At 26.1% G+C, this 72,089-nt stretch overlaps 7 protein-coding genes and 1 non-coding gene across 22 annotated transcripts in view; 4 read left to right on the top strand and 4 right to left on the bottom strand.

The window, feature by feature from the left end:
* LOC123269570 (uncharacterized protein DDB_G0280205-like) overlaps window positions 1-3,152 on the top strand; it is a 70,627-nt gene extending 67,475 nt beyond the window's left edge. Inside the window, exon 4 of one of the 2 annotated variants that reach the window (XM_044735401.1) lies at window positions 1,339-3,152. In XM_044735401.1, the coding sequence (XP_044591336.1) occupies window positions 1,339-2,901 (1,563 nt within the window). In that variant the 3' untranslated portion in view covers window positions 2,902-3,152. The remainder of the gene's footprint in view (window positions 1-1,338) is intronic. The other variant, XM_044735402.1, reaches the window with a different exon arrangement.
* Window positions 3,153-8,750: 5,598 nt separating this feature from the next.
* Window positions 8,751-36,049, bottom strand: LOC123269573 (NAD kinase-like). 8 transcript variants are annotated; one of them, XM_044735405.1, is made up of 9 exons: window positions 35,656-36,049; window positions 35,446-35,599; window positions 33,243-33,281; window positions 19,952-20,035; window positions 16,318-16,447; window positions 12,074-12,371; window positions 11,430-11,782; window positions 11,284-11,366; window positions 8,751-9,404 (listed from the first exon to the last, which is right to left on the bottom strand). In XM_044735405.1, the coding sequence occupies exons 2-9, from the start codon at window positions 35,550-35,552 to the stop codon at window positions 9,212-9,214; spliced, it is 1,287 nt and encodes a 428-aa protein (XP_044591340.1). In that variant the 5' UTR covers window positions 35,553-35,599; window positions 35,656-36,049; the 3' UTR covers window positions 8,751-9,211. The 8 variants fall into 8 exon arrangements, with proteins under 8 accessions (XP_044591340.1, XP_044591342.1, XP_044591345.1 ...); XM_044735407.1 differs by lacking the exon at window positions 33,243-33,281 and having other exon boundaries at window positions 35,446-36,049; XM_044735410.1 differs by lacking the exons at window positions 33,243-33,281; window positions 35,446-35,599; window positions 35,656-36,049 and adding an exon at window positions 31,710-31,884.
* Window positions 30,255-30,325, top strand: Trnag-ccc. Its single transcript has one exon. It is a non-coding gene; the product is annotated as a tRNA-Gly (tRNA).
* Window positions 36,050-37,856: 1,807 nt separating the features above from the next.
* LOC123268450 lies at window positions 37,857-45,505 on the bottom strand. 3 transcript variants are annotated; one of them, XM_044733500.1, is made up of 6 exons: window positions 44,547-45,504; window positions 44,440-44,463; window positions 40,561-40,682; window positions 40,254-40,493; window positions 38,519-38,752; window positions 37,857-38,356 (listed from the first exon to the last, which is right to left on the bottom strand). In XM_044733500.1, the coding sequence occupies exons 1-6, from the start codon at window positions 45,374-45,376 to the stop codon at window positions 38,229-38,231; spliced, it is 1,578 nt and encodes a 525-aa protein (XP_044589435.1). In that variant the 5' UTR covers window positions 45,377-45,504; the 3' UTR covers window positions 37,857-38,228. The 3 variants fall into 3 exon arrangements, with proteins under 3 accessions (XP_044589435.1, XP_044589438.1, XP_044589436.1); XM_044733503.1 differs by having other exon boundaries at window positions 38,523-38,752; window positions 44,547-45,503; XM_044733501.1 differs by lacking the exon at window positions 44,440-44,463 and having other exon boundaries at window positions 44,547-45,505.
* Window positions 45,506-49,631: 4,126 nt separating this feature from the next.
* On the top strand, window positions 49,632-57,038 carry LOC123268448 (solute carrier family 28 member 3). Of its 3 annotated transcripts, none has more exons than XM_044733499.1 (12): window positions 49,633-49,798; window positions 49,981-50,053; window positions 50,115-50,165; window positions 52,140-52,193; window positions 52,263-52,407; window positions 52,481-52,652; window positions 52,786-52,951; window positions 54,618-54,812; window positions 54,881-55,042; window positions 55,121-55,214; window positions 56,094-56,762; window positions 56,829-57,038. In XM_044733499.1, the coding sequence occupies exons 2-12, from the start codon at window positions 50,021-50,023 to the stop codon at window positions 56,885-56,887; spliced, it is 1,800 nt and encodes a 599-aa protein (XP_044589434.1). In that variant the 5' UTR covers window positions 49,633-49,798; window positions 49,981-50,020; the 3' UTR covers window positions 56,888-57,038. The 3 variants fall into 3 exon arrangements, with proteins under 3 accessions (XP_044589432.1, XP_044589434.1, XP_044589433.1); XM_044733498.1 differs by having other exon boundaries at window positions 50,115-50,171; window positions 52,143-52,193; XM_044733497.1 differs by having other exon boundaries at window positions 49,632-49,798; window positions 50,115-50,171; window positions 52,143-52,407.
* Window positions 57,039-58,208: 1,170 nt separating this feature from the next.
* LOC123268451 (ceramide-1-phosphate transfer protein) lies at window positions 58,209-61,343 on the bottom strand. Its single transcript, XM_044733504.1, has 4 exons — window positions 61,153-61,343; window positions 60,833-61,038; window positions 59,629-59,804; window positions 58,209-58,398 (listed from the first exon to the last, which is right to left on the bottom strand). Exons 1-4 carry the CDS (start codon window positions 61,278-61,280, stop codon window positions 58,276-58,278), a joined length of 633 nt encoding a protein of 210 aa, XP_044589439.1. The 5' UTR covers window positions 61,281-61,343; the 3' UTR covers window positions 58,209-58,275.
* Window positions 61,344-63,223: 1,880 nt separating this feature from the next.
* Window positions 63,224-66,220, top strand: LOC123268447 (DNA-directed RNA polymerases I, II, and III subunit RPABC2). Its single transcript, XM_044733496.1, has 3 exons — window positions 63,224-63,343; window positions 63,432-63,587; window positions 65,939-66,220. The coding sequence occupies exons 1-3, from the start codon at window positions 63,315-63,317 to the stop codon at window positions 66,147-66,149; spliced, it is 396 nt and encodes a 131-aa protein (XP_044589431.1). The 5' UTR covers window positions 63,224-63,314; the 3' UTR covers window positions 66,150-66,220.
* A 1,663-nt stretch (window positions 66,221-67,883) lies between these two features.
* The window catches only part of LOC123269069 (tyrosine--tRNA ligase, cytoplasmic), a 5,324-nt gene continuing 1,118 nt past the window's right edge, over window positions 67,884-72,089 (bottom strand). For 2 of the 3 annotated variants that reach the window (XM_044734569.1, XM_044734570.1), the window contains exons 4-7: window positions 70,396-70,611; window positions 68,700-68,903; window positions 68,304-68,595; window positions 67,884-68,184 (exon numbers count right to left, since the gene is read on the bottom strand). In XM_044734569.1, coding sequence (XP_044590504.1) covers window positions 67,932-68,184; window positions 68,304-68,595; window positions 68,700-68,903; window positions 70,396-70,611 — 965 coding nt within the window. In that variant the 3' untranslated portion in view covers window positions 67,884-67,931. The remainder of the gene's footprint in view (window positions 68,185-68,303; window positions 68,596-68,699; window positions 68,904-70,395; window positions 70,612-72,089) is intronic. The other variant, XM_044734571.1, reaches the window with a different exon arrangement.

Here is a 72,089-nt window from a genome sequence, read left to right as displayed (position 1 = left end):
TGTTACACTCATCAAGAGCTTTCATTTGAGTACCCACATGTATTTTTGATATATTTTTCATATATAAATATATATAATATATATATATATATATATATATATATATATATATATATATATATATATATATATATAAATATATATATATATATATATATATATATATATATATATATATATATATATAAAATATATAAAAAATTAATGTGGGTACTCAAATGAAAGGTCTTGAAGAGTGTAACATCGGAATGAGCTTATATCTTTAAAAATGTCAATAGTTCACAAGATATTTGTTAAAATGCTTCGTACTTTTTTAACTATTGATGTTTTTAAAGATATAAGCTCATTTTGATGTTATAGTCATCAAGACCTTTCATTTGAGTACCCACATGCATTTTTCACATATTTTTCATATATACTTATATATATTTTATATAAATATATAAAATATATGAAAAATTGATGTGGGTATTCAAATGAAATGTCTCGATAAGCCTAACATCGGGATAAGCTTATATCTTTAAAAATGTCAATAGTTCACAAGATATTTGTTAAAATGTCCCGTATTTTCTTAAATATTGATGTTTTCAAAGATATAAGCTCATTTTGATGTTACATTCATTAAGAGCTTTCATTTGAGTATCCGCATGCATTTTTTATATATTTTTCATATATACATATATATAATATATATAAATATATGAAGTATATACAAAATTGATGTGGGTACTCAAATGAAAGGTCTAGATGAGTGTAACATCGGGATGAGCTTATATCTTTAAAAATGTCAATAGTTCACAAGATATTTGTTAAAATGCTTCGTACTTTTTTAACTATTGATGTTTTTAAAGATATAAGCTCATTTTGATGTTATAGTCATCAAGACCTTTCATTTGAGTACCCACATGCATTTTTCATATATTGTTCATATATACTTATATATAATATATATAAATATATGAAATATATAAAAAATTGATGTGGGTACTCAAATGAAAGGTCTAGATGAGTGTAACATCGGGATGAGCTTATATCTTTAAAAATGTCAATAGTTCACAAGATACAAGGTCATTTCTTAATTATGTGTCTAGAGATAGAGAATTTTTTAATGCAGCCTAAATACTTGTCATATAAATACACTGGCCACAAAATTTTGCTTATTCTCTTAATAATATCGATTAATAACAATTACTTCATAATTATTTGCAATTTTTTTGATAAGGTAGTCAGAGGTATTATGACAAAAAATAAAAATCACAATCCAATATATCAGATCTAATTAATTAGATCCTTCTAATTATCAAATATCTAAAAACTAATTGAAATTTTAACTTACAGGCAGACACAGAACCAGCCTACTGGTCATGGGTGCGTGCCATAGCCTCGGAACTGGTCCGTCAGACGCCATTTCGTGCCCAGCGGTGCCTAAATTTCCTTGAAATCCTGATGATCTGCCCAAGAGGCCAAATATCCCTACCGGAGTCACCACCAGAGTCACGTCGTCGCTCTAGAAGCGAGTTGCGCTGCTGGATAGGCAACGACTCTCCCTTAGACAAGGATCTGAGCATCCGATCTAACATCCTAATCGAGGACAATCGTCGACGAGCGCGAAGCGAATTACGCTGCTGGTCCAGCAGTAATTCTAGCGACGAGGACGCGATAATAATAAACGAGTACCGATCCCCACCACTGTCAATTCTCCCGAAAATCCCGCCCACCAGAGTCTGGGGCTGCAGTGAGAGTAGTGAGGGAAGCGACGACAGCCTACCCTGGGCTACTATTACCCCCACTTCTACGCTATCCTCAACCCCCACTCCGATTCTGACGTCACCGATTCCCCTTCCAGAGGCTCCGACAAGGGAGCAGCGCATTCAGAGGTATAAAGAGGCCAGACGTCGCGAAAATGAAGCACGGAGTCGTCGAGTTCTTGAGGAAGACGCTAGAAAACGACGCGCTAGATTAGAGGAAAATAATAATTGCCATGATTTTAATAAGTACTCGTTAATCAGATTCAGAAGATCTAATTCTAATGAAGACAATCTAATTAAATCTATTGATGTTGTCGACTCTAATAATTCTAATAATTATTTAAATTCTTTTGATAACTCTAATAATTATTCTAATAATTCTAATAATTCTAATAATTACTCTAATAATTCTAATAATTCTTCTAATAATTTGAGGCTACCTCCAATAAAACCAGAAAAATTAGATCTTAAAGTATTAGAAGACACGCGGAATAATAACAATAATAATAATCGAAAAAATTCCGATGAAATTAAACAAACAAAATTAGATTTAGGAGAACGACGAAGTCGAGCCCGAGAAAGAAGAACGGTAAGATCTGATTCTAATTGCAAATTAATAGACAATAAAGACCGCTGTGTAATTGGATCTCGAATTCCAATATCATTAGATCTAAAAGTAATCGGATCTAGTATTGGAATTGAAAGGAGGTCGCCAGTTGCCAAAAGTGAAGTTCTAATTAAGGAGATTCCAATTAGTCCAATTCAGGTGGTAGGATCTAATAATACTTCATTGACCGGAAAGAAGTCTCCTTGTGAAGAAGACGTTGCTAAATTATTGGCGAGATGTCAGAGGGTCGACCATTATGTGCCGGTAAAGGAGAAACTTACGTTATTCGAGTCGCTTTCGAGAATGGGAGGGAGATTGGCGAGAAGTACTGAAGATTTGGGACGAACTTCGGCGCAGCCTAGTCCCAAGGGCAAGCAGAGAGCAAGATCGCTGCATGATTTGAACAGAGGGGTCAAGACTGTTCCGGTGAGGGAGATGTGTCGGTTGTTTGAGGGGGAAAAAGAGGGGAAGAGTGCGGAGGTGAGGGCGAAGAGTGAGGCGCCGTGTGTGAGGGCTAGTACTAGGAGAAAACAATATGGGAAGTAAGGTGGTTATTAGATCTAGGTTTTGTGATTGAAATTTATTTATGAGATTAAATTGTTGTAATGTGTTGAAATTGATGCAGTTTTATGATTATTGGAGCTGTTTTGATCTAATTTATTAGATCTGGCTATGGGATCTAATTTATTAGATCTGAATATTGGATCTAATTTATTAGATCTGGCTATAGTCTAATTTATTAGATCTAGCTATTGGTTCTTATTAATTAGATCTGACTATAAGATCTAATTAATTAGATCTGGTGATAAGATCTAATTAATTAGATCTGGTGATAAGATCTAATTAATTAGACCTGGTGATAAGATCTAATTAATTAGATCTGGTGATAAGATCTAATTAATTAAATCTGGTCATAAGATCTAATTAATTAGATCTGGCTATTGGATCTAATTTATTAGATCTAATTAATTAGATCTGACCTAATTAATTAGATCTTATGGTCCAGTTATTAGATCTTATGGTCTAGCGATTAGATCTAGCTATTGGATCTAATTTATTAGATCTGATTATTGGATTTAATTTATTAGATCTGATTATTGGATCTAATTTATTAGATCTGATTATTGGATCTAATTAATTAGATCTGGATACTGGATCTAATCAATTAGATCTAGCTATTAGATTAATTAATTGGATTTGGCTATTAGATTTTATTAATTAGATATGATTATTGGATCTAATTAATTAGATCTGACTAATGGATCTAATTTATTAGATCTGGTTATTGGATCTAATCAATTAGATCTGGCTATTAAATCTAATTTATTAGATCTGATCATTGGATCTAATTAATTAGATCTGGTTATTAGATCTAATTAATTAGATATGATTATTGGATCTAATTTATTAGATCTGGTTATTGGATCTTATCAATTAGATTTGGCTATTGAATCTAATTTATTAGATCTGCTTGTTAGATCTGATTATTGAATCTAATTAATTAGATCTGGTTATTAAATCTAATTAATTAGATATGATTATTGGATCAAATTAATTAGATCTGACTAATAGATCTAATTAATTAGATCTGACTAATGGATCTAATTAATTAGATCTGGTTATGGGATCTTATTTATTAGATTTAGAAAATTTCGTTATTGGTGTGATTGAATCTAATATTATGGAAGTCTAATAATTGATTCTAATTTTTTGGTTATCTTGATCTAATTAATTGGATCTAATTCTGATTATCAGATCTGAACATCTAATTATAAAAAGATTAATAATTTCATGAATTTTTCAATTGTAGAGTTTAATAAAAATGTCTATTTTTCTAAATTGTCTAGATCTAATTCATTAGATCTAGATCTAATTATCAGATCTAATATCTTATTAACAAACTCTAACAATTTCATCAACAAGTTGAATATTTAGTTAAATTAGAATTCTAAACTATTAAATTGTTCAGATCTAATTAATTGGATCTAGATCCAATTAATTAGATCTGAATTTTTAACAAAAATTACTGAATTTATACACTAGTTAAAAATTAAGTAAAATTCCAATTAATTAGAATATCCAGATCTAATATCTAATTAATTAGATCCAGATCTAACCATTTTTTATCAAAGAAATGAATTATTTCGTCATTTTATTAAAAATGAAGTTAAAAAAAAAATTCCAATTAATTAGATCTAAATATCTAATAATCTAATTAATTAGATCTGAATATTTAACAAAAATTACTCAATTTATCAAACGGTTAAAAAATGAGAAAAATTAAAATTCCAATTAATTAGAATCAGATCTAATATCTAATTAATTAGAATATCCAGATCTAATAATTAGATCTAACCATTTCTTAAAAAAAAAAAATAATTTTTTCAACTTATTAAAAATTAAGATGAATAAAAATTCCAATTAATTAGACCCAAATATCTAATTAAAAATACATAATTCCAATGAATCAGATTTTCAAGAAAGAATCACCATTAAAATCTAAAAATGAATGTCTATCATATGGTCTTTCACACACAACCCAGACAAAAATAAAAAATGTAAATAAGTACGAGTCAATCGAGAGACTTAAAAAGTCAGTGGAACGAATAATAATTGTTATTTCGTAACGCCTGAGTGAAATGGAGAGAGAAGGGGATTATGATTATGATAGAGAAACCAGTAATTTACATTAAACGTTACACTCTCAGATACTGAATATGAACACCTGTAGACTCTACACAATATCCTACTATACACCTATTTACTCTCAACTCTTATCCGTAGACTCTAATGTTTACAATCATTTTATTCATAACTATCCGTATCACTAAACACAAACTCAAATATTTCTTCTATTTATTTTTTTTCTTTTGTTTACTCAATAACTATTATAATACCGCTACCATTCCTGCCATTTAAATTATTTATTACACCAACTATTTACACACTCAACATTAGTTACGAAATTTAATTTTTTTTTTCCGAATCATTACAACAAATCGCATCCCATTCTTTCTCAATAAATTCTTCTATTCAATAAATTTTCCTCTTAACTCCTAATTTATCATTTTTTTTTTTTTTTACCCAATGTTCAATCACTGTAGCCAAGCTCGTGTGTAAAAACAAGTTTTTGGTCAATTAAACATAAATTATAAAATTACAAAGACGTGAGAACGGATTTTGATTTTTAAAATTATAAAAAACCGTCTCTCGATTGCCATAATTATTTTTTTTTTTGATAAAATTGTAAATAAATTTTTTTATTTTGTCCTACACGGAAAGAACAAGATGACACTGGATATCATCCAAGATTATACTCAGTGATATCTGTGGTGAAAAAAAATTTCAGACAGTAGTTAGAATAATTCAGATTATACTGCGTGATATCTGGATTATACTCATTGTAATCTGGATTATACTCATTGTTATCTGGATTATACTAGCTACTATCTGGATTATCCTATATACTATCTGGATTATACTAGCTACTATCTAGATTATACTAGCTATTATCTGGATTATACTAGTTACTATCTGAAATTTTTTTTCACTTAGTATAATCTGGGATGATATCCAGTTTCATTTTGTTCTTTCCGTGTATAATTTAAGTTATTATTAAAAAAAATTTATTAAATAATTAAAATTGAAAATTGGTCCCTCGCCAAAGAGGCCCTCTAGTCTCTAAACTTAAGTCATTGTTATGTTTATTATTATTATTAATTATTAAATAATAATAAATCATGAGTATGATTAACAACAACAGTTGTTTAAAATATATATTGTATGTTTATAACCTGTATGATAAATTATATATAAAAAATTGTGTATATTGTTTAGTGTAAAATTAATTTTTGTAATATTTATAAATTATAATAATAACAATAATAATAAATCAATAGATAAATGTACTGTGTAATGTATTTATTACATAGTTTATATTTTGTTAAATATATATGTATTTTTTTTAAATGATTTTCTTTTTTTTTCCTTCCGTTTATTTATTTATTTATTAGAAGTATTTTGATTGGCCCGCAAGGTTCTACTGTACCTCTCACTCCCCGCTGTAGACCAATCAGATTCAGTCAAGAAAGAACCGCCGCGGAATACGCTTCGCTAATATAAGATTGTTAGATGCTTTTGGCGGGAGCGCTCTCTCCAAGGTCCGTGTGAAGTCAAGGTACCTGTTGTTTTACATCTAAACTTTATCTTAAGTTTAAAAGAGTTTTTCTCGAATTTTGTTCTTTAAAATGAAATATACAAACATAAATCCTAAATATTTAAGTATGAGTTTGGCTGGCGCTTTCTCCATGGTCCGCGCAAAGGTAAGGTACCTGTTGTTTTACATCTAAATTTTATCTTAAATTTAATAGAGTTTTTCTCGAATTTTGTTCTTTAGAATAAAAAATACAAATTTAAAGCCTAAATATCTAAGTATGTTTTTAACGGGCGCGCTTTCTCCATGGTCCGCGCGAAGGTAAGGTACCTAATATTTTACATTTAACCTTCATCTTAAATTTAATATAGTTTTTCTCGAATTTTTTTCCTCAAAATAACAATGACAAACATGAAGCTTAAATATTTAAATGTGCTTTTGACTGGCGCTTTCTCCATGGTCCGCGCGAAGTTAAGTCACCTGTTATTTTACATCTAAATTTTTATCTTAGATTTAATAGAGTTTTTCTCGAACCTTTTTCTATAAAATAAAAATACAAACATAATGCCTAGCTGTAGTTTAAATATTTAAATATACATTGGGCGGGAGCGCTCTCTCCATGGTCCGCGCGAACTCAAGGTACTTGTTATTTTAAATCTAAATTTTATCTCAAATTTAATAGAGTTTCACTCGAATTTTGTTCTTTAAAATTAAAAATAAAAACATAAAGCCTAAATATCTAAATATGATTTTGACGAGCGCTTTCTCCGTGGTCCGCGCGAAGTCAAGGTACCTATTGTTTAACATCTAAATTTTATCTTAAATTTAATAGAGTTTCTCTCGAATTTTGTTCTTTAAAATTAAAAATAAAAACATAAAGCCTAAATATTTAAGTATGATTTTGGCTGATGCTTTCTCCATGGTCCGCGCGAAGGTAAGGTACCTGTTATTTTACATCTAAATTTTATCTTAAATTTAATAGAGTTTTTCTCGATTTTTTTTTCCTTAAAATTATAAATACAAACAAAGCTTAGTTAAAGCATTAATATCTAATTAAAAAAAAAATTAAAGTATCTTTATATAATTGGTTAAGTTGTTTTACACAAACGGATACAAAGTAACAAATATATGTATTAATAACTTGATGTTAAATTGATTAAAAAATATATTTAAGATACTTTTGGCGGGAGCGCTCTCTCCATGGTCCGCGCGAGTTTAAGGTACTCGTTAGCTTATATCTAAACTTCATCTATTTTTTTCAAATTTTTATCAAATTAAAATATTAACAACTAAACCAAAAAAATGTAATGTTAAAATAAGTAACTTAAAAGCAATTTTAAGGGTTCCAAAATGAAACGAGAAAAATTAAATAAGAAACGTATGAAATGAATAAGTATGAAATGAATAAAGCAGAATAAAGTCTTGGTTAAGCCTAAGGATCAATGGACGAGGTGGTAGCAGAGATTACAACTAGGGTAAGTTATTATATTTTTCTCTTGTCTTGCGTTTAAATATTTGAAATAATTTTAAGATAGTCAAGTCACATTAAAAAGCCCAGATTAAGAAATCTTATTTAAAAGCATCTAATTCGAATACTATATAGATATCGACGGTCTAATTAGCAATTGGTCTAACTCCGTATTTTTTAGGTGATTTTTTAACATTTTAAAGTAAGTCCAATTATAAATTATTTAAATGATTTAAACGAAAATATTATAACTCGATTAGATATTAAATTGTATTTTAAAGTGATAATAAATTTTGAATTAATTGTTTTTTCGCAAAAATGGAAGATTTTCTTAAATGGAGTTAGACAATTTGCTAATTAGATCGTCGATTACAATTAATATAAAGGTAATCATTTTTAATTATCTTTCTGAATTAAGGAGTTTAACTTTCTGACCTTGGGTCGTAATATTTTACCGTAGGAAATTTAAAAATAATTTTTTGCAATTTATTATAAACTAATGATACAGATTTCTATTTAATCAGTACTAGAGATTGTAGATTATAAAATTTTATTGTAAAAAATAATTTTTTTAGAGGTTTTGAATAATTATTTATTACTTCAGAATATTTAGTATATTTTTTTTTTTAAACTAGAATAAGAATTAATTTTTTAAAATAATTATTTTAAAAGTTAATTATCTTATTAGTAGACCATAAATCAATTTTGATAAAAATTTTTAATAAATTTTGGAAAATAATTTTTTATTATATGATTAAATATAAAGAGAATAAATTAGTAAAAAAATATTTTTATTTAAAATCGACACACTAAACATTAACACTTTCGTTTTATACTTACAGTAATATTAACAATAATTATAATATTAATTAAAAAATTATCTGATCTATATATAAACAAATATTCGATTTAAAAAATGCTACTTTTCATTTAACAATTATTAATTATTATTATTAAGTAAACTAAATATATTCGAGAATGAAACGATATAATTCCGAGAGACATAACATGAAACAATAAATAAGTAAAAATAATATGTAGATATTAACAGTGATGTGACCCATATAAAATAAATCGGACAGCTAAAAAAATTAGAAAAAAAACAAGACTAAAAAATGATTAATGAAATGATTGATAATTGTTCAAACGTGTGATGAAAATCGGCTCGACGAGATTATGTTATTGCGAACTTAATGTAAGGTACTATTAATATTAATTTTATGAACTTGTCATTATTAACTGTCACGGTCTAAAGAGTCCAGAGTATCGTTGCTCGAGGAGTGGGTCAGGTCACTGAGTTCATCCAAGTGTTTCTGACGTTTTCTGACGTTCCAGTGTAAGCATTCAGCCAGTGAGTCGAACCAGTCGGTAATTTGGTCTGACGCGCAGATACTTGGCACTGGGTAGATAGATGTCGTTACTCTCAAACTGCAAAAAGATGTCAATAATTAGAATAATAATATAGATATTAATGATATAAGCTCATCTCGATGTTATACTTGTCAAGGGCTTTCATTTGAGTACCCACTTGCATTTTTGAGATATTTTTCATATATACATATATATAATATATATAAATATATAAAAAATTGATGTGGGGACTTAAATGAAAGGTCTTGATTAGTGGAACATCAAAATGAGCTTATATCTTAAAAAATGTCGATAGTTCACAAAAAATTTGTTAAAATCCCGTGTACTTTTTTAAATATTGACATTTTTAAAGATATAAGCTCGTTCTGATGTTACACTAATCAAGAGCTTTGATTTGAATACCCACATCCATTTTTTATATATTTTTCATATATACATATATATAATATATATAAATATATGAAAAATTGATGTGGGTACTCAAATAAAAGGTCTTGATGAGTGTAACAGCAAGATGAGCTTATATCTTTAAAAATGTCAATAGTTCATAAGATACAAGATCATTTCTTAATAATGTATTTTATATATTATTAAATTATACTGTAATTTTTTAAATATTGACATTTTTAAAGATATAAGCTCATCCTAATGTTACTCTCACTAAGAGCTTCTATTTGAGTACCAACATGCATTTTTATATATTTTTCATATATATACATATATATAATATATATAAATATATGAAAAATTGATGTGGGTACTCAAATAAAAGGTCTTGATGAGTGTAACAGCAAGATGAGCTTATATCTTTAAAAATGTCAATAGTTCATAAGATACAAGATCATTTCTTAATAATGTATCTTATATATTATTAAATAATACTGTAATTTTTTAAATATTGACATTTTTAAAGATATAAGCTCATCCTGATGTTACTCTCACTAAGAGCTTCTATTTGAGTACCAACATGCATTTTTATATATTTTTCATATATATACATATATATAATATATATAAATATATGAAAAATTGATGTGGGTACTCAAATGAAAGGTCTTGATGAATGTAACATCAAGATGAGCTTATATCTTAAAAAATGTCGATAGTTCACAAAAAATTTGTTAAAATGCCGTGTACTTTTTTAAATATTGACATTTTTAAAGATATGAGCTCGTTCTGATTTTACACTGATCAAGAGCTTTGATTTGAATACCTACATGCATTTTTTATATATTTTTCATTTATACATATATATAATATATATAAATATATGAAAAATTGATATGGGTACTCAAATGAAAGGTCTTGATGAGTGTAACAGCAAGATGAGCTTTGATGAACAGCAATGCAGCCTTAATAATTATCATAAATTTACTATTGATAAAAATGATATAAAACAAATTTACCCATAAAAACCCATTTCATAAAATAAATACACAAAATTTTACTTATTTTCCAATAATATAGAATTACCTTATATTTTATTAAATATCAATTGATTTAGTTAAAATTAATTGTAATTAATTCCAGATAAGGTCTTTAGAAGAAATTAAAAAAAATAATCTTTACTTTCTTATAAATTCTCAAAATTAACTCTCTAAAAACGAGAAGATTTAGCGACAATGCGCCACCTGTTGGAAAATTTCAAAACTAACTTATATAAAAAAGTTATAAATTGATATTTTGGACCATAATAAGCTTATAGAACTACATAAAAAATTGTTTGAATGAAAATTAAGTTAGCCGACATTTAAAAATTAAAAAATGACTACAAAAAAAATTGTCATTTGTTAAAAACTTTAAAAAACTGTAAGTTTAATTTTTTAAAAATATTTTTTTGTTCTAATTTAATTATTAAAAAAAATTAAAAACGTCGGCCAACTTTAGTATTATTAAGTTTGATTAGCTTAAATTGTGATTAAAAAAAAATTATTACCTATCACCATGGAAAAGTTCTTGCCGATTTCTTCCATCAAAAGACACCCAGGAAGTATTTCTGCTATCAGGCGACACGGAAATCTAGAATTCAAAACCCAAAATTACCAAAAATTCGTAAAAAATAATGAACAAAGAAGAACAAACCTTAAGTTCGACGCCAGCTGGCACAACAATTGGTCTGAAGGAAAGAGAATGAGGACATATCGGCGTGATCATAATCGCAGGGACCGAAGGGTGGATCATGCTGGCACCAGCAGCCACAGCGTAAGCGGTGGAGCCAGTAGGAGTGCTGACGATCAAGCCGTCACCCTGGACATTGGTGACGTGCTTGCCGTCGATGAACAGATCGATGTTCGACAAATACGGCGAAGGTCCGCGATCAATCACGACCTCATTGAGCACCAGGAGGTTCGTTGGCGGCTTAGAGGGCTGACCGTCTTCGCCTTTCCTCATTATTATGCATCTCAGCCGGCTCCTTAATGTCAGGGCCGCGTGACCTAGAAAGATCGAAAATCGTTAAGGCAACTCTATTATATATTATTAAATAATAAATAATAATGAATTTCCCATGTTGCGTAACGAAGGTCATTATTATTATCATTATCGGATGCCTAATTGAGTCGTTATTAAATCAAGGATGACACTAATTTACTGAAGGACGATTATTATTTAAGACCGATATCTAAATCTAAACAATAGTCTGCCAATTCAAGGTCTTTATTCCTTTTTATCTTGGAATTAATTATTATTTTAATGGATGATGACTTATTTGATATGATGAGAATTACCTTCGAGTACGTTCGTGACCTGTTCTTGGAAGTTGTCAAACTCGAACGGCGTGAGGAAACCCAGTGAGCCAAGGTGAAAAGCCATTACCGGCGGTACCGACTGTTGGAACAGCAGACTTGCGTATAATAGTGTTCCGTCTCCGCCGAGACAAACTATGAAGTCGATTTTGTCTTGCAGATCGTCCGTTCCGTCCCGGAAGGTTTGCAGTCGGTCTCGTACGACCTGGAACCGTGAATCTCGTGCTAGGGCTAAGTCTTCTAGGACTGTCGCTTCCACGTAGACTACCATGCGTTTTTGCTGGAATTTTTGTTGATTAGTAATGAGAATTTTTAATTGGTCTTGAAGATATCCAGTTCAAATTTTGGGAATTAACTGACTATATACTCAGAAAAAAAAAATTAGGAAAACGGTTGACCCTGAAAGCCATCCCTGCAACTTCCCGCTAATTCCATACTTAAGCGCTTAAAATTGCACCAATGACGTTTTTGAGCTCTTCGAGCTCAAAAATACAATTTGTGGGTTATTTTGAGCTCTTCGAGCTCAAAGAGATTGCTTTTCTATGCTTTTGAGCTCTTCGAGCTCAAAATTCTGATAGAGATTTGATAAGACATTATTTGTTGAATTTTTAAACCGCAATAACTTTTGAATGAATAAACCGATTTTCATCCGGTTGGCAGCGTTCGACGCAGTTTTATCAGCCTTATAAAAAATATTTATTATTATTAAATATAATATTATTTACAAATATAAATAATGCTGTGAAGCGGGAAAGAATAGGAGTTACGGTAATTATTACGTGAAGCGTTCCACATTCACGTAACAGGATATTGGTAGGAAAGGATTGAGAAAGGAATGTGGAAAGGATCATCTTAATGTGAGTTTATAGAATATGCGAGAAAAAATTATTAGATAGCTCGGACTGGGATTCGAACCCAGAACCTTCCGAAGACATGTCGGCTACTCTACCATTTGAGCTATCCGGTCTATACTAAATTTCCTTTCGCTTATTCTATATACATTAAGCCACACCGTCCATCTTACGGTAAGCATTAGGTTTTAATTGATCGAACCAAAAATTTCGGAGTAATTTCGAAAAAACACTTTTTTCGGTTTTCTTTCGTTCACGATATCTCTCGAACGAATTAACCGATTTTTACCGGACTGGTAGCGATCGACGTGGTTTTTTGAGGTTAAAAGCTAAGTAGTTTTTAGAATTGAACCTTTAAGCCGTTTAAAAGTTATTCCAAAAAAACCACATTTGAAAAAATTTTTTTTTTAAGTTTTTTGAAGATTTCTCAAAATCTATTGATCTGAATCAGTCCAAATAGTTTTCAAAATCTAAGTTTGGTCAAGCCCTTTCGAATGGCACCAACCGCGATGAAATCGGTCAAGCCGTTCAAAAGTTATAAGCGGTTCACATACTTTCACACACACACACACACATACATACAGACACCGTGACAACCTCGCGGGGATAGTCAGGGAAGCTTTCTGTGACCTTTATACGTAGAGATCTGATGAAAACTCGGATTCTGCAAAACGGGGTGAAAACAATAACTTCCCGATTTTTGAAAATCTTCGATTTTCTTAGCGGGAAGTTAAAAATTAACGCTATTCAAGAGAAAAATTCTTGAACCAAGAATATAATTTTGAAGAGGGTAATTGTCTTGAATCAAGACGAAAATTTCCTTAAATCAAGAAAAATTTTCTTAAATCAAGAATTTTTCTACTCAAACCAAGAATATTGAGCTCTTTAAAAATATATACTTATTTATTTATTTATCAAACTGTGAATTCAACAGCTATTGCCAATAACAGGATTCCATACAAAAATAACAATTAATACAATATAGTGTGTAACATAGTAAAACAAAATAGATTTAGAGTATAAATTTAAGTACATAAAAAAAAAAAATAAACTGAAAAGGTAAAAAATATTTCTAAAGATTATTAATATCTGCCATACAGTTTTTAAATATAGATAATATTGTAGTATAAAACGTGTTATAAAGAATATTTGGATCAGTTTGCACCAGGATCGCATCCCAGTCAATCTTAACGAGCTCATTAGTTAGTAAATCAGTATTAATTTTTTTAAAGCTAAATTCACACTCAGCAAATTCCGTACTAATATGTTCAGATATTTCAATTGGGTTTAATATACTTGATTCAAGAACATTTTGTTTTTCTGTGTATTAATGTTAAACTCCTTTAACGTGAAAACTAATGATCATAAATTTATGATCAAAGATTTATTGCATTCAAAATTTCATAAGCTACAAAAAAAGTATCTTGTTTTTTTAGATAGGTCGTATAGTTGCTGAGATATTTAAAGTTTCAAATTTTGGAAATTTATAATAAAGAATTTTTTATATGAATGGTTAATTATTCGTAATTCAAAAAGTACTGGACAGAAATTGATGATCAAGAATTTGTTATCTTTAGAATTTTATAAGCTACAAAAAAGGTTTCTTTAGGTTTTTTGATAGTTCTTATAGTTGCTGAGATATTTAAAGTGTCAAATTTTGGAAACTCATAATGAAAAATTCTATATATGAATGTTTAACTCTTTGTAACTCAAAAACTACTGGTCAGAAATTAATGATCAAGGATTCATTTTGTCCAGAATTTCATAAGCTACAAAAAAGGTATCTTTTGTTTTTTATAGGTCTAACAGTTGCTAAGATATTCCGACTTTTCCTTAGAAATTTCCAAAATTTGAAAATTTCGCGGGTTTTCACCTTTGTTTATTTGTTTTTTGGTAATTTATTCTTATTATTTGACCTGCTTAGTCATTTGGAACAAAGGGGGAATGCTTTTGGACTTAATTAGTAGAATTTTTATTTATTTTCGGAGAAAACTCCGGTTTATTATAAGAATTATGAGTAGTGATTATTATTTTCAAATTTTGGGATTTCATAATGAAGAATTTTGTAAATAATGTAACGCGAGAACTAAGGGTCTGAAATTAATTATCGAAGGCTTGTTTTATTCAGAATTTCATAAACTACAAATAAAGTCTCTAGTTTTTTCAATATCTCTCATAGTTGCTGAGATATTCTCACTTTAACTCGTAATTTTAGCACGGAAACATTATTTACACATTTTTTCCAATTTTTTTGAACTCCATGACCAATTTTTCTTCTTTCCGCATCAATATGAAATAAATTCAAGTAGTTTCATCAATTTGTCCCAAAAAATTCTTTAAAAATTTTTTGCCATAAATTTCTTAAAAATTCAACTTTTTCCTAAAAATTCTTTAAAAATTCAATTGTTTCCCAATAATTCTTTAAAAATTCAATTCTTATCCAAAAATTCAATTTTTTCCCAAATATTTTTTAAAAATTCAATTTTTTCCCAAAAATTTCTTAACAGTTCAATTTTCATCCAAAAATTCCTTAAAAATTCAATTTTTATCCAAAAATTCAATTTTTATCCAAAAATTCTTTAAAAATTTGATTTGTTTTCTTCAGAATTTCATAAGCTACCTAAAAGTACTTATATTTTTTCGATATCTCCGATAGTTTCTGCAATATATTAGCGTGCTTCATCTACAAACTTTTAAAATCAGGTGAACCAAAGTTCCTTAGAAGTCTCTTCGTTGAAGAATCTACAGATATTAGAAGATCGGAAAGAATTGCTGCTAAACAAATCAATGTGTCTTTTAAAATGCCAAACTTCTTAACTACTACTTTTGAACATTCCTTCGTAGTTTCTGCGATCCGAATTTGGAGGGAATTACCATTTGAAGTCACAAATTCACTTAGCTTAAATTCTTTTAAAACTAGTACTTTTGAATTCTTCATGAAACGTCAACGAGATAATGAATCTTAATTTCAAACTTTTAAAGAAGACAATGAATCCTAATTTTCAAACCTTTGATATTCATTTACAAATTTCTGTTAACTCTTAAATTTTTAATGCTCAATTTTTATACTCAAATTTATTTTTTTTTTCTTGTATTTGTCATAATTGTATTCCAAAGTAAAGTAAAGAAAAACGATCAATTCTTAATATCTAATATTTTTGGAATTTTATATTTTTATTAGTCATACGTGTACTTTTATTGTAACTCTTTTTGTATACTTTTGCCATCTGGCTATACTGCCTTGTCATTGAAATTAAATAATAAATAAATAAATAAATAAATATATCGATTCAAACATTTTGGAAATCTATGAGTCGTAAAAATTTAGGATCTAATAAATAAATTTCTATAAAAAAAATTAATTTTAATAATTACCTCAATTAACCAAGTGACCAATTGAACAAATGGCGGAAGAACCGAAGAATCTCTGACTTTCTTAATCACCAAAACTGTCAGCGGTGGTTTGTACCACGTAAGTCGCTGCGATGCGGGGTCTTGAATTGTCCTGCAAATAAATTTAATTAGTATATATTTTCTCGCTCCAAAATAAAATCAATCACGATCACATCTGATAATAAGTACTCCATACTAATAAAACTATGACGCGATTTGTATACGGACCGATAGGTCAATTAGGTCATCAATTACCATTATGAGTAATAAAAAGTTTGTAAAATTAAGTTACAATTTAAAATTATTAAACTATTTTTAAAACAACACATCAGCTTGTTTAGCAAAGTTACAATTACCAATCATAATAATCTATTTTATTTTTTAACAACAGTAATTATGATTCATTAAAAGTTTTGAAATATTTTGTGATAATTAAATTTAAAACTCGATAATTTTATTTTACAATTATTATTATTATTCCTAAAGCCCCGGGGGGTCGTTCTACTTGAGGATTATTTGAATGAAGCCAAAGTCCACTGACCGAACTCGTAAGACTTTATTTGTAATTTATAATAATAATAATAATTGTAATTAATACTATTTATATAGAAGGAAACAATTAATTTTTTTTAACAATTATTAAATTTTATTTATCAAAATTTTTTATAAATATTTGTGAGTTTGTGAACTTTTAGATTTTTTGTTAATTTACTAAATTAAAAAAAAATTTAATTTTTAAATTAATTAATAAGATTTTTGAGAGAATTTCCGATAAATTTACTCCTCAATATTATTAAGAGAATAAGCAAAATTTTGTGGCAAGTGTATTTAAATAATAAAATGGGTTTTTATGGTTAAATTTGGTATCATAGATAATTAAGAAATGACATTGTATCTTGTGAACTATTGACATTTTTGAAGATATAAGCTCATCCCGATGTTACACTCATCAAGACCTTTCATTTGAATACCCACATCAATTTTTCATATATTTTATATATTTATAAATGTTATATATATGTATATATGAAAAATGCATGTGGGTACTCAAATGAAAGCTTTTGATGAGTGTAACATCAGAATGAGCTTATATCTTTAAAAATGTCAATATTTAAGAAAGTACAGGGCATTTTAACAAATATTTCGTAAACTATTGACATTTTTAAAGATATAAGCTCATTCTGACATTACACTCATCGAGAGCTTTCATTTGAGTCCCCACATCAATTTTTCATATATTTATATATATTATATATATATCATATATATGTATATATGAAAAATATATCAAAAATGCACGTAGGTACTCAAATGAAAGCTCTTGATGAGTATAACATCAGGATGAGCTTATATCTTTAAAAATGTCAATATTTAAGAAAGTACAGGGCATTTTAACAAATATTTCGTGAACTATTGACATTTTTAAAGATATAAGCTCATTCGGATGTTACATTCATCGAGAGCTTTCATTTGAGTCCCCACATCAATTTTTCATATATTTATATATATTATATATATATCATATATATGTATATATGAAAAATATATCAAAAATGCATGTAGGTACTCAAATGAAAGCTCTTGATGAGTGTAACATCAGGATGAGTTTATATCTTTAAAAATGTCAATATTTAAGAAAGTACAAGGCTTTTTAACAAGTATCTCGTGAACTATTGACATTTTTAAAGATATAAGCTCATTTTGACATTACACTCATCGAGAGCTTTCATTTGAGTACCCACATCAATTTTTCATATATTTTATATATTTATATATATCATATATATGTATATATGAAAAATATATCAAAAATGCATGTGAGTACTCAAATGAAAGCTCTTGATAAGTATAACATTAAGATGAGCTTATATCTTTAAAAACGTCAATAGTTAAAAAAGTACAGTGCAATTTAACAAAATTCATTATTTAATAAAGCAAAATTTTATTCATTTATAGTTTACGGCAGTCACATAGTGACTGAAAGGTTGCTAGTTAACATTTAATTGACTAATAAAAATTACAATTTTAAAACCTAATTATTTAATTAAATCCCGAAACCCTGTTTTTTAATTTTTTTATTAATTATTAAGCTACGTAGATTGAATTTACAAATTTTCAGGAAGTTAAAAATTTGACTACTTCGCATGGATCTCCTTAAGGAGATCCCTGTATCCTACTAGTGTAAAGAATGTCTATAAAAAAATAATACGTAGAAATACCTTCCCGTACTGAAAAAAAATATATGCCGCATATACGGGGGCAAAAAAAAAGTATGTGAGGTATATATTTTATATGTGCGACGTATATGTATTTTTGTCAGCATATATGCGCATATATATTTTTTCAGTGTGGGTTCGTTATCTTAAAATTAATTTTTAAATTAATTAATAACATTTGTTGAGGAAATTTCCGATAAATTTACTTATTAAATAATTATTAACATTTAATTGACTAATAAAAAATATAGCACTCTGAATTACCGATATACACTTGACAACACCGCAAGAGTGTCCATAACCTTAAAATTTATTTATGTTTACTGTCTAAACTAAAATGACTAAGATCTTTTAGCATTTAAAAAACCGCGGTTACTTATCTTTTGGGTAACTAAGCAAGCAGTGTTGCCAAGTCAAATACAAGACTTTAAAGAACGCAAGTTCCGAGTGATTTTTCATAAAAAATCTAAAATATCTCCGTAATACCTTCGGAAAGCTACTTTTTTTATTGTTTTAATCTTTAGCTTATTATTTTTTCAATCAAATTCAATGAAAATAACATTTTTTTTTTAAATCGTTAATTGCATTAAATTCTTAACCAAATACCGGCTGGTGGAATCTCTATTTCATGTGAAAATTACAATTTTACCTAATTATTTGATTAAATCCCGGAAACCTGTTTTTCAATTTTTGTATTAATTATTAGGCTACGTAGATTTAATTTACGAGTTTTCTAATAAAAAAAATTTCTTACCTAATAAATCCCACCATAATTAAAAATAATCAATAAAAAAATAACAAAAACTTAACAGCAGTAAATAAAAAAGTAAAAAAAAGTAACTTGTTAATTAAAAATAAAATATAAAATATGAAAAATAATAAACAAAACTAAAAACAAAAAGCATGACGCTTAACTACGAGACGATCGTAGGTCGAGGGTCGCGAACATACTGCCACTGCTGGTGTCCGTACTGTTTTATATATTCATTCGATTAAATATAATATGTATGATACTAGTGTTCGCTAATATAATGTAAATCTTAACAACCGCGGCCACACGAGACATCAGTTTTGTATTTGCGCATGCGTCATAATTAACTCATAAGCTTATGCTTAATAATGGGAAGTTTCCCCGCGATACTATTTGAATTCATCGATCATAGATCGCAATGTTTATGTCTTTGTCTTTGTCGATCAAATAAAGATGCTGATTTTTTAAATTCCGGTCCCATTTTTCGCGACCCCGTTTCCGGTATTTTCTAACAACGTCAGTTCATTGACTTGCTTGCTTTTAATTAGATGGTTATTGTCATCCTGAGAGTACAATGTTATTTTATGAGTACTCACTATTTTTATAGAGTCATTTAGAAGCATTTATTTATAGTTTGTAATCCACTCACATAACCATTGCTGAGTTCTTCATTATCCGACCACATGGCCCGAATTGTTGGATTGGACTTGGCGCGTTAAGACTTCGCGTTCTCCTGAAACAGTTTTTTTTTGTTTAGAATTTTTCGTTTTTTTTTTAAGGGAAGTTTTGGGAAAATGCAAAAAATTGGGAAAAAATTTAACTTTTTGAGGAATTTATTGGAAAAAATTGAACTTTTTAAGGAAATTTTGGAAAAAGATCGAATTTTTAAAGAATTTTTAGAAGAAAAATTGAATTATTAGGATAAAAATTGAATTTTTAAGAAATTTTTAGGAAAAAATTGAATTTTTTAAGAATTTTTAGAAGGAAAATTGAATTTTTAGGAGAAAAATTGAATTTTTAGAAGAAAAATTGAATTTTTAGGAGAAAAATTGAATTATTAGGATAAAAATTGAATTTTTAAGAAATTTTTGGGAAAAAATTGAATTTTTTAAGAATTTTTAGAAGGAAAATTGAATTTTTAGGAGAAAAATTGAATTTTTAAGGAATTTTTGAAAAAAAATTGAATTTTTAGAAGAAAAATTAAATTTTTGGATAAAAATTGAATTTTCAGGAGAAAAATTGAATTTTTAAGAAATTTTTGGGAAAAAATTGAATTTTCCATAAATGTTTAGAAGAAAAATTGAATTTTTAGGAGAAAAATTGAATTTTTAAGGAATTTTTGGATAGAAATTAAATTTTTAAGTAATTTTTAGGAAAAAATTGAATTTATGAAGGATTTTTGGGAAAAATCTGATAGTACTACTTGAAATTATTTGATATTGATGCAGAAAGAAGGAAAATTAGTGACGGATTTCAATAAAAATTGAAAAAAAATGTGTAAATAATGTTTCCGTACCAAAATTATGAATTAAAGTGAGAATATCTTGAGAATTATGAGAGATATCGAAAAAATTATAGACCTTTTTTGTAGCTTATGAAATTCTGAATAAAATGAGCCCTTCAATATTTAATTTCAGACCCTTAGTTTACGCGTTACATTATTTACAAAATTCTTCATTATGAAATCCCAAAATTTGAAAATAATAATCACAACTAATAATTCTTATAAATAACCGGAATTTCCTGCAAAAATGTTTAAAAATTCTACTAATTAAGTCCGAAAAAATTCCCCCTTTGTTCCAAATGACTAAGCAGATCAAACAATAAGAATAAATTACCAAAAAATAAAAAAACAAAGGTAAAAACCCGCGAAATCCTCAAAGCCTTGGTAAAACAAAAATAATATTTAAAAAAAGAAGCAAATGAATGCACATTTAGAAAAGTGAATCATATGAAAGATAAAACCACTCAATAATTCAGCATGATAAAAAAATGATTATTGATAATGCTTATTACTTATTACAATGACGGTCGCAACGTGTAAAAATTATAATTACCCATTGTACCACAAGATTTTTTACACGTGCTCGGATGACACGGTCAAAATAACTTATCTATTAATATTCATTATTTACACACATTAAAGCGGTGATTAAAGCGAGCTTCACAATTTTTGTTTACTTATTTACTTAATATACACACACTTATTTACATCAATATTATTAAGAGAATAAGCAAAATTTTGTGGATAGTGTATTTATATGATAAAATCGGTTTTATGGTTAAATTTGGATACATAATTAAGAAATGACCTTGTATCTTATAAACTATTGAAATTTTTAAAGATATAAGCTCATTCCGATGTTACACTCATCAAGAGCTTTCATTTGAGTACCCACATCAATTTTTCATATATTTTATATATTTATATATATTATATATATATATATGTATATATGAAAAATATATAAAAAATACATGTGGGTACTCAAAGGAAAGCTCTTGATGAGTGTAACATCAAGATGAGCTTATATCTTTGAAATATATATAATATATATATGTATATATGAAAAATATATGAAAAATTAATGTGGGTACTCAGATGAATGCTCTTGATGAGTGTAACATCGAGATGAGCTTATATCTTTAAAAATGTCAATTTTTAAGAAAGTAGTGTCATTTAACATAATTAAGAAATGACCTTGTATCTTATAAACTATTGAAATTTTTAAAGATATAAGCTCATTCCGATGTTACACTCATCAAGACCTTTTATTTGAGTACCCACATCAATTTTTCATATATTTTATATATTTATATATATATTATATATATGTATATATGAAAAATATATAAAAAAATGCATGTAGGTACTCAAATGAAAGCTTTTGATGAGTATAACATCGGGATGAGCTTATATCTTTAAAAACGTCAATATTTAAGAAAATACAGTGTCATAAAACATAATTAAGAAATGACTTTGTATTTTGTAAACTATTGACATTTTTAAGGATATAAGCTCATCCTGATGTAACACTCATCAAGACCTTTCATTTGAGTACCTACATCAATTTTAAATATATTCTATATATTTATATATATTATATATATGTATATATGAAAAATATATCAAAAATGCAAGTGGGTACTCATATTAAAGCTCTTGATGAGTGTAACATCGAGATGAGCTTATATCTTTAAAAACGTCAATATTTAAGAAAGTAGTGTTTAATTAACATAATTAAGAAATGACCTTGTATCTCGTGAACTATTGACATTTTTAAAGATATAAGATCATCCCGACGTTACACTCATCAAGACCTTTCATTTGAATACCCACTTGCATTTTTGATATATTTTGTATATATACGTATATATAATATATATAAATATATAAAATATATGAAAAATTGATGTGGGTACTCAAATGAAAGCTCTTGATGAGTGTAACATCAAGATGAGCTTATATCTTAAAAAACTTCAATAGTTACAAAACTACCGTGCAATTTAACAAAATTCATTTTTTAATAAAGCATAATTTCATGTATTTATATTTCACAAGTCACGGAAGTCACACAGTGACTCCAAGGTTGTTAATTATTAATTAGTCATACGTACAAGCAATTAAGTTATCAAGAGTACCTTAGTACACGATACTTGTGTCCGTTTTCCATTTTTTCCCTATCACCATTTTCACCCATTTCCTTACAATTGTCATTAACATTCTTATTATCATTAACTTTGAACTCTAAATTACCGTCAATAAAACCGAGTCCCTGACGGGCCCTAAGTGGCGTCACCTGATCCATTTTTACTCAATTTATTTAATTTTTAAATTAAAACATCAAAATTTTAAATGTGGCTTTTTTTTTTAACGAATTAATTGACATTTACACTGAACTTATGCTTGCTAATCAATTAAAATAAATGTAAGAGCACCTTTAATTCAATTCAACATTATTTTTATTCTTTTAATTATAAACAATCCGTTCTAGTTTCAAATCTAGCGTAACAATTTACAGACACGTGACGCTGCAAATTCTTAAGTGAGTCAGCTTTAAATTAACTTTTCGCGGCTTAGGTCCACAAAAAAAAAAAAAAAAAAAATTTTTTTTGGTTAAAAAAAAATGTACAAATTTATGATTAATAAATTAATATTTATTCCTTGATAATTTAAGTTGTTAAAATAAAAGTGAAAGGGACGCTATTGAAATACTTTCAATACTTGATGACGTCAAGTAAATTTTTTCATTTTGTACGTACTACGTACATTTTACTTATATTACAATTTAAAAAAAAAAAATTACTCCGATTTGCATCAAGAATTAGATTACCGACTTTCTATTGATTGCATGATCGCTGGATGATATAACTTCTTATTAAAGATTATTATTATTGTTTATAATAATTAAAATAGTTGAATTTAATAAATAAGACCTTTTAAAGTCTAGACTGAGCAATGTCTAGGCAAAAACGTTAATCACTTAACACGTCACTGCACTTTGTTAATTTTTTTGTTGGCAAAAAAATGCAATTAATTTTGTCGATTTTTTTAAAGAGATGCTAAAAGTAATAACTCGACTGGAGAGATCGACCGAACGGAGGCTAAGTCTCACGATGAATGACGGGACAATACGACCGAGGTGGAAGTGGTGGAAATTTCTCTCTGATACTAAGTACCTGATTTAATCTTGGAAATTAGTGTGAGAAGGGAGCAGGTTGATTAATTGAATTGGGTTTTAGGGAATTGCTTTGGAATTTGAGGAGGAATTTTTAAAAAAATATCTGTTGGGGCTTTGAAGATAATTAAGGGTTCAAATTTTGGGTCTTAATTCTTGGGTATAAATTGAAAAGCCTTGTAATTTAAAAACTAATGGTTGGAAAATGACGGCTGTGAGGTTAGTTTGTTTAGAATTTTGGAAGCTACAAAAAAGGTATCCTTTGGTTTTTTGGTAAGTCTTATAGTTGCTGAGATATTTAAAGTGTCAAAATTTGGAAATTTATAATGAAGAATTCTATATATGAATCCTTAATTCTTCATAACTCAAAAACTACTGGACAGAAATTAATGATCAAGGATTGATTTTTTTTTAGGATTTTATAAGCTACAAAAAAAGTATCTTTTATTTTTTTGATAGGTCTTATAGTTGCTAAGATATTTTAAGTTTCAAAATTTGGAAACTTATAATGAAGAATTTTATATATGAATGTTCAAATCCTTGAAACTCAAAAACTACTGATTAGAAATTGATGATCAAGGATTACTTTATTCAGAGTTTCATAAGCTACAAAAAAGATTTCTAGGTTTTTTGATAGGTCTTATAGTTGCTGAGATATTTAAAGTGTCAAAATTTGGAAATTCGTCATGAAGAATTCTATATATTAATGCTTAATTCTTCATAACTCAAAAACTTCTGGTCAAAAATTAATGATCAAGGACTTATTTTATTGAGAATTTTACAAGTTATAAAAAGAGTCTTTTATTTTTTTAATAGGTCTTATAGTTGCTGAGATATTTAAAGTGTCAAAATTTGGAAATTTATAATGAAGAATTCTATATATGAATCCTTAATTCTTCATAACTCAAAAACTACTGGACAGAAATTAATGATCAAGGATTGATTTTTTTTTAGGATTTTATAAGCTACAAAAAAAGTATCTTTTGGTTTTTTGATAAGTCTTATAGTTGCTAAGATATTTTAAGTTTCAAAATTTGGAAACTTATAATGAAGAATTTTATATATGAATGTTCAAATCCTTGAAACTCAAAAACTACTGATTAGAAATTGATGATCAAGGATTACTTTATTCAGAGTTTCATAAGCTACAAAAAAGATTTCTAGGTTTTTTGATAGGTCTTATAGTTGCTGAGATATTTAAAGTGTCAAAATTTGGAAATTCGTCATGAAGAATTCTATATATTAATGCTTAATTCTTCATAACTCAAAAACTTCTGGTCAAAAATTAATGATCAAGGGCTTATTTTATTGAGAATTTTACAAGTTATAAAAAGAGTCTTTTATTTTTTTGATAGGTCTTATAGTTGCTGAGATATTTAAAGTGTCAAAATTTGGAAATTTATAATGAAGAATTCTATATATGAATCCTTAATTCTTCATAACTCAAAAACTACTGGACAGAAATTAATGATCAAGGATTGATTTTTTTTTAGGATTTTATAAGCTACAAAAAAAGTATCTTTTGGTTTTTTGATAAGTCTTATAGTTGCTAAGATATTTTAAGTTTCAAAATTTGGAAACTTATAATGAAGAATTTTATATATGAATGTTCAAATCCTTGAAACTCAAAAACTACTGATTAGAAATTGATGATCAAGGATTACTTTATTCAGAGTTTCATAAGCTACAAAAAAGATTTCTAGGTTTTTTGATAGGTCTTATAGTTGCTGAGATATTTAAAGTGTCAAAATTTGGAAATTCGTCATGAAGAATTCTATATATTAATGCTTAATTCTTCATAACTCAAAAACTTCTGGTCAAAAATTAATGATCAAGGACTTATTTTATTGAGAATTTTACAAGTTATAAAAAGGGTCTTTTATTTTTTTGATAGGTCTTATAGTTGCTGAGATATTTGAAGTTTCAAATTTTGGAAATTGATGATGAAAAATTCTAAGTACAAAGATTCAAATCCCTGTAACTCAAAAACTACTGATTAAAAATTGATGATCAAGGATTATTTTATTCAGAATTTCAAAAGCTACCAGAGGTATCTTTTGTTTTTTTGATAGGTCTTACAGTCGCTAAGATATTCCCACTTTTCCGTTAAAATTTCCAAAATTTGACTACAAACAATTTTTTCCTGCATTAAAAATTTTAGAATTTATCATCTGAATTGTTGTTTACAAATTCAAAATCCTTGTAATTCAAAAACTAAAAGGCAGAAATGAACGGCTATATGCTTATTTTCTTCAGAATTTTGTAAGCTACAAAAAAGGTTTCTTTAGGTTTTTTGATAGTTCTTATAGTTGCTGAGATATTTAAAGTGTCAAATTTTGGAAACTCATAATGAAAAATTCTATATATGAATGTTTAACTCTTTGTAACTCAAAAACTACTGGTCAGAAATTAATGATCAGGGATTCATTTTGTCCAGAATTTCATAAGCTACAAAAAAGGTATCTTTTGTTTTTTTATAGGTCTAACAGTTGCTAAGATATTCCCACTTTTCCTTAGAAATTTCCAAAATTTGAAAATTTCGCGGGTTTTCACCTTTGTTTATTTGTTTTTTGGTAATTTATTCTTATTATTTGACCTGCTTAGTCATTTAGAACAAAGGGGGAATGTTTTTGGACTTAATTAGCAGAATTTTTATTTATTTTCGCAGAAAACTCCGGATATTTGTAAGAATTATTAGTAGTGATTATTATTTTCAAATTTTGGGATTTTGTAATGAAGAATTTTGTAAATAATGTAACGCGAGAACTAAGGGTCTGAAATTAATTATCGAGGGCTTGTTTTATTCAGAATTTCATAAACTACAAATAAAATCTCTAGTTTTTTCAATATCTCTTATAGTTGCTGAGATATTCCCACTTTATCATATAAATTTCCAAAATTTAACTAAAATCACTTTTTTCCTGCATTAAAAATTTATTATCTGTAAAAGTACTTATTTAATCACTAAAAATAGATAAATATACAAAATCATGCACGTATCTCATCAATTACATAACAACGGAAAAAATTTAATTGTCACTAATTATCCAAGCAGTCTACAAACAATTAAATAAATAAATAAATAATTCAAAACAAGAAAAATATAAATCACTGTCGTCGCAATTTTTAAATTAAAACTTTATCACAAATCATTAATCACTAATTGCTTGTCGTTTTAAAAAATGCAAAAAAAAAAAAAAAATAACCGATGTGTCAATAACTCGCAAGATAAATTATTTAAAAATACCTCAAGTGCAAATCTTCGTCATCCTCGCCTTCGGTATCGACTTTAACATTACCATTACTTAAAATATTAACATTATTTATGTTTTTATTATCCAGCAGCGCCATGTTTATCAGTCATTTGTAGAGTAGGAAAAAAAACTAGACTTTTATTGCGATAAATGATAGATAATTTTTTAATTTATTTTTTATTCACCGAGCGATAATGTTAACAACGCACACCGCATTATAATACTAGGATGTTAGCTACAATGGCCGAATCTTGAATTGCGCAGAATCTCATCGTATATTAATCATTATTTATACTCATCTTAGATTTATTTCTAACTTAATTTTTATCCAAGATTTTTATTTTTATTATTATCATTAAAATTCTTAAATTAAAAATTTAATGTTAATAATAAAAATAAAAATAGTAATAATAATAATAATAAATTTTTGATGATAATGAATTATTAATAAATCATTATGAATAATAATAATAATAATATAATAGTAATAATTCTAAACTTTTTTAGCTAATATTATTATTATTATTATTCTTATTATTAATATTATTATTGTCATAAAGATTCTTAAAGTAAAAATTTAATATTAATAATAAAAATAATAATGATAATAATAATTCTCAACTTTTTTTACCATTATTATTATTATTATTATTGTTATTATTATTATTATTATTATAAAGATTCTTAAAGAAAAAATTTAATATTAATAATAACAATAATAATAATAATCATAAATTTTTGATAATAATGAATTATTATGAATAATAATAATGATTCTAAACTTTTTTGGCCAACATCATTATTATTATTATTATTATTATCATAATGATTCTTAAATTAAAAATTAATATTAATAATAAAAATCATAATAATGGTGATAGTAATAATAATAATAATTATAATAATTCTAAATTTTTTCGGTTATTATTATTATTATTATTATTATTATTATCATAAAGATTCTTAAAGGAAAAATTTGAATTAATAATAATAATAACAATAATAATAATAATCATAAATTTTTGATAATAATGAATTATTATGAATAATAATAATGATTCTAAACTTTTTTGGCCAACATCATTATTATTATTATTATTATTATCATAATGATTCTTAAATTAAAAAATTAATATTAATAATAAAAATCATAATAATGGTGATAGTAATAATAATAATAATTAATAATAATTCTAAATTTTTTCGGCCATTTTTATTATTATTATTATTAATATTATTATCATAAAGATTCTTAAAGGAAAAATTTGAATTAATAATAACAATAATAATAATAATAATCATAAATTTTTAATAATAATGAATCATTATGAATAATTATAATAATAATTCTAAACTTTTTTGGCCAATATTATTATTATTATTATTATTATTATTATCATAAAGATTCTTAAATTAAAAATTTAATATTAATAATAAAAATCATAATAATGGTGATAATAATAATAATAATAATTAATAATAATTCTAAATTTTTTCGGCCATTTTTATTATTATTATTAATATTATTATCATAAAGATTCTTAAAGGAAAAATTTGAATTAATAATAACAATAATAATAATAATAATAATAATAATAATAATAATAATAATCATAAATTTTTAATAATAATGAATTATTATGAATAATAATAATGATACAATAATAATTCTAAACTTTTTTGGCCAACATTATTATTATTATTATTATTATTATTATTATTATTATTATCATAAAGATTCTTAAATTAAAAATTTAATATTAATAATAAAAATCATAATAATGGTGATAATAATAATAATAATAATAATAATTAATAATAATTCTAATTTTTTTCGGCCATTTTTATTATTATTATTAATATTTCTATCATAAAGATTCTTAAAAGAAAAATTTGAATTAATAATAATAATAATAATAATAATAATAATAATTTTTTTGACCAATATTATTATTATTATTATTATTATTATTATTATTATTTTTAATTAAAAAGTAAATTTGTCAAAATTAATTCCTATTGAAGAATTTAAAAAATTAACATAATAGTCCCAAAGAATTTCCTTTTTAGGCGTGTAGTAGAGAAAGCGCTATTATACATTCCCGTTTCACTAAAATCATTAAAAAAAAAAATCAATCCCCAGGATCTCTGGAATTCTATTACACCATCGGAATTTACACCAAAGAATTTTCTTTTAATTCAATAAATTATAAAAATATAATTCGCTGTTTATATATTACATTTATATATACATACACTTTCAACCAAGTTTAATCGAAATATATGTCGCAGTTACGCCAGTTCCTTATATAATTCTTTATTTATATTTCATATAATAATTCGTCTTTTCGCACTGAAATAAACAAAATAATCATACTTATTATCGAAATGTTATGGTCAAGGTTGCCGATTACCGAATTACGTCACATACTCATGATTACTAATTACAGTATGTTTATATGTTTACGTTATATTCTTTGAGTTAACAAAATTCGGCATATTTGGGTTACACGAAAGTGTGACCTACTTATGGTATAAAATGTGTAGCACAATGTCATTAATTTTATTTATTATTTATGGTAGTAAGTTTTAAGATATAAATATCGATCGGATACTTTAATGTACTGCATCGAATTACCCTAAAGCTTCAAGCGTTAATTTTTTATACGACATTACACGTTGTCGGTATTGATTATTAAAATCATTGTCATTAGTTATAAGCTTCTTAAATTATTTCTGCCTTTTTTTCTTTAATACTATTTAATAAAATAATTTTAGTCTTCAAAGTAATGCATTTATAATTTTTTTAATGCATAATTTCATTGTCTTTTTTATTAATAATATTATTACTGGTCTTTATTAATTTTTTTATGTCGCAATAAATAAGTATACTTTATTTTTAAAATTAAATATTTCAAAATATTATCTCTGTAGTTTAAAGAATATTTTTAAAGAATATAATTCCGCGAGTCGCTAAAAAGTTGGTCTAGTACGTAGAAATATCATGATTGCGCAAGGTGCACTGCTAGTGTAATGGTATCATGCAAGACTCCCATTCTTGCGACCCGGGTTCGATTCCCGGGCAGTGCAACACTTTTTTGCAAACTAATCAATACTACGCACACAAAATTTAATAAATTCTCTTATAATCTATATTATTAAGAGAATAAGAAAAATTTTGTGCCTTTTCAAGGTTTCATATCATTCTAGATAGTCAATTCATTATGATAAGTATTTAGGCTGCATTTGAAAATTATCTCTAGATAGATAATTAAGAAATGACCTTGTATCTCGTGAACTATTGACATTTTTTAAGATATAAGCTCATCCTAATGTTACACTCATCAAGACCTTTCATTTGAATACCTACATCAACTTTTCATATATTTTATATATTTATATATATTATATATATGTATATATGTATATGTGAAAAATATATAAAAAATGCATCTGGGTACTCAAATGAATGCTCTTGATGAGTGTAACATCAGGATGAGCTTATATATTTATAAATGTTAATATTTAAAAAAGTACAGGGCATTTTAAAAATTATTTTGTGAAATATTGACATTTCTTAAGATATAAGCTCATCCTAATGTTACACTCATCAAGACCTTTCATTTGAATACCCACATCAATTTTTCATATATCTTATATATTTATATATATTATATATATGTATATATGAAAAATATATAAAAAATGCATGTGGGTACTCAAATGAAAGCTCTTGATGAGTGTAACATCAGGATGAGCTTATATCTTTATAAATGTCAATATTTAAAAAAATACAGGGCATTTTAAAAATTATCTTGTGAAATATTGACATTTCTTAAGATATAAGTTCATCCTGATGTTACACTCATCAAGACCTTTCATTTGAATACCCACATCAACTTTTCATATATTTTATATATTTATATATATTATATATATGTATATATGAAAAATATATAAAAAATGCATGTGGGTACTCAAACGAAAGCTCTTGATGAGTGTAACATCAGGATGAGCTTATATTTTTAAAAACGTCAATATTTAAGAAAGTACAGTGTAAATGTATAATTTAACAAAAATCATTATTTTGCTAGTTTTTCTGTTAATAATTTAAAAATCACTAATTAGAATTAAAAATTTTCTGCTTCAATATTTTACATTAAAAAATACCTTTTTATTATTAAAATTGTTGAATTTCGAGCAATATGTTTCGCAAACTTCATGCAAAACATCGTACTGACCGCTCCACATTTTGACAGATGAATTTTAGTGAAAAAAACTAAGAGATAACGACAATCTTACGATAAAATATTTCGGATTTGAATTCTTAAGTTTGTATTATATAAATATACATATAAATATATATGCTATATAATGTTATATTTTTCTGAGTAGTTGTATACATTACAGTTAACACTTACGCATAAAACAAAAAAAAAAAAAAAAAAAATTAAGAATTGAGGTTAATAATTACCATGTGGATAAATCTTCCATAGAATGGAACCCACTGCTGCCAGATGGCGATAACGACATTGTTTTGCGATTCACTAATTCAACGAGATTTAACTTTAAGATTTGTTCGAATATGGTGTTCTTACGTTAAACTTTACATATGTTATATGTTATATGGGAGCTAAAGTATGCGCACGTGAGAATGTTTTACTATACTATATACTATATACTATATACTATATACTATATACTATATACTATATACTATATACTATATACTATATACTATATACTATACCTATACTACGATCGGTACTTTGGAAAGGGACGGTATTTACTAAAGAGAGGGGGTAAAATTTCTCCGTTTATATTATACATATATATAGTACGGTATAGTATTTTAAGAAGCTTCGTAAGATCGCCAGCGCCCACTTACGAGTACATTAAACTTTCCGTAAGTATGTCGGCTTATTATATTAAGCTCGGTAAGGTAGGGATGGGTAATTATTGTAAAAATAGTATATTACATACCTAGGCCAGTAAAATAAGAAAACTCTCAGATCACATGTAAGGTAAAAGCCCCAATAGATGATCATGTACCAGTATATGATCACTCCATGTATTTGTATACCTATATTTATGAATATAAATATACAAATACATGGAGTGATCATATACTGGTACGTGATCATCTATTGGGGCTTTTACCTTAATTGTTAGCCGAGGTTGACAAACATGTGATCTGAGGTTTTACTTTTTACTGGCCAAGGTGTGTATACTATTTTTCTGCTCGACGCAGCCGGAATGTGGCAACTTTGTTTAGCGCAGCAGCCAGAAAGTTGCCACTTTCCGGCTGGAGGGCAGAAAAAAAATTTTGCACGCTTCATTTTATTGAAAAAAAGTTTACTAAACTTTGTGAATTTTAACGTGCGTATTTGTAAAATTACCGTAACTAATTTGACGCCAAATATTAATTTTTTTTTTTAATAATTAATGCCAATAAAGGTGCAATATAATTGTTTATATTATTATTAATTAAGAACGAAAATAACTATCATTTCCAATAGAAAATAAAATGAACAATTTTTTGGCACTTACTACCATTAAAAAAATTAAAAAAAAAAATTAGTCCTCACAATTAGAGATAATCGGGAATTTAAATTTTGTAATTACGATTAATTAATTAATTATTAATTATAGCAGTGGAGTAATTGTTTATATCGGAATAGCAATTTTTGGCATTAAGTTATTGAAAAAAAATTAATATTCGGCGCCAAATTAGTTACGGTTGTAAAATTAATTGGGTTAATATTTAAAATTTTTTTATGAAGTGTGTAATTTAAATAAGCTGACTGGCCTTAAGGGTGCAGTGCTACAGCAATACAAAATGCAACAAATATCTTGGGTGTAATTTTAATAAAAATTGCTCAAGCATTAATCACAACTGAACTTAATCTTAACATGTGAAAAATTTATAATTAAAATCCACAATTCATGCCAGGTGCGACATCTATGATGCAACGATTATAATACTGAGCTATTTATATTAGTTTACCTTCGGGGCTCGGTGTGCTCAACTGATAACTCCGATTTGCTTTAAACAAAACAAATTTCCTTTATTATTATCATTATATTGTTTTTTAAGCTAGCTTTGTATTGATGAATTTTCCAATTTTTGGGATTAATTATTCTGAAGGATATTAAGGAATTTCCTATTAATTATTATTAATAATAAATAATTATTAGAATTATTAATAATTATTAGAATTATTAATAATTCTTAATAATTATTAGAATTATTAATTATTCTTAATAATTATTAAAATTATTAATAATTCTTAAAAATTATTAATAATTCGTAAAAATTATTAATAATTCTTAAAAATTATTAATAATTATTATTACTAATAATTATTACAATAATTACTAATAATTATTAAAATAATTAATAATTATTATTCTAATAATTAATAATTATTATTCTAATAATTAATAATTATTATTCTAATAATTAATAATTATTATTCTAATAATTAATAATTATTATGCTAATAATTATTATTAATAATTATTAGAATTATTTATAACAATTATTAGAATTATTAATAATTCTTAATAATTATGATCAATAATTATTAGAATTATTAATAACTCTTAAGAATTAATAATTATTAGAATTATTTATAGTAATTATTAGAACTATTAATAATTATTATCACTAATCATTATTATTAATCCTAATAATTATTATTAAAATTAATAATAAATTTTTTTATAAAAAAAATAATACTCTTGATTAATAAAGATTATTATTAATAATTAATAATTATTATTAATAATTAATAATTATTATTAATAATTATTAATTATTATTAATAATTAATAATTATTAGAATTATTAGAATTATTAATAATTCTTAAAAATTATTAATAATTATTGTTGCTAATAATTATTACAATAATTAATAATTATTGTTCTAATAATTATTATTAATAATTATTAGAATTATTTATAACAATTATTAGAGTTATTAATAATTCTTAATAATTATTATCAATAATTATTAGAATTATTAATAACTCTTAAGAATTAATAATTATTAAAAATTAATTATAATTATTATTACAAATAATTATTACAATAATTAATAATTATTAGAATTATTTATAATCATTATTAGAACTATTAATAATTACTATCACTAATAATTATTATTAATCCTAATAATTATTATTAAAATTAATAATAAATTTTTTTATAAAAAAAATAATATTCTTGATCAATAAAGATTAATGTTTCACAAGTGATTAATGACCAGCAACGTAAATGAAAGTAAAACAATCTGTAATTATTTTAATAAAAAAATCCTTGACATAAAAAATTTATTTACTTTGTTGGGCAACTAATATTTTTATTTAAAAATTTAAGGAGATCCAAGTACCCTCCTAGTGTGAAGAATGTCTATAAAAAAATAATATACGTACAAATACTTTTTTCTTAAAATTAATTTTTAAATTAATTAATAACATTTGTTGAGGAAATTTCCGATAAATTTACTTATTAAATAATTATTAACATTTAATTGAATAATAAAAAATATAGCGCTCTGAATTACCGATATACACTTGACAACGCCGCAAAAGTGTCCCTAACCTTAAAATTTATTTATGTTTACTGTCTAACTAAAATTACTAAGATCTTTTAGCATTTAAAAAACCGTGGTTACTTCTGTTTTGGGCAACTAAGCAAGCGGTGTTGCCAAGTCAAATATAAGACTTTAAAGAACGCAAGTTCCGAGTGATTTTTCATATAAAATCTAAAATATCTCCGTAATACGTTCTGAAAGCTACTTTTTTTATTGTTTTAATCTTTAGCTTATTATTTTTTCAATCAAATTCAATGAAAATAAATTTTTTTTCAATCGTTAATTGCATTAAATTCTTAACCAAATACCGGCTAGTGGAATCTCCATTCATGTAAAAATTACAATTTTACCTAATTGTTTAATTGAATCTGAAAACCTGTTTTTTAATTTTTTTAATTATTAGGCTACCTAGATTTAATTTACAAGTTTTAAAAATTTTACTAGCGTGGATCTCCTTAAGAATCGGTAATATTAAAAAAATTTCTTACCTAATAAATCTCACCATAATAAAAAATATTAAAAAAAAAAAATAACCTAGTGAGGATTCGAACCCTGAACCTTTCGCGGCGTTTTAAAGTTACCGTAATAATTATAAAAAAATTTATGACTCACCTGAATAATTGCTGCTTGTCTTGCATATTACCGACGACAGATTTAGGCTGGTCGTTAATATCCAGGCCGATTAATGCTCTAGCAAGCTGTAGATCTTTTTCGTCCATCTTACGGCGGAAATTTCGTGATCGGTCAAAAATAAGCTCTAGAGTTACTGAATAAAATTATTTGAAATGACGTTAATAAAATAGTACACAAATATAGACGCACCTTTGCCTCTTGCCGGTTGAATTTACGTTAACGGACTAATATTAAACTTAAATGTTAGAGCGAATATTGTCATGCGAATTTATAATGAGCCATGTGAATATGAATTAGGACAATCTACGCCGTAGTTTTTTTAGAATGAAATAAAATTTATATAAATATAAATGATAAATTCTTTAACTATTACGTTATTTTAATAAAACTTAAATAAAAATAAACTTGGTTAATTCGAATTGATTTACATTTCGCGGGTTAGCTTCTCAATTTAACGATAGTTATCCGACGACACCGAAATATCGAGTGATATGATATAATATTAAATATATATACATGAGTGTTACACTGTCATATTATAATTTACGTGTTATATGATCGTTAAATCACTTGAATATATCAAGCGAGTGGTTATGTGTTATTCATACGTGTATCGGGTGTATACATATACTTTTTTGGACGTAAAAAGCGAAAGTGGGCGAGAATCAGCTGATTGGATGATTGTAGTGACGTATAGTGCATATAGGCATGCGCAAATTATGATTTTCAAGCGATGGTATGTACAATTGCGGGGAAGAGGGTTCTGCTTAGTGCCAACAGGTGGCAGCAGTTTGACTATCGATTAGGTAGAGGTAGAATTCAGAATTTTACTTGATAAAAAGGATTTTTATAGATCATTAGTAAATCTTGAAACATTTGATTTTTAATAATACAAACATTATTTTGAAATTCCATCTTACAGCGATGTATATCCATCTTACTGCAAAAATAGTCGTTTAATATAATTTAGTAGGTGATTAATAACATAAATAAATACTAAAAGATTCCATCCTACGGCTATATATGTCCATATTACAGAAATATATATCCATCTTACAGCAAACATCTAATAATGAGCATTTAATGAAATTTAGAACACGATTTTTTTGAATATTGTTTAATAAAAACCAAAAAAACCTTCAAAATCCATCTTACGGCGGAATTTTTCCATCTTACAGCGGATATTTGACCTTTCAGTGATATATATCCATCTTACGGCAAAAATGAGTATTTAATGTAATTTAGAACACGATTTTTGAGAATAATGTTTGATAAAAACAAAAAAATGTTCAAAACCCATCTTACGGCGGAATTTTTCCATCTTACAGCAAAAATTTCACTTTGCAGATATATGTATCCATCTTACAGCGATTTAATGTCCATCTTACAACAAAGCATCCATCTTACGGCATAAAATGAGCGTTTGATGGAATTCAGAAAACGATTTTTTAGGGTTAATGTTTGATGAAAACAAAAAATGTTCAAAAATTCATCTTACCGCGGAATTTTTCCATTTTATAGTGGAAATTTGACCTTGTAGTCATATATATATCCATCTGACAGCGATAAAATGTCCATCTTATAACAAGAAATCCATCTTACGGCAAAAATGAGCATTTAATGAAATTTAGAACACGATTTTTGAAAATAATGTTTGATAAAAACCGTCAGAATTCATCCTACAGCGGAATTTTTCCATCTTACAACAAAAAATCCATCTTACGACAAAAATGAGTGTTAAATGAAATTTAGAACCCGATTTTTGAAAATAATGTTTGATAAAAACTTTAAGAATCCATCTTACGGCGCAATTGTTCCATCTGACAGCAAAAATCCCGTTTTATAGCGATATATAGATCCATCTTACAGCAATATAGGTTCATCTTACCGCAAATACCCATCTTACGACAAAAAGAGGGATTAATAGAAATTTAGAACGCAATTTTGAAAATAATTTTTGATAAAAACCTTCAGAATCCATCTTACGGCGGAATTTTTCCGTCTGACAGCAAACATTTCGTCTTATAGCGATATATAAATCCATCTTACAGCAATAAAGGTCCATTTCACCACAAAAACCTATCTTACGGCAAAAAGAGGGTTTAATAAAAAAAATTTAGAACACGTTTTTTGAAAATAGTGTTTGATAAAAAGAATTAAAAAACGCCTTCAAAATCCATCTTACAGCGATAAGGATCCATCTTACAGCGTATATCCATCTTACGACAAAAATTAGGGTTTACTAAAAATTTATAACAAGATTTTTTAAAATAATTTTTGATAGAAACAAAAAAAATGTTTAAAAATCCATCTTACAGCAAAAAAAATCCATCTTACGGCGACAAAAAAACAAAAAGTTCAAATTTTTAATTAAATAAACACCTTATTAATATTTGTCAATAAATTTATTTAAAAATTAAATGAATATACAGTATTTACAATTATTTTAAAATCTAATTAAAAATTGACTCATAAAAATAAATATTCCTCAGCAAAATAAATTTAAAAAATAGCTAGGAACGATTTAAATTATCTTCAGTCATCGATAATAAAAACTTAATATTAATTTAAATAAAAAATAAAAAAAAAAAGTACCCTTAACTATTTACATAAAAAATAAATAAATTCTAGTAAGTTAGAGTTAAATTGACAGTCTCTAAAAATTAAGCAAAAACCTTAAAAAGTAACTTATTTTTCAAACTAATTAATCATTATCTCTATTATTATCTCTAGTCTACAAACTAAAGTTATTAAATAATGTATTACGATCGATTACGATGCCTCGCAGATCTATGTCTATGACTACAGTCGACGTAAGTCACGGCCTCTTCATTTACGACGCGAACGTAACGAGAACAGGCTCTAAAGAAGAGTGCAGGGACGCGTTGGTCTGTAAAAAATCAATTAACTATCATTATTAATTAATTGTTATTAGTCCAAAAAATTAATTAAATAATTAATTTAAAAATACTATTCACTAAAAAACCATGCAAAGAAAAGCGGTGGTTAAAATTAGCTAAAACAAGCGTTAGAGGTTAGCGCACACACTCACATGCCTTGTTATCTGAGTTTTCCTCTTGGCAGCCATCCCTCTGGATAAAAAGTTCCGGTTTTAGGGGTCTGCCATCTTGGTCTTCAACTTGGACCACCAGGCCGTGGTTATTAGTCCCGCTAGTTACTCTGGGAGCTTGCCTCCAGTATCTTAAAGCTTGTCTCACGTCCAAGGCAAGATGGCTGCCTTCTGAGGTTAGGGGCGTCACTACGCTGTCCATTAGCTTTTTCTTTGCTAAAAAAAAAAAATTAATTTTGTAATTTATTAAATTTTTCCTTTATTATCTATATTTTAATAGTTAACTCTTTGGTAGCGAGAAGATTTAGCGACTACGCGCCACCTGTTGGTAGTTTTTGGTACTAACTTTAAAAAAAACTCTAAAAAAAATTATATATGGACATATTGGATCTTATTAAGGTAGATATGATCATATAAAGTCGTATAAGACCATATATAATTAAAAATGTTCTAATATGGAGATATCTGACCTGATATAGCCATTAAAATTTTTTTTTCTTATAAATAATTTATAATTTGTATTATTAGAGAGTTTCAAAAGCTTAAATATGGATTATAAAAATTTGAAAAAGAAATTATCTATATTTTATAAATTAACTCTCTAGTAGGGAGAAGATTTAGCGACCATGCGCCACCTGTTGGAAGTTTTTGGTACTAAGTTTAATAAAAAAGTTTTATTCAGTTATATTGGGTTAGATATGATCATATCAAGTCATATGAAGTTATATCAAGCCATATATACCCAGAAGAGTTATAATGTGGACATATCTAACCTGATAAAGCCATTAAAAATTTTTTTCTTTTATAAATAATTTATTATTTCTATTATTAGAAAGGTTTGATGGTTTGAATTAAAATTATGAAGGTTTGAAAAAGAAATTATGTATATTTTAAAAGTTAAATTTCTAGTAGGGAGAAGATTTAGCGACTATGCGCCACCTGTTGGAATTTTTTGGTACTAAATTTAATAAAAAAGCTAAATATGGACATATTAGGTTAGATATGATCATATTAAGTCATATGAAGCCATATTTAACCTTATATAACCAAAAGTGTTCTAATGTGGACATATTTGACCTTATATAGCCATTAAAAGTTTTCTTTCTTATAAATTAATTATAATTTGTATTATTAGGAAGGTTTGATGGCTTGAATAAAAATTATGAAGATTTGAAAAAGAAATTATCTATATTTTAAAAGTTAACTTTCTAGTAGTGAGAAAATTTAGCGATTATGCGCCATCTGTTGAAAGTTTTTCAAACTAACTATAATAAAAAAGCTATCTATGGAAATATTAGGTTAGATATGATCATATCAAGTTATATTTAACCTTATATAACCAAAAGTGTTTTAATGTGGACATATTTGACCTAATATGGTCATTAAAAATTTTTTTTTTCATAAATTTTCTATAATTTGCATTATTAAAGAGGAATAATAATTTGAATGAAGATTATGAAAATTTGGATATAAATTATCTATATTTTAAAAATTAACTCTTTAGTAGTGAGAAGATTTAGCGACCATGCGCCACCTGTTGGGAGTTTTTGGTACTAAATTCTATAAAAAAGTTATATATGAGCATATTAGACTATATTGGATTAAATATGATTATATAAAATTACATGAGACCATATTTAACCAGAAATGTTCTAATGTGGACATATCTGACTTAATATAGCCATTTAAATTTATTTAACAATTTAAAATGACTTACATCGATATTTTTTTAGCGATCTCATATAATAATAAATAGAAATCCTAATTTTCTTTTCTTCTCCATCCTCTTCTTCCGAGGGACTACTAGTAGTTGCTAAAGTCTCATTTTGAGGAAGTTTAAACAACCTTAACTTCGCAGCAACAATATGTTCCTCGGCTGTTAAATTAAGTTGAAAGAACATGTTCATCGAAAAAGGATCAGTCCAGGATTCAGCGTCGGTATTTTTAGGAATTTCACCTGAAATTTAAAATAATTTATATTAAAAAATTCAAACGTTTTATTAAAAACAAACTCGAAAACTTACAAGTTGGCGTAAACATAGTGAGTCGCTCCCTCTGGACCTGATGGTCAGTAGAGGAGAGATTAAACCGGCCGGTCATCGCCAGGACCCGTAGTTTTATGTCCTCGATGGCCTTCTGTCCTTGGCTGTTGACAAAACCGTAATTAGGTTATAAATCGGTATTAATTTTCAGGGTTTGAGGATTAACTACTCAGACATGCATAAAGATAAATAACTTGAATGAATGTTAACTAACAAGTAAGCGTGAGACTTTTAAATCGGCAACCGTGTCTTATTGTCGATGTATATATGTATGTATGAGAGGTATGAATGGTCAGTGACCCAGACAGCCGCGTGGCCAGAGGCGCTACTCGTTATTATTACGATCTAGACGGCGGCTAGACAGGGAGAAACGTCAGCAGCACCCGATTCCCTTGACTGTCTGTCTGTTTCTCTGATGTCCAGCAGTCTCCGTCTCAGTCTCAGTCTCTGTTTGCTCTCACTTCCTTTCTCCTTTAATCTCTCGAGGCCTCAAACTCTTTTTCAACCTCCTCAATCTTCATTTGCAAGGTAATTTACTCCCATAATTATTTATCTCCGGGTTTTTGTCTCATTCACGGGAATTTCCAGAATTTTAACAAATCGCCGACGATTTCTCGGTAATGATAAGAGATACGGAAAAAACTAAAGATACTTTTTTTGTAGAGCGTTAAATTTAGAAGAAAATGACACCAGTTAGATATTTTTATCTTAATTAATTTTCAAGTTACGAATTTTTAAAATTAAAATCCTTAAATTCTAGAATTTTTGAGGACTGTTCCTAAAATGCCGATTTCTAGGTAACGAATAGAGATACGAAAACAAAAGTATACGCCTTATTTGGAGAGCGTTAAATTTAGAATACAATTATGCCAACCAAGAATTAAAAAAAAAAATATTTGCCAAGTTATGAATTTTTAAAGTTTGAATTTTTTGAGGATTTTGAGGACTTTGAGGCATCGGTACAAAACTGCCGATATCTACGTAACGATTAGAGATACGAATAAATTCAAAGACCTTTTTTGTAGAGCGTTAAATTTAGAATACAATTATGTCAACCCAGAATTTAAAAAAAAATTTATTTTTTAAGTTACGAATTTTTTAAATTAAAATCTTAAAATTTCTGAATTTTTTAAGAATTTTTGAGGACTGTTACAAAAGTGCCGATATCTAGGTAACTATTAGAGATACGATAAAAACTAGATGGCCTTTTTGTAGAGCGTTAAATTTAGAATACAATTATAACAACTCAGAATTTAAAAAAAATTTATTTTTTAAGTTATGAATTTTTAAAGTTTGAATTCTTGAATTTTTTGAGGATTTTTAAATATTTTGAGGCATTGGTACAAAAGTGCCGATATCTAAGTAACGATTAGAGATACGAAAAAAACCAAAGATACCTTTTTTGTAGAGCGTTAAATTTAGAATATTATTATGCCAATCCAGAATTTTTAAAGAAATTACTTTTCAAGTTACAAATTTTTAATAATATTTGAATTCTAAGCGAAAATTTATATTAGGTCATATAAAAAAAATTTTGAATATTTTTTTCAGTCTAAAGCTTCAGATGCAAAATTATTCATAATTTCTACTACAAAAACTGTAATTAGTGTTTTTTTACTGGTTTATTGCGAAAAAATTGGTTATTTCCTAAAAAATCTATCAAATTTCATGACCTTGAAATTACCTAACAAAGAAAACTTTTTCTGTAATTAATTTACAGCGATCGCCTTTTTTGTGCATCTATTTTGAAGTATCTAGTACCTTTTCCTGTAATAATTTATAGTAAAAATAATTAAAAAAGCCACTGAAAATGAAACTGAAAAAAAAAAATTTTTTTTAAGTTTGAATTTTTTGAGGATTGAAGCATCGGTACAAAAGTGCCAATATCTTGGTAACAATTAGAGATACGAAAAAAACTAAAGATACCTTTTTTGTAGAGAATTAAATTTGCAAGAGAATAAAATAAGCCCGGTATTTTTAACTCGATCAGTTGATAAGCTACGAATAAAAATCAGTGAAAAAAAGGAACGTAAATATGTTGAATTACAAAAAATGTCGACATAACACTTGATTCAATGCACGCGCGTGTCAATCTCGTCGCGCCGGGCATTCTACAACATTGCGTCGCGTACGTGACCCGTCTGGTACCTGTCTGGGTACTATACGCAAACGTGTGTACACATCTGCAGACTCTCTTCTTAAACCGGCGAGATTTCAAATCAGACAAACTACAAACATAACACTAATAAGTAAGCCATTCAACAAAAATTTAATATTAGACCCGAGGAGGAAGTGACCCACTTCTCCGTTCGCCAGGAGAAATTAGATGTCACCATTATTTTGGCGCGCTATTTATTTTAAGTTAATTTTAATACTTTGAGATTTGTATTATTTATTTTTATTTTAATGGGTAATTTAAGATTTATTGTTTAAGAGAAGAGAGAGTAGAAGATAACTACGCCAATGTCGGGCACGAATGCATTTTCAAGTCTAGACTTAATAAAATAAAAGAAACGCCAACGAGCATGTACGTCGCGAAAGGGGCAACAAGCCGAGAAATATAAGGTGGGGACTACAGTTACGTTATTATATTATCTTTTGTTAAATAAAAGGGCACGTCAATATTTTGTTTTGTTTTTTTAGGAACTAATTTTAAGAATGGTAAAATTTTTTAAGAAAAAAAAATTTTTTTGTTAAAAAAAATAATGACAATAATAAAGCGCATATTTTAAAAAAAATTAATTTTATAAAAAATTTATTTTTGGTAAAAATAAAATTTTTATGGGTTAATTTTTTGATAAAAAATTAAAAAAAAAAATTTTTTTTTTTTATTAAATAAAAAAAAATTATTCTTAATAGATGCTGTAAATACTAATTAAAAAATTTTTATTTTTATTTTAAAAAATAAAAATTTTTAATTTTTATCAAAGAAAAACAAAAAAGATTGTTAAAAATTTTAGATCGCAAATAAGGAGCTAAAAAAAAGTATTTTTACATAAAAAGCAAAAAATTGATTAAATTCTATAAATTAAAAAAAAATTTGTGTTAAAAATATTAATGACAATAATAGAGCGAATATTTGGAAGAAAATAAATTTTATAAAAAATGAATTTTTGGTAAAAATAAATTTTTTTGTGTTAAAAAAAATAGTGACAATTATGGAGCGCATATTTAAAAAAAAATAAATTTTTTAAAAAATGAATTTTTAGTAAAAAGAAATTTTAAGTCAATTTTTTGATAAAAATTTTTTTTTTCAAAATTTTGATTTTTTATTAAATAAAAAAAAAAATAGAAAAAAAAAATATTGACAATAATAGAGCGTATATTAAAAAAAAAAATGAATTTTTAGTAAAAGTCAATTTTTTGATGAGAAAAATTTTTTTTTATTAAATAAAAAAAACAAAATTATTGTTAATAAATGCTGCAAAAACTAATTAAAAAATTTTATTTTCAAAACAAAAATTATAATTTTGCATTAAAGAAAAAAAAAAAGAGTGTTAAAAATGTTAGATCGCAAATACGAAGCTAAAAAAGCGTATTTTTAAATAAAAGCCAAATTAATAAAACTGTAAATATTATTAAAAAAGTATGATTAAAAAGCGCAAATTTCCAACCAAAAGTTTTCAAGCATTAAAATTTTGGCCAAACTTTGATCCAAAATTCAGCTCTTAAATAAATTTTACCAATTAAAAAACTGTTTAAAAATAGCGATCAAAATTTTCCATAAAAGCTTAGATCCTCAAGCAAAAAAAATTCCTTCAAAACAAAACCCTGGCAAAGCTCCAATTTTAAAAATAGCAAAAAGTATCTGGCATTGAGCCTCCAAAAATACCAGCAAAAAGCACTGAGAGCCAAGCTTACCTATCGAAGCCCGAGTGATTCCCGCTAGAAATTAAAAATACAATTATCACAAGTCCTCCTTAGTACCTCCAAAACCCTCCAAAACCCTCCCTTAAATCTCTACTTACTCTCTCCGATGAGCCAGCGCCAATTGCTGATAGGCGGACAAATTGGCATTGTCAACCTCCTGATCCGCTGCATAATCCCCAACCTCCTCCTCCTCTTCCTCCTCCTCCTCCTCCTCCTCCTCCTCCTCCTTAGACTCCTTAGACTCCTGGAGGATCTCCTGATCCAAAGCCTCCGGAATTACTCGGTAAACATCGTCTTCCACCCATTCTAACCCTTCGTATTCCCTTCTTGTCAAATTAGCATCATTTTCATTAGAACGATTCCCAGGAAATAAACCTAATCCCGATCTAGCTTCAGAAGTGCTCCCTCCTGAATCTAAATTAGGAAGAGCACCTCCTAAATCACCTTCTTGATCTTCCGTTTCATTAAACCTAATTTTAAACACCACGTGGGGCTCCATTGCTTTATCAAAAGCCAAGTGTTCATTTTCCGGCTCTACCTCCTGAATTTCCTCCTTTTCTTCCTCCATTTTATTCGCTAAAGTTTCATAATCCAAAACAGCTTGCCTGTTGTACTCTTCAACGTCAACTCCGTCAGAATCTTCGAATTTTTCGGTAGAAAAATTCTCCTTAGACAAAAAATTGTCCTCTTTTTTAGCAAGTTCTCTTTCACGAATCTCCAAAACTTCTTCTAAGCTATAATTCAAGCTCCTTAAAAGCAACAAATCTCCATTGCTAAGCTCGCCGGTAATTATCTTAAAAATTGCCTTTTCAAGCATCGATTCCAATGTTTTAGTACTAAAAGGAGTTATTTTCTTATCTGAATTAAAACTCGCGGGTCTTGAGCACGCGCACGTGACAATTGTCAGGATAATTATCACTTTAATCATCTTGAAAGCACTTTAAAACTTTAGTTAAAATTAATCACCATTTTTTTTCACAATTAGAAATTAAAACAAACGTTTCAGGAGGTAATGTTGACGGTGCGAGATGTTCGGCTCAACTGAGACCGCCGGTGTAAGTATCAAAGCATAAGTATAGGTACGTAGTCACGCGTAAATTAAAAGAGGTATTTATATATATATTTTTTTTAGTTAATATTTAAGAGTTTAAAATTAAGAATTAAAGGATTGAGATTTTTTTTAAATGTTAAAATTAATGTTTTGAGGATAAGGAGGTTTGTTTTGATTTGAGAGAGTGGATGCGATTGATCTCCGGAGAGTTGATGGAGGACTTTATAGAGAGGGCCTCCCTTCCACGGTGTCTAGACGAATTGTGAGATATAATCTTCGATGTAAATGGTAATGTATCATTGAAAATAATATAACAACCAGAGGAGGATAGTTAATGTAAATATATCATTTCAGACGGATGGGGCTAATTATTTGGAGTATGTTGAAAGGACACGTGTGCCTTTTGACGGGTGAAGATTGTTATTGAAGAACGAGCCGTATATTTGGTGATGATTAAGATACTGGGATGGGTGTATGATTGGAATTTTAGAGATACTCTAAATGAGGTAACTGTGAACAGACAGTCTGGCGTCTAGACGTGTTTAATGTTATAATTACGATAAGTTTGTTTTGGGATTATAAATATCGCTTTTTTTTTTTGATTTATTGATTCTTTATTTGGGCTGGAAAAAAATAGCGGAAATTTACTCGACAATTTTTTTTTAAATCATTCATAACATTTTTTATAAAATTACATTTTTTTTTAATATTTTGACAAGATTTTTTAAAAAATTCAATTTTTTATTAAATATTGACAAGATTTTTGATAAAATTAAATTTTTTTTTTAATTTTGTATGAAATTCAAATTTTATAAAAATATTTACAAGATTAAAAAAAAAATTAATTTTTTTTAAATATTGACCAATTTTTTTATAAAATTAAACTTTTTTTTAAATATTGACAAAATTTTTTATAAAATGAAATTTTTCTTTTAATTTTGTATAAAATTCAATTTTTCTAAAAATATTTACAAGATTTAAAAGAAAATTCAATTTTTTTTTTAAATATTGACAAAATTTTGCATAAAATTTAATTTTTTTTAAAATATTGACAAGATTTTTTAAAAAATATAATTTTTATTTAAATATTGTCAAAATTTTGTATAAAATTTAATTTATTTTTTAAATATTGACAAGATTTTTTAAAAAATATAATTTTTATTTAAATATTGTCAAAATTTTGAATAAAATTTAATTTTTTTAAAAATCGACAAAATTTTTAAAAAATTTAATTTTTCTAAAAATATTGACAAAATTTTTTATAAAATGAAATTTTTATTTAACAATATTTTTTTAAAAAGAATTTTTTCAGCTTAAAAAATGTGTAAAAATGTTAAAAAAAATTGTTTTTTATTAAAAAGCCCTAGTATGTTATAATAATGCATAAAATCACCGCTAGGTGTCGCTAGTTGTAGATTCGTTGATAATTGTTGGAATTAGGTTAATTAATTACATTTATGTATATTTTAAAGCTTTACTGCGCTCGTGTTTTAACGCACACACTTTGCTCGTTGCACTAACCTCCTTAGAATTGAAAATTACTACAAACACAATTTAAGGTTCATTAAATGCATTCGTAATTTTTTTCAATTAAATTTTTAAATTTAATTGAGCTAGCTAAAAAATAAATTAGCAATTAATTGAATAATAAAATTCAGCTAACCCTTATTCAATATATAATAACTAGAAATATCTGGATAAAACTGAAATTTTAATTATTTGTCGCGACTTTCACTGGACTCGAAAAAAAAAATGTTGAGCTCAATGTCAAGAGGCCAAAGTGTCCAAAAAGAAATTTGGACCAACAAAATTAATTTTTTAAGCATTAAATTTGAGAATTATTCAACACTTCCAGGTAAAAAGTGATTTACGTCAACAAATTAAAAAAAAAAAAAATAACATTAAATTTATTTTTATATCTATAAAACGAAAAGTAATATTAGTTTAAATTCAGGGTTAGAACACCCGCATAGCAAAATCATAGCAAAAGTGAGGTTATCGCCGAAAAACAGTATGGAGATTTGGAGAATAACATGGTAATTTAATCAAAGTTACTCCGGATACTGGTACACGGGTCCAATAACTATATCAGATAAGAAATGAGGTCCATTAAAATTTGCTGGGTTAGTTTGAAACTTAAAATTTGAATTGCGTATTTGTTATTGCGCAAACGGCCAATCTCCCACGCAAGATGTCGCCGGGAGATTACTATTTTCGACACTCATTTAGAAGTATAATTCTAGAAGTCTAGCCGATAGACAAAAACATAAATTCTTTAAATAAAATTTTAGAAAACCAAAAAAAAGAAATTTCCTGCCAAATAGGCTTTTTAGTCAATTTTTATTTTTTTTTGGCCAGCAATCGAATTAATTTTAATTTAAAAAATATATTTACACTTTAATTTTACTTCCTTAATAGAAAAATAATTTTTTTAAACTTATTTTAAGGTTTTAAACAGAAATAAACGTCAAAATTCAATTTTTTGCGGAAAAATCGGTGACCTTGAAAATACCTAACAAAGAAAACTTTTTTTGTAATTAATTTTTAGGTCCCGTTTATTTTTTTCCTTCAAGATTAGGTCACAAGTCCTCCTTTAAATCGATAAAATAATAAAATTGGGTAAAATGGACAGTGAAAAAAAATAAAAATAAAAATTTTCCGGATTTTTTTAGTGTCTTGCGATTTTTTTGAGGGTTCAATTAAAAGCTGCGGATAAAAAAGAGTCTAATTAAAAAAATTTTAATATTTCGCGTGTTAAATAATACAATATAAAAGGTATCAGGTTGATTATTTGCCGATGAGGATGAAGAAAAGAATTTACTTAAAGTCACGTAGCGGAAAAATAGTGATATTAGGACCACGACATTCTTATTGCATATATAATGTACGTATATTCTAAAAGTAAGTCGTAATACAAGATAAGTGCTGATAATTATTAAAACTGCTGGGTAAGAGTACGAATAAGTGAAACGCGATAAATATAGTAGACTAAATTTTGCTGTTTTATAATAAAGCTTTGACATTAATGTGACTTACAATTAACAGCTCTATTTTCATTTTCATTCTTTATTTAATATACTTCTATATTAAAATCCGTTAACGGAAATGCATCAAGTTTTTTCCGACTCAAACTAGATTCTTTATTTTACTAATTTCCTTTTTACATTCATTTGCTAATTTCTCTTTTTTCTTCAATTAACACCTAAGAGATAATTTAATTTTAATAGATTACATAAAAAGAAAATTTATTAAACTATTCCAATAATTTTTATAGACATTTTTTTCTTAATTATAAAAAATTACTAAGTCAAATTAATTTTTTACTCTATTTTATAATTTAAATCTTTATAAAAAATTACATGATTAATTTTTATCAAGTAATTAATTTTTATTTACTTATGAATTAATATTTATCTTAATCTAACGCAAATTCTAATCTAAAAAAAATTCTAATGCTAATCTAATCATCAAAAATTAAAAAAAAAATTATTTTTTTTTATTTAAAAAAAATTTTTATTTTTTTTTATTTAAAAAAAAATTGTTATTTTTTTTTATTAGAAAAAAAATTGTTATTTTTTTTTATTAAAAAAAAAATTGTTACTTTTTTTTATTAAAAAAAAAATTGTTACTTTTTTTTATTAAAAAAAAAATTGTTACTTTTTTTTATTAAAAAAAAAAATTATTTTTTTTTATTAAAAAAAAAAATTATTTTTTTTTATTAAAAAAAAAAATTGTTTTTTTTTTATTTAAAAAAAAAAATTGTTTTTTTTTTTTTTTAAAAAAAAAAATTTTTTTTTTTTATTAAAAAAAAAAATTGTTTTTTTTTTATTTAAAAGAAAAAATTGTTTTTTTTTTATTTAAAAAAAAAAATTGTTTTTTTTTTATTTTTATGATTAAGATCGATAGAAAATTAATTTGACCTTGACAATATCTTCATCAGTTATTATTATTAAATTTAATTGATGTCTATGAATTAATCTGAGTTAATTTATATTTTCACACTAACCAATTGTTAATAAAATATAATAAAAATAAATAAATAGATAATTATGATGTAAATATACCGCAAATTACTTACATCTTATCTGATGACGTCTAACGACATCTTGATGACGATATTGACATATAATAATTTTATCATAGTATCTCTTCAGTCTCAGAATAACGTTCGGCTTGTTAGCGTATGAAAAATAAATTTTCAAATCAATAAATTAAATAAATTATTGTTGACTTAAAAGTAATAATTAATGAGTGTGATACGGATTTAAATATAACTGAAGAGTTACTTGTGCAGAGTAGGTAAGTAGTAATTCAATAAAGTAATTACGAATCACGTGACATTGATTGGTAATATAGTAAGTAAGTTGATAAAAAGTACGTTCACCTGTTTGTAAATCTGTGCTGATATTAATGATTTATTAATTTCATTTTTTTTGTAATAAATTGATTAATTATTAAATTATTATTAATTTTATTTACAGTTATTTATCAATAATTATTAGGAAGATTTGATATAATCTAATGGCTGGAATTGCCAATTCCGCTTTTTCAGAGGTAAATTAATTATTGTCAAATTTTAATTAGCAAATTTTATTTATTAATTTTGTTAATATAGGTAGAGAGAAAAATTAGTGGACATAATTTAAGAATTTCCATTGATCTTACTAATAAGGTAATACTTTTATAATTTTAATATTTGCAGCGGATTGAAGAAAAATTATTAGAAAAATTTTTCAATTAATTAAAGTTAGATCTAATTAATTAGAATTATATCTAATTATTTAGAACGAGATCTATTTAATTGGTATCAGATCTAATTAATTAGAATAAGATCTAATCATCAGAGTCAGATCTAATTAATTAAAATTAGATCTAACTAATTTGTTCTGACTAATTAGTTAGAACAAGATCTGATGAATTAGAACCAGATCTAATTAATTAGAACCAGATTTAAGTATTGGAGTAAGATCTAATTAATTAGGATGATGTTTAGTCATTAGATCTAGATCTAATGAATTGGAATAAGATATAATTAATTAGAACAAGATCTAATTTATAAGAATCGGATCTAATTCATAAGAATCATATCTAATTGTCAGGGTTAAATCTAATTAATTAGAATCAGATCTAATCATCAGAGTCAGATCTAATTAATTAGAATTGAATCTAATTATTGGAGTAAGATCCTATTAATTAGAACAAGGTCTAATTTATAAGAATTAGATCTAATTATTAGAGTCAGATCTAATTAATTAGAATCAGATCTAATCATCAGAGTTAGATCTAATTAATTAGAATTAGATCTAATTATTGGAGTAAGATCTAATGAATTAGAATGATATTTAGTCATTAGATTTAGATCTAATAAATTGAAATCAGATCTAATAAATTAGAACCAGATCTAATTGCCAAAGTAAGATCTAATTAATTAGAATTAGATCTAATTATTGGAGTAAGATCTAATGAATTAGAATGATATTTAGTCATTAGATTTAGATCTACTCAATTGAAATCAGATCTAATTAATTAGAACCAGATCTAATTGTCAAAGTAAGATCTAATTAATTAGAACTAAATCTAATTATTCGAGTAAGATCTGATTAATTGGGATGATGTTTAGTCATTAGATCTAGATCTAATGAATTGAAACAAGATCTAATTAATTAGAACAAGATCTAATTTATAAGAATTAGATCTAATTATCATAATCAGATCTAATTCATAAAAATCATATCTAATTGTCAGGGTTAGATCTAATTAATTAGAACCAGATCTAATTGTCAAAGAAAGATCTAATTAATTAGAACTAAATCTAATTATTCGAGTAAGATCTGATTAATTGGGATAATGTTTAGTCATTAGATCTAGATCTAATGAATCGGAATAAGATCTAATTAATTAAAACAAGATCTAATTTATAAGAATTAGATCTAATTATCATAATCAGATCTAATTCATAAAAATCATATCTAATTGTCAGGGTTAGATCTAATTAATTAGAATCAGATCTAATCATCAGAGTTAGATCTAATTAATTAGAATTAGATCTAATTATTGGAGTAAGATCTAATGAATTAGAATGATATTTAGTCATTAGATTTAGATCTAATGAATTGAAATCAGATCTAATTAATTAGAACCAGATCTAATTGTCAAAGTAAGATCTAATTAATTAGAATTAGAATTAGAATTGAAATTAGATCTAATTAATTAGAACCAGATCTAATTGTCAAAGTAAGATCTAATTAATTAGAACTAAATCTAATTATTTGAGTAAGATCTGATCAATTGGGATGATGTATAGTCATAAGATCTAGATCTAATGAATTAGAATAAGATCTAATTAATTAGAACAAGATCTCATTAATTAGAACAAGGTCTAATTAATTAGAACAAGATCTAATTGATGAGAATTAGATCTAATTATCAGAGTCAGATCTAATTAATTAGAATCAGATCTAATTATTAGAGTCAGATCTAATGAATTAGAATTAGATCTAAACTTTTTAATAAACAATTATTAACTACGAAAAAACTAACGCATAAATTGCGCATAAAAATATTTTCCTCTTTCTCAATTACTATTATTAATTCATCAATAAAATTTCAATAAATTATCAATGACGTTTTATTTATCTACAAGGAAAACAATGGTGAGGAACAAAAAAAGTACATCGAAAGTATTGACAGTGAGGTAATTTATCTTTTTTATCTAACTTATTTTTCTTGCAATCGAAAAAAAAAAAAAAATCATTTATTGCAGAATTCTGAAAGTTTAAAAAAAGAAACAAAATTTCAACTATGCTTTTCAAATAAAAATGCACTTATAAAATACTTCGGAGTAATTGCAATAAATATTGTCGTATTGATCTACTTAATTTTTGCAAGTCTTTATTGGTCCAAAAATAGTAAGTTAAAAAACGAAAAATTAATTAAGAAAATTTTGAAAAAAATAATTCTTTATTTTAAATTAAATTCCAGACAATAATTGTGTATTCGAGTGGTGCGACGGGTATGGAATGCTCTTACTCCTCATATCAATCACGTACTTAAGTTTGTGTTACTACTTTATAATAAAAAAGTATTTTTCCAATGCGATAAAACTTATTTTCCGACCGTGCTGCGACTGCTTGGAGTTAATCAACCGAATAAGGTAAACAAAAAGTAATTCACATAACAATGATACTCTAAGTGATGAGTAAATAAATATTATTATTATTTTTGATTATAAAACTGTGAGATTTAATAGTATGTAATATAAAATGTAAATATTTATTCGGTCGTAGATACGCATCATGTTCAATAAAATCATTATTCTACTTAATTATACTGGCGTCAGTAATAGTCTTTTTGATCTACGACACGATTGGGTCAAGGGATCGTTTAATAAGCTGTATTGGGATGTTTGTCATGCTTTCATTTGGTCTATTATTCTCTAAGTATCCACGCAAGGTATCAATATCAATATACATTTTACGTCGCTTTTTATTGTTTTTTAAAGTTGGGTCTAATTAATTGGAGTCAGATCTAATTTATTGGAATTAGATCTTATTAATTAAGATCAGATCTAATTAACTGGAATAAAATCTTATTAATTGGAGCCATATCTAATTAATTAGAGACAGATCTAATTCATTAGAATTAGATCTTATCAATTAGATCTAGGATTAATGAATCTTGATTACACTCATTTTATAAGAATTAGATCCAATCAATTGGAGTTGGATCTAATTAATTGGAATGAAACCTAATTTATTGGAGTCAGATCTTAATAATTGGAATTGAATCCAAATAATTGCAGTTAGATCTAATCAATTGGAATAAATTTCAATTCATTAGAACTAGATCTGATTAATTGGATCTAGAGTAAATTAATCTTGAATACATAAATTTTATAAGAATTAGATCCCATTGATTGGAGTTGGATCTAATTAATTGGAATGAAACCTAATTTATTAGAGTCAGATCTAAATAATTGGAATTGAATCCAATTTATTGCAGTTAGATCTAATCAATTGGAATAAATTCCAATTCATTAGAACTAGATCTGATTAATTGGATCTAGAGTAAATTAATCTTGAATACATAAATTTTATAAGAATTAGATCCCATTAATTGAAGTTGGATCTAATTAATTGGAATGAAACCTAATTTATTAGAATGAAATCTAATTTATTGGAATCAGATCTAATTAATTGGAATACAATCTAATTAATTGGACTCAGATCTAATTAATTGGAGACAGATATAAATCATTAGAATTAGATCTTATCAATTAGATCTAGGATTAATGAATCTTGATTACACTCATTTTAGAAGAATTACATCCAATCAATTGGAGTTGGATCTAATTAATTGGAATGAAACCTAATTTATTGAAGTCAGATCTTAATAATTGAAATTGAATCCAATTTATTGCAGTTAGATCTAATCAATTGGAATAAATTCCAATTCATTAGAACTAGATCTGATTAATTGGATCTAGAGTAAATTAATCCTGAATACATAAATTTTATAAGAATTAGATCCAATTAATTGGAGTTGGATCTAATTAATTAGATTCAAATTTAATTTATTGGAATTAGGTTTTATTAATTGGAACCAGATCTAATTAATTGGAATACAATCTAATTAATTGGACTCAGATCTAATTAATTGGAATACAATCTAATTAATTGGACTCAGATCTAATTAATTGGAATAAAATCTCATTCATTAGAACTAGATCTTATTAATTAGATCTAGGATTAATAAATCTGGATTAAATTAATTTTATAAGAATTAGATCCAATTAATGGAAGTTAGATCTAATTAATTGGAATCAGATTTAATTTATTAGAATTAGATCTAGATATCATTAATTGGAATTTTATGAATTTTATTGAAATTAGATCTTACTCATTTAAGTCAGATCGAATTAATTAAAATGAAATCCAATCAATTGGAGTCAGATCTAATTAATTGGAATTGTAACTAATTAATGAAAATTAGATTCAATACTAATTTATTAAAGTTACATCCAATTAATTAGAAATCAGATCCAATTAATTGGAGTTGGATCTAATGAATTGGAGGTAGATCCAATTAAATCTTCAATTTTTTAATTATAACCACTTAGATTAATTGGAGACCTGTAATCTGGGGTCTAATCCTTCAATTTGGCTTCGGAATCTTAACAATTCGTTGGTCAGTTGGCAGAATGATTTTCCAATGCTTATCAAACAAAGTAGCAAAATTCCTAAATTACGCCGAAAGCGGCTCAAAATTTGTCTTTTCTGACCAACTTGTAGACAGTAAAGTTTTTGCATTTTCCGTAAGTTTTCAAAGTTTGTATTTGTATCATATACATTCATAATTTCAATTGAATTTAAATTTTTTCAGGCTTTACCAGTGATATTCTTCTTTAGCTTTATGATCCAAATTTTGTACTACCTGGGCGCCATGCAATGGGTGATACTAAAATTGGGGTGGGCTTTACATGCAGTAATGAGTACAACTGTATGTGAATCTCTCAATGCTGCTGCCAATACTTTCCTTGGAATGGTTTGTCATTAATAATAATTAGTCCCAAAACAATCATTATAAATTATGAATAATAACAATTAATAATTGGAATTTCAGACAGAATCTCCATTATTGATCAAACCGTATATTAATAAACTGACGACATCAGAAATACATTCTGTAATGACATCTGGCTTTGCTTCAGTTTCTGGTAAATTTAAATTAACATACCTAGAATTGATAATATGATTAATTAATTAATTAGTTAGTTGATTACATAATTAATTACTTAATTAGTTAGTTAATTAATTAGTTAGTTGATTACATAATTAATTACTTACTTAGTTAGTTAATTAATTAGTTAGTAATTAATTATTTAGGTAGTAATTAATTATTTAGGTAGTAATTAATTAATTAGTTAGTAATTAATTAATTAGTTAGTAATTAATTAGTTAGTTAGTAATCAATTAATTAGTTAGCGATCAATTAATTTGTTAGTAATTAATTAATTAATTAGTTAACGATCAATTAATTTGTTAGTAATTAATTAATTAATTAGTAATTAATTAATTAATTAGTTAGTAATTAATTAGTTAGTTAGTAATCAATTAATTAGTTAGCAATCAATTAATTTGTTAGTAATTAATTAATTAATTAGTAATTAATTGAATAATTAGTTAGTAATTAATTAATTAGTTAGTAATTAATTAATTAGTTAGTAATTAATTAATTAGTTAATAAGTTAGTTAATTAATTACTTAGTTAATTAGTTACTTAGTTAATTAGTAATAAATTAATTAGTTAGCGATCAATTAATTTGTTAGTAATTAATTAATTAATTAGTAATTAATTAATTCATTAGTTAGTAATTAATTCATTAGTTAGTAATTAATTAATTAGTTAGTAATTAATTAATTAGTTAGTAATTAATTAATTAGTTAGTAATTAATTAATTAGTAATTAATTAATTAATTAGTTAGTTTATTACATAATTACTTATTTAGTTAGTTAATTAATTAGTTAGTTGATTATTTAATTAATTACTTAATTAGTTAGTTAATTACTTAATTAATTACTTAAATAATTACAGGGACGGTACTAGCAGCGTACATAAGTTTTGGCGCCCAACCAGCGCACTTAATAACAGCATCAGTAATGGCAGCACCAGCATCACTAGCCTTCTCAAAATTATTTTACCCTGAGACTGAAAAGAGCCAAACAACGTTCAAAAATATCCCGCTTTCAAAATCAGAGGACACTAGTGTAATGGACGCCGCTACAAAGGGAGCTCTAGCGGGAATCCCCTTAGTTTTGGGAATCATAGCCAACATAGTGGCGTTCGTGTCCTTCATTTCGTTTTTCAACGCCATTTTGTCGTGGTTTGGCGGACTGGTAGGTTTCGCGGATTTGACCTTCGAATATTTGCTATCTAGAGCGTTTATGCCGCTGAGTTGGATAATTGGGGTTCCTTGGGATCAGTGTGAGGACGTAGCTACTCTCATTGGGCTCAAAACGGTAGTAAATGAGTTTGTGGCTTATCAAAAGTTGGGAGAGTTTAAAAAATTGGGCAAACTTACCCCGAGAGTCGAAGGAATTGCTACTTTTGCCATTTGCGGATTCGCTAATCCTGGCTCGGTAGGAATTATGATGGGGGGCTTGGGTCAGTTAGCGCCCGATAAGAGGGAGCAAATTGCCGCTGTTGCTATTAGAGCTTTCATTGGTGGATCTATTGTTTGTTTTATGTCCGCTTCTATTGCTGGTAAGTTTGAATTTTTTATTTTTGATTTTTTAATCATGAAGAAATAATGTTTATTTTTTTTTTTAGGTATGTTAATGAATGAGGAATTTTATGAATCGTTAGGAAATAATTCTACGATGTATTAAAAGAGTATTTTTTTATTTTTAAAGTAAGAAATTTAATTAATATAAAGTCTGTGGAAAATTTTTTTAAAATTTTCTTTAATACTTAGTTTATTAAAATGAAGTCTTTAGTAGTGAGAAAATTTAGCGACAATGCGCCACCTGCTGGGAATTTTAAAAACTAACTTTTATCAAAATTTTATTCATTGAAGTTTTGTAAGTAAGAAATTTAATAAATAATAATAATTAATGTTAATTATTATTGATTTAATAAATAATAATAATATTAATTATTATTAATTTAATTAATAATAATAATATGAATTATTATTATTAATTTAATTAATATAAAATTTGTGGTGAATTTTTTTGAAGTATTATTCAATACTTAATTTAATAAAATAAACTCTCTAGTAGAGATCAAATTTAGCGACAATGCGCCACCTGTTGAGGATTTTTAAAACTAACTTTGATAAAAATTTTATTTATCAAAGTTTTGTTGGTAAGAAATTTAATAATTATTATTAATATAATTAATAATAATTATTAATTTAAAATCTTTGGAAAATTTTTTCAAAATTTTGTTCAATACTTAGTTCATTGAAATGAAGTCTTTAGTAGTGGAAAAATTTAGCGACAGTGCGCCACCTGTTGATAATTTTTGAAACTAACTTTTATTAAAATGTTATTTATCGACGATTTATAAAAAATTTAATAATTAATATTAATTATTATTAATATAATTAATATAAAGTTATCTGTGGCGAATTTTTTTGAAATTTTTTTTAGTACTTATTTTATTATAACAAACTCTCTGGTATGGAGAAAATTTAGCGACAATGCGCCACCTGTTGAGAATTTTTAAAATTAACTTTTATCAAAATATTTTTTATCGACGTTTTATAAGTAAAAATTTCAATAATTAATGTTAATTATCATTAATTTAATTAATAATATTAATTAATAGAAAATTATCTGTGGAAAATTTTTTTGAAATTTTGTTAAGTAGTTTATTTATTAAAATAAAGTCTCTGGTAGTGAGAAAATTTAGCAACAATGCGCCACCTGTTGAGAATTTCACAGAAAAAAAAAAATAAGGAGCCAAGACCAAAATAAAGATTGTTAAAGTTTGTAAAATAATTTATAATGCCAAAAAAATCCCGCTTTTGTATCACATTCATTGTTTTTTTTTATAATAATAATTTACCATGTAATGTAAGCAATAAATAAATTACGTACAATAAATATAAATGCTAAATAATTAATTTTTTTTTAAACTATAAGCCTGGAATGCTTTTGTGTAAAAAATATTTAATTAATTAATAGGTGGTATAAATTTTTAGTGTTTTTTCGGTAAATTTTAAATTTATTTGAAAATTTGTGTGCTGTTTTTTCACTATAATTGCTAATTATTAGGGTAAGGTATGCAAATTGTGGAGTTCGTAGAGATTGTGAGTTCGGTTAAATATGTCGGCAGTTACTTCCAACATTTTTGGCAGAATATCGACATTACGTTGAACGTTTTCACCACAAACCTGAAAAAAAATTCATTATTAAATACTTTTCAATTAATATCATAATATTTCGTTTAATTAAAATTATTTAATAATTTTTTCTTTATTTTGGATATTCAAATTTTTTAAATAAAAAAATGTTGCTTTAAAAACAATTTTCTTTTTTAATCAAATCCACGGAAAAAATAAGATAACACTGAATATCATTCCAAATTTTACTCAGTACCCGTATAAAAAAAATTTTGGTTCCTGATGAATTTCCGGATGAACTTCAGATTGTGAAACAAATATGAATTTCATAATAAATTTCATCGGGAATTCCAGCTAAATTTCATGATGAATTTGAAACAAATGATATATGAAACTTAATTATTTTAATTTGTGAAAAAATATTTGGAGACAATTAAATTGGATTTTTTAGTTTCATTTACACTGACTCAACATTTGCAATTCTACAACTTCTATTTGGATGAATTTTTTGGAGTAAAAGAACACAATATGTAAAATAATATTTCGAAGTTCATCATGAATTTCAGGGCGAATTCCAGCTGAATTTCATGATGAATTTGAAACACACTGTATATGAAACTTAATTTTTTTAATTTGTAAAAAAATATTTGGAGACAATTATATTGGAGTTTTTAGTGTAACTTACACTAACTCATCATTTACGAATCTTAAACTTCTATCTGGATAAATTTTTTGGAGTAACAGAACACAATATGCAAAATAATATTTCGAAATTCATCATGAAAGTCAGCTGGAATTCCCGATGAAATTCATATTTGTTTCATAATCTGAAGTTCATCCGGAAATTCATCTGAAACCAAAATTTTTTTTGTACGGGTAATATCCGTAGTGAAAAAAATTTTTAGATAGTAGATAGTATAATCCAGATTATACTGCGTGATATCTGGATTATACTGCGTGATATCTGGATTATACTGCGTGATATCTGGATTATACTGCGTGATATCTGGATTATACTGCGTGATATCTGGATTATACTGCGTGATATCTGGATTATACTGCGTGATATCTGGATTATACTGCGTGATATCTGGATTATACTGCGTGATATCTGGATTATACTGCGTGATATCTGGATTATACTCATTGTAATCTGGATTATACTAGCTACTATCCGAAATTTTTTTTCATTCAGTATAATCTGGGATGGCATCCAGTGTCATCTTATTCTTCCGTGTAATTTATCTTCTTAATTATTAAATATTAAATTTTTTTAATTACCTTTTTAAATAATACTTCTCTGGTAGGCATTGTGTACATGGCAACAACAGCAGCTTTCCTAATTACCCAGGGATGATGTTTAGATAATGTTTTTTGATAAGCATCCTGACAACAATTACTTGTTTTATCAGTTTCTTTTAATTCTCCTAATTGTCTTAAAAATTCTCGTATAAAATCTAAAACAATTTTATCAATTATTAAAAAAAAATTAATTCAAACAAATTTTTGATTAATTTATATTTTTAAAAAACGAATTTTTTTAAAATTCTTCATTTTTTTATTAAAAAAAAAATTCTTCATTTTTTTATTAAAAAAAAAATTCTTCATTTTTTTATTAAAAAAAAAATTCTTTACTTTTTTATTTAAAAAAAATTACCGCATTTTTTTTTATTAATATTAAAAAAAATTAATTAAAAAAAATTTTTAATCAATTTATATCTTAAAAAAAGAATTGTTTAAAAATTCAATTTTTTTTTGTTTACAAAAAAAATTCTTCATTTATTTTATTTAAAAAAATTAATGCATGTTTTTATAAATAAAAAAAATCAGATAAAAAAAATTTTTAATTAATTTATATTTTTAAAAAATGAATTTTTGAAAAATTCATTTTTTTATTAAAAAAAAAAATCTTCATTTTTTTATTAAAAAAAAATAGTCTTAATTTTTTTGTCTAAAAAAATTACTGCATTTTTTTTATTAACATTAAAAAAATTTTTTAATCAATTTATATTTAAAAAAAAGAATTTTTTAAAAATTCAATTTTTTTTTGTTTAAAAAAAAAATTCTTTATTTATTTTATTTAAAAAAATTAATGCATGTTTTTATAAATAAAAAAAATCAGATAAAAAAAATTTTTAATTAATTTATATTTTTAAAAAATTCAACCATTTTTTGTATTAAAAAAAAATTTTTTTTTTTTCTTATTCAAAAAAATTCATTTTTTGTTTTATTTCAAAAATGAATTAAAACAAATTTTTAATCAATTTATATTTTAAAAAATTCAATTTTTTTTTTATTAAAAAAAAAATTCAATTTTTTTTTTTATTTAAAAAAAAATTATTCATTTTTTTTATAAATCTTAATTAAAATAAAAGATAATTTTAAACTTTCAACTGATAAAAATTCAAATTTATATCTGGACTATTTAAATTAAAACTTGAATAAATATTAATTTTTCTAATCAGCGTAATATATAAATTATTACCAAGTCCACGGTGTAATCTAAGCAACGTCCTCGCGCCATTAGTATAGTCGCTTTTTTCAAGTAATTTATTCTCCTTTTCATAATCAATCATCGTCTTTATCGATTGATAATTATCGTTTTTAATCACCAGGTCATTAAGCACGTCTATTTTCTGCTTCAAGTCTGACGAGACGAAGCTAAAAACGCTTCCCATTAATTGAAAGAATCTAAAATTACAAATTTTAATTAATATTATTATTATTCTTTAATTGTCAATAATAAAGCGAACTGACGTGACAAAATTACTTTGTTTTAAGTAAAAAAAATTCAAAATCTCTTACTTATAAAGCTCATTGTAAGCTTCAAGGTACGCTTTGATGTCAACATCATCATCTTCAAGCAAAGCTCGGTCGAAATTATCGTGGACCGTTCTTAGATCAAAAAACACCAAATCTGGAGCTTCAGCCATTCTTAAACACCACTTTTTGTTTCTTGTTTCTGTTGTTAACAATTAAATAGTATAGTTCGGGCCAAGGTTGCAATTTGCGCATGCGCACTTTTGTAATTAATAATCGTTATACTATTATTATTATTAATAATAGTAATAATATTAATTTATCTTCTTTTGGTCAGGTAAAAATCTCCTGAAAAATCAATTGATAAAACAGAGCATCAACTATCTGACTAACTTCTCTTAATTTGACCTTGGAATGCGTTAGAGGGCGTACAATTCCTAGAATTCAAATTTATGGCGGGAGAATTTAAATTAAAAAGAAAATATATTTAAATTTAAATAAAAGTTATAATTAATGACATTAATTAATAAGTTTTGGTTTTTTTTTAATAATTAATTCTTGTAATTAATTTATGATTAATTTTTAATTAATTTATAATTAATTCTTGTAATTAATTTATAATTAATTTATAATTAATTCCTGTAATTAATTTATAATTAATTCTTGTAATTAATTCATAATTAATTCTTGTAATTAATTCATAATTATTTATAATTAATTCTTGTAATTAATTTATAATTAATTCTTGTAATTAATTCATAATTAATTCTTGTAATTAATTCATAATTATTTATAATTAATTCTTGTAAGTAAGTCATAATTATTTATAATTAATTCTTGTAATTAATTTATAATTAATTTATAATTAATTCTTGTAAATAATTTATAATTAATTTATAATTAATTCTTGTAATTAATTTATAATTAATTCTTGTAATTAATTTATAATTAATTTATAATTAATTCTTGTAATTAATTTATAATTAATTTATAATTAATTCCTGTAATTAATTTATAATTAATTCTTGTAATTAATTCATAATTATTTATAATTAATTCTTGTAATTAATTCATAATTATTTATAATTAATTCTTGTAAGTAATTCATAATTATTTATAATTAATTCTTGTAATTAATTTATAATTAATTTATAATTGATTCTTGTAATTAATTTATAATTAATTTATAATTAATTCTTGTAATTAATTTATAAATAATTCTAATAATAATTAGAATTAATTTATTTTAATAATTAATTAGAATTAATTTATTTTAATAATTAATTAGAATTAATTTATTTTAATAATTAATTCTAATAATAATAAATAATTAAAGGGTTGAAAATTATTTTTAAAAAATTGCATTTTATTATTTTTTAGAGCTTCCTTTTTTTTAGTAAATATTTCTTGCTATAATTAATTAGTTAAAATATTTATAAAAATTATGAGAAGTTTCTTAATTATAGTATCTTTATTTTTAATAAATAAAAAACAGTTTGATGACTCTAAATTTTAATTTTATTAAAACATTAAAATTAATTCAAAAAATATTTGATAATTAAAAACAATTTTTTAATAAATTATAAGATAAAAGTCCCAGTTATTGACCCTGGCCTAATTATTGACACCTACAATTTTATTTTAGTTAAAAAAAATATAAATCAATTTTAATAAATTAAAAATATAATTTTTGAATTATAAATTTTTAGATAATTAGTTTTTTAAACATATATTTTACTTTTTTTTAATTAGAATAAAATTGCAAGTGTTAAATAATTATATTATCGCTAAAAAAAAAAATATTGACTTAGAAATTAAAAAAAATCGATATTTAATTTTTTAAAAATAACTTTTTAGAAAAAATTTCTTTACTAATTAAAATTAAATTGAAAAATTTTATTTTTTATTCAAAAAAGTCGTCAAAAAACTTGAAAAATAAAAATTTAGTAATTTAAATATTCGCGGGTAAATGGATAGGTAAATTAATATCCACTAGATGGCAGTATAGAACCTAGCTACCGCTCAATACACGCGTAAAGTATAGATTTTATTATTAATTCTCGAACTTACTCGAAGCACCGCACATTGTTATACGTGCAAATATTAATTGTGAAATTTAATAATATTTTACTGAAAATTAATATTAAAAAAACATTTAATATAGTGAATTTAGTGATTTAAAAGTGAAAAATTAAATTAAATACATAATGGCTGACGAAGATTTTGATGGAGATGAGTAAGTACAAGTTAACCTTAAATTTTTTTATTATTGCGCCGCTGAGTTAGATTTTATAAGTGATATATTTGTTTTGTTATTTGAATAGCAACGCAGAAGAGTTCGAGGATGAGGAGGATGATAACTTAGACCTAGAACAGCACGATGATGATGCAGCTGATGGACATTTTGATGTTTTGCCGTCTGGAGAAAGTTCTGCTAGTGTTACCAAGTCTAAACGGATCACCACGCGATATATGACAAAGTTAGTATTTTATTATTTTATGACGCAGATTTTACTTTTTGTATTTGAGTATTTTAGTTAATTATTTGAAAATTAATAGAAACAATTATTGTTATTAGTGCGGCGATTATTATTTAATTTTTGTAATTTTATATTATTATTACCGAAGGTATGATTAAATTGTAAAAGAAATTAAAAGACTGGCAAAATTATTCTAAGTCCCGAGGACAATTTAGTATGGAAAATCAACGAATGGATATAAAATGAAAGAAATGACGATTATTATTTTAAAGAATTAAGTTTCGTAAATAAAAACTTAGAATTTGGCGAGACGAATGGATAGAGAATGAAGGAAATTACGATTAAAGTAATAAATATTTATTTTTGAATGCTAGTTCGCGGACACCGGACAGGTGTCTAAAACGACCCTTCCGGTTCGTTACAAAAGAGTTGGAGGAAAAATGATAAACGCCAAAATTTGGCTCGATAAATAATAGTTTAAAAAAACTAAAAACACGCTTTTTATAGAAAACCAAACTAAAAAATAGAAAATAAATTTAAATTAAGAATAGTGTTAAAAATTTCAATAAATATATATTAATAATAGTGTAAATAAAAAAAATGTATTTTTATTTTAAAAAGCGTGAGGTGCATGGTGTCAATAGTTATAAATATTTTATTGACAGATATGAGTAGAGTGATTATCATTTTGATAATATCTTAAAAGCACCCCACGCTTTTTAAATAAAATACATTTTTTTTTATTTACACTATTATTAATTTATATTTATTGAAATTTTTAACACTATTCTTAATTTAAATTTATTTTCTATTTTTTAGTTTGGTTTTCTATAAAAAGCGTGTTTTTAGTTTTTTAAACTATTATTTATTTTTTACTTTTTAGTTTGGTTTATTTATAAAAGCGTGATTTTTTAGTTTTTTTAAACTATTATTTGTTGATTATCAAAAATATTCAGGCGCGCAAATTACCCACGGAGAGTTACATACTGACATACTGACATACTGACATACAAGTGAAGCTAATATAAAGCGTGTAATAAAAACTTAGAATTTGGCGAGACGAATGGATAGAGAATGAAGGAAATTACGATTAAAGTAATAAATATTTATTTTTGAATGCTAGTTCGCGGACACCGGACAGTTGTCTAAAACGACCCTTCCGGTTCGTTACAAAAGAGTTGGGGGAAAAATGATAAACGCCAAAATTTGGCTCGATAAAGCAAGCAATTCTTTCTCGGGAGAATTACTCGGTCGAATACTCTTCACCAAGTAATTCCAGAGGATGATACTCTACCTGGAGTCTGACCAAGGCCCAGGTAAGTATCGTGAACCGACCGGATGAAAGTGCTGACTTGACCATGTGGGGGAAATTTGGCCACCGCGTAGCCGGAAAGGGTTGCTTTCCAAGCACCCAAACGGGATTAGGGGTAAGTAGGGCCACGACTGAGGGTGTATCCATCGGTAGGATTACCACTTTGTAAAGATAGTAGACAGAGTTTAGCCACCAGGTGGCACAGAAAACGGGAAAAGAAACGATATGTCCGATTATTGTTAAATTTGACATCAAGTTTGTACATATTATCACTTAAGCTTTTGATTGAAATTGGTTGATTGGTTCGTGAGTTATCGTTGTCGAAAAAATTTGGAAAAAGTGAATTTTTTTAATTTCTCTAAGATTTTCGGTTCGATCAGTTAGTGTTCAAAAGTACATCATAGATTCTAAAAAACTACGTAAAATTCTGCCAACCGCATAAAAATCGATTCATTCATTTAGAAATTATTGCAGTTTGAAAATTCAAAAAATACTGTTTTATTAAACTTCTATCAGACTTTTGAGCTCAAAAGTATACAAAAGCTATTTCTTTGAGCTCGAAAAGCTCAAAATAACACACAAATAGTATTTTTGAGCTCAGAAACCTCATAAGTGCAATTTCAAGCGTTTAGGTATGGAATTGGCGGGAAGTTGCAGGGATGGCCTTTAGGGTCAACCGTTTTCCAGATTTTTTTTTCAAAAATTTGCTCGGTGAAGTATAAATTAAACTTCACTAGTAGATACATAAGAACTTTAACTATTAGATAAAAATTAATTTTATGCATGATCTAATATTTTTTATTTAAAACATTGATGGCGAAAGAACCTCCTTAATAATTGAGCAATTAATTATGGATATGAACAACAAGACAATGAATTATTATTATTATTATTATTGTTCTTATAAAAATTAAGAATTATTAAATTGACTAATTTTAATTATTAAACTAGATTGATTATTAATTGAATCAATTATTAAACATTGTTGAGATTTAGAAAATAAAAAAATACAAGTTTTTAATAATTATTAAAATTGCAGGTACGAAAGAGCTCGAGTCCTTGGCACCAGAGCCCTCCAAATAGCCATGTGCGCTCCAGTAATGGTTGAATTAGAAGGCGAGACAGACCCGTTGCAGATCGCTATGAAGGAGTTGAAACAAAGAAAAATTCCAATTGTTATCAGACGCTACTTGCCGGATAACAGCTACGAAGATTGGGGGATCGATGAGTTGATTATCATCGACCATTAAATAATTAATTAATTAATTTTACTTTACCTTGTAATTCTATAATATATATATTTTGTTAAGTTCTATGATAAATAAGTATTTTAATTATTAATTTACTTCTTTTTTTTTAACTTCGGTTAAATTGCACTGTCCTGATTCAGAAAGATGATTTGAAATGATTACCTTCATGTTAATTGTATATCTATATAGTATTCAAGTCAGATGCTTTTAAATCATTTCACATTAGATTTCTTAATCAGGGTGTACTTTTTTAACTATTGATGTTTTTAAAGATATAAGCTCATTTCGATGTTACAGTCATCAAGAGCTTTCATTTGAGTACCCACATGCATTTTTGATATATTTTTCATATATACCTATATATAATATATATAAATATATGAAAAATTGATGTTGGTACTCAAATGAAAGGTTTTGATGAGTGTAATGTCGGGGTGAGCTTATATCATTAAAAATGGCAATAGTTCACAAGATATTTGTTAAAATGTTCTGTACCTTCTCAACTATTATCATTTTTAAAGATATAAGCTCATCTTGAAGTTATATTCATTAAGAGCTTTCATTTGAGTACCCACATGCATTTTTGATATATTTTTCATATATACCTATATATAATATATATTTTTAAGATATAAGCTCATCCTGATGTTACACTCATCAAGAGCTTTCATTTGAGTACCCACATGCATTTTTGATATATTTTTCATATATACATATATATAATATATATGAATATATTAAATATATGAAAAATTGATGTGGGTACTCAAATGAAAGCTCTTGATGAGTGTAACATCAGGATGAGCTTATATCTTAAAAATGTCAATAGTTCACAAGATATTTGTTAAAATGTTCTGTACCTTCTTAACTATTACCATTTTTAAAGATATAAGCTCATTTTGAAGTTATATTCATCAAGAGCTTTTATTCGCGTACCCACATACATTTTCATATATTTTTCATATTTACATTTATGTAATATATATAAATATATGAAAAAATTGATGTGGGTACTCAAATGAAAGCTCTTGATGAGTGTAACATCGGGATGAGCTTATATCTTTAAAAATGTCAATAGTTCACAAGATATTTGTTAAAATGTCCGATACTTTCTTAACTATTGACGTTTTTAAAGATATAAGCTCATCCTGATGTTACAATTATCAAGAGCTTTCATTTGACTACCCACATGCATTTTTGATATATTTTTCATATATACATTTATGTAATATATATAAATATATCAAATATATGAAAAATTGATGTGGGTATTCAAATGAAAGGTCTTGATGAGCGTAACATCAGGATGAGCTTATATCTTTAAAAATGTCAATAGTTCACAAGATATTTGTTAAAATGTTCTGTACCTTCTTAACTATTACCATTTTTAAAGATATAAGCTCATTTTGAAGTTATATTCATCAAGAGCTTTCATTTGAGTACCCACATGCATTTTTGATATATTTTTCATATATACATTTATGTAATATATATAAATATATAAAATATATGAAAAATTGATGTGGGTATTCAAATGAAAGGTCTTGATGAGTGTAACATCAGGATGAGCTCATACCTTTAAAATTGTCAATAGTTCACGAGATACAAGGTCATTTCTTAATTATCTGCCCTGGTTAAAAATACAGATTGAAAAGAATTGAAAAGCGGCCACTTCATGCAAACTGTAGTTATAAATTTTACAAAAATAGTAATTTTAATTAATAATGGACTTAATTAAGTGAAAAAAAAAAAAAGATTTATTAAAAATTGAAACTACAATTTTTACTTAATAGGAACATTTTTAAGCGAGTCGGCAGTGAGTTTTCCTTTTGAAGCAGTGACCAATAAATTTCCGCTCCAAGAAGCTTCGCCATTAGCATTGACCACCAGGTCAACGGCGAGTTTTTCCCAAACTTTCTTTTTGGGATTGAGAACTTCATCTGGAGTTCCTTCGTAGCCTTCAACAATGACTCTGTCACCTGGAGCTGCGTCTGCTGGTGGCCTTAAAGGCTCGACTTTTCTTTCTTCTCCGTCCCTAGATTTATTTAATTATTTAAATTAGTCAATTTTATAACTAAATTAATTATAATATTAATATTAATTATTAAAATAATATTATTAATATTAATTATAAATTATCGATTAAATACTTACACTGAAGCACAAAGAACCATTCCGTGAGAAGCAACACCTCGGAGATTAGCTGGCTTCAAGTTAGCTAGGATCACCACCATGCGGTTTTGCATTTCTTCAATAGGAACGAAGTTAACGAGCCCGCTGACGATAGTTCTTGGTCCAGAAGCTTCTCCGACGTCGATCTTTTCGACGTAAAGAGAATCAGCGTCGGGATGTTTGGAAACTTCGACGATTTTTCCTACACGGATGTCTAGGCGAGAGGGTTCTATTTCTGCTGGTTGGTTTGCTGGGTTCTTTTTTTCTACTGAAACATTTATTAAAAATTAATTTTTTCTACTGGAAATTTTATTAAAAATTAATTTATTGAAAATAATAATTACTTTCATTTTATTTAATGTTTCTTTTAAAAATTACCTTGTTTCTTTTCCTTTCCAGGTTGCGGGTAAGCTTTGGAGCTCAGAGTCTTTAAATTAGGGTCTGATTCAAACGCCTTGCGGATTGGATCTAACAGTTTATTGATGTAGACTTCTGCGGCAGCTTTCAAGTCTCCTGGGTGGATTATTTCTTTTGCAAAAGCTGCTTCCAAGTCTTCATACTTTTCAAATTCTATGTCTCCACCTAAAATTTTAATCAATCAATGAAACATCAATATTATAATCTATATTAATTAATCTCTAGATACATAATTAAGAATTGACCTTGTATCTTGAGAACTATTAACATTTTTAAAGATATAAGCTCGTCCTGATGTTACACTTATCGAGACCTTTCATTTGAGTACCCACATCAATTTTTCATATATTTTATATATTTATATATATGTATATATGAAAAATATATCAAAAATGGATGTGGGTACTCAAATGAAAGCTCTTGATGAATGTAACATCGGAATGAGCTTATATCTTTAAAAACGTCAATATTTAAGACAGTACAGGGCATTTTAACAAGTATCTTGTGAAATATTGACAATTCTGAAAATATAAGCTCACCCCTATGTTATACTCATCGAAACCTTTCATTTGAGTACCCACATGCATTTTTCATATATACATATATATGATATATATAAATATATAAAATATATGAAAAATTGATGTGGGTACTCAAATGAAAGCTCTTGATGAGTGTAACTTCGGGATGAGCTTATATCTTTAAAAACGTCAATATTAAAGACAATACAGGGCATTTTAACAAGTATCTTGTGAAATATTGACAATTCTGAAGATATAAGCTCATCCCTATGTTATACTCATCAAAACCTTTCATTTAAGTACCCACATCAATTTCTCATATATTTTATATATTCATATATATGTATATATGAAAAATATATCAAAAATACATGTGAGTACTCAAATGAAAGCTCTTGATGAGTGTAACCTCGGGATGAGCTTATATCTTTAAAGACGTCAATATTTAAGAAAGTACAGGGCATTTTAACAAGTATCTTGTGAAATATTGACAATTTTGAAGATATAAGCTAACCCTTATGTTATATTCATCCAAACCTTTCATTTGAGTACCCACATCAATTTTTCATATATACATATATACATATATGCATATATACATATACATATATAGATATATATAAATATATAAAATATATGAAAAATTGATGTGGGTACTCAAATGAAAGCTCTTGATGAGTGTAACTTCGGGATGAGCTTATATCTTTAAAAACGTCAATATTTAAGAAAGTACAGGGCATTTTAACAAGTATCTTGTGAAATATTGACAATTCTGAAAATATAAGCTCACCCCTATGTTATACTCATCGAAACCTTTCATTTGAGTACCCACATCAATTTTTCATATATTTATATATATTATATACATGTATATATGAAAAATATATAAAAAGTGCATGTGGGTACTCAAATGAAAGCTCTTGATGAGTATAACATCGGGATGAGCTTATATCTTAAAAATATATATTATATATATATATATGTATATATGAAAAATACATGTGGGTACTCAAATGAAAGCTTATGATGAGTGTAACTTCGAGATGAGCTTATATCCTTAAAAACGTCAATATTTAAGAAAATACAGTTCAATTTAACAAAGTAAAATTTTATTTTATGAATGATCTATAACTTACCAAACTCTTTAGGTCTTGGTACCAAGTATTTTTCTCCAGCTTTCATCATCGGGAAGATAACATGCTTAGAGAACGCAAGAATTCCATTATCAACAATATTTCCAGGCTCGCAGAATGCTTTTTTAAGCTTCTTTTTAACCGCTGCTGCATTGTCTAGTAAATCTATTTTAGAATCTTCTTCTGATGAGGACATTTTAGTACCAGCTAGACCAGGAACTGCAAAAAAATTTTTATTATAAATTTTCGATATTTTTTAAATAATTAAATTATAATAATAACTCAAGAATTATTATTATTATTATTCCCTTTTTTTCAAACAGTTAATAATAATAATTATAATACTCCAAATTGTTATTATTATTATTATCATTATTATCATTAACAATAATTAATAGTATATTTCTTACCTAGGGCAGGAAAATAAGAAATGTCCCAGATGACATGTAATTGTTGACCGAGGCGAAGCCGAGGTCGACAAACATGTGATCTGAGGCTTTCTTATTTCCTGCCCGTGGTGAGAATACTATTTTTCTCCTCGACGGAGGCGGAAAGCGGCATTTTCATTTAGCGCAGCGGACGGAAAATTGACGCTTTCCGCCCGGAGGGGAGAAAATACAATTTATGGGTTATTTTGAGCTCTCCGAGCTCAAAGAGATTGTTTTCCTATGCTTTTGAGCTCTTCGAGCTCAAAAGTCTGATAGAGATTTGATAAGACACTATTTTTTGAATTTTTAAACCGCAATAACTTTTGAATGAATAAACCGATTTTAACGCGGTTGGCAGCATTCGACGCGTTCACGATATCTCTCGAACGAATCAACCGATTTTGACCGGACTGGTGGCGATCGACGTGGTTTTTCGAGGTTAAGAGCTGATTAGTTTTTGAAATTGAACCATAAAGCCGTTTAAAAGTTATTCCAAAAAAACCACATTTGAAAAAAAATTTTTTTTTCAGTTTTTTGAAGATTTCTCAAAATCTATTGATCTGAATCGGTCCAAATAGTTTTAAAAATCTAAGTTTGGTCAAGCTTTTTCGAATGGCACCAACCACGCACTGATAGAAGGATTTGTTTATAGTTAAAAAGATTTGTTAATATTTAACAAATTATTTATTAGAAGCCATTTGTTAGTCCTTAACAAATATTTGTTAGTATTTAAATAGTATATTACACACCTAGGGAAGTAAAGTAAGAAATGTCTCAGATCACATGTAATTGTTGTCCGAGGCGAAGCCGAGGTCAACAAACATGTGATCTGAGGCTTTCTTATTTACTTCCCGTGGAGTGTATACTATTTTTTTGTCCGACGAAGGCGGAAAGCGGCAACTTTGTTTAGCGCAGCGGGACGAAAGTTGCCACTTTCCGCCCGGAGGGCAAAAAAAGATTTATTAATATTTAATAAATGAAAATCAGATTTATTATATACAAAAAAATCATTTTAAATACTAAGAAATATTTGTTTAATACTAAAAAATGGTCTGTAATAAATGATTTGTTAACTATTAACAAATATTATTTAATACAAATAAATCTTTCTATCAGTGCGATGAAATCGGTCAAGCCGTTCAAAAGTTATAAGCGGTTCACATACTTTCACACACACACACACACACACACACACACACACACACACACACACATACATACATACATACAGACACCGTGAGAACCTCACGGGGATAGTCAGGGAAGCTT

This window comes from Cotesia glomerata, linkage group LG7 (genome assembly GCF_020080835.1).
Source record: "Cotesia glomerata isolate CgM1 linkage group LG7, MPM_Cglom_v2.3, whole genome shotgun sequence".
NCBI lineage: Eukaryota > Metazoa > Arthropoda > Insecta > Hymenoptera > Braconidae > Cotesia > Cotesia glomerata.
The sequence above is the reverse complement of the archived record's forward strand: the minus strand, read 5'-3'. Positions and strand labels throughout refer to the sequence as shown.

What these genes read in the sequence shown, in the direction of transcription:
- LOC123269573 (XM_044735405.1), bottom strand. Translation starts at nt 35,552, where the DNA reads ATGGACGAAAAAGATCTACAGCTTGCTAGAGCATTAATCGGCCTGGAT. An exon ending in GAGCACACCGAGCCCCGAAG is followed by an intron (nt 20,036 to 33,242) that starts GTAAACTAATAT and finishes AAACTGTTTCAG; the next exon opens with GAGAACGCGAAGTCTTAACG. An exon ending in TGGTCACTTGGTTAATTGAG is followed by an intron (nt 12,372 to 16,317) that starts GTAATTATTAAA and finishes CAAAAATTCCAG; the next exon opens with CAAAAACGCATGGTAGTCTA.
- LOC123268450 (XM_044733500.1), bottom strand. Translation starts at nt 45,376, where the DNA reads ATGATTAAAGTGATAATTATCCTGACAATTGTCACGTGCGCGTGCTCA. An exon ending in CACTATGTTTACGCCAACTT is followed by an intron (nt 40,494 to 40,560) that starts GTAAGTTTTCGA and finishes TTTAAATTTCAG; the next exon opens with GTGAAATTCCTAAAAATACC. An exon ending in AAACTCAGATAACAAGGCAT is followed by an intron (nt 38,357 to 38,518) that starts GTGAGTGTGTGC and finishes GATTTTTTACAG; the next exon opens with ACCAACGCGTCCCTGCACTC.
- LOC123268448 (XM_044733497.1), top strand. Translation starts at nt 50,021, where the DNA reads ATGGCTGGAATTGCCAATTCCGCTTTTTCAGAG. An exon ending in GTAAAGTTTTTGCATTTTCC is followed by an intron (nt 54,813 to 54,880) that starts GTAAGTTTTCAA and finishes AAATTTTTTCAG; the next exon opens with GCTTTACCAGTGATATTCTT. An exon ending in CCAATACTTTCCTTGGAATG is followed by an intron (nt 55,043 to 55,120) that starts GTTTGTCATTAA and finishes TTGGAATTTCAG; the next exon opens with ACAGAATCTCCATTATTGAT.
- LOC123268451 (XM_044733504.1), bottom strand. Translation starts at nt 61,280, where the DNA reads ATGGCTGAAGCTCCAGATTTGGTGTTTTTTGATCTAAGAACGGTCCAC. An exon ending in TAGATTACACCGTGGACTTG is followed by an intron (nt 59,805 to 60,832) that starts GTAATAATTTAT and finishes AAATTGTTTTAG; the next exon opens with ATTTTATACGAGAATTTTTA. An exon ending in GAGAAGTATTATTTAAAAAG is followed by an intron (nt 58,399 to 59,628) that starts GTAATTAAAAAA and finishes ATTTTTTTTCAG; the next exon opens with GTTTGTGGTGAAAACGTTCA.
- LOC123268447 (XM_044733496.1), top strand. Translation starts at nt 63,315, where the DNA reads ATGGCTGACGAAGATTTTGATGGAGATGA. An exon ending in GAAGATTTTGATGGAGATGA is followed by an intron (nt 63,344 to 63,431) that starts GTAAGTACAAGT and finishes TTATTTGAATAG; the next exon opens with CAACGCAGAAGAGTTCGAGG. An exon ending in ACCACGCGATATATGACAAA is followed by an intron (nt 63,588 to 65,938) that starts GTTAGTATTTTA and finishes TTAAAATTGCAG; the next exon opens with GTACGAAAGAGCTCGAGTCC.